The following is a 72,089-nucleotide window of genomic DNA, read 5'->3' on the forward strand; positions in this document are numbered from 1 at the left end:
TCGTAAATCTTAAAAAATCGTACGATTTACATTCCATTTGTACGATTTACGATTCGCTCTCTACGATTTGTACGATTTTCAGCAAAAAAATATATTTTCAGAATAAAATTAAAAATTGTGCTAAAATATTATATTTTAAGTACAAATACAGTTATATATGACAATTCCTCGCAATACCAACACTTTTACATCTTATACTGACTGTTTTTCTTCTTTTAATATTTTGTCCATCTCTATACGTCTTTTTTTTAAAAAAAAATTAATAATATTTTTATTGTACTTTACAACTCTAATAACATTTTAAAGTAGCAGGTATATTCAAGAGAGAGTTTTATTCTTATTTTTTTTCAATGTTATATTTGATTTACTCGGACACACGTCAATTGCCATGCATTGACAAATACTACAAATTAAATGAAATTCTTTTGATATTAAACCTTTTGTTTTTATTGTGTTAAATTTTTGTATAATCCATTTACTATTAAATTTTAAATATTAGCATATTAATTATATAAGCTTATAGTTTGATTTCTATGCAACTATATAGATATATATATATATATATATATATATATATATATATATATATATATATATATATATATATATATATATATATATATATATATTGATATTGTTGTTAATATTATACAATGTCTCATAAATATGTGTACATCATTTAATATATTAATATTTTAATGAAATTTAATAAACCTTACGATTTACGATTTACGATTTGTTACAATTTACGATTCGCAATTTCGACAAAACGATTTTCGATTCGATTTACGATTTGATAACCATGAGTATGAGTATGAGTATCAGTATTGGTATCAATATATGTATCAATATCTGTATGTGTATTGGTATGAATATTAATATTGGTATTAGTATTGGTATTAATATTAATAATAGTATTAGTATCAGTATCAATATCAGTATCAATATGTGTATGTGTATCAGTATGTGTATTAATATTAGTATCAATATTAATATCCGTAGCAGTATCAGTATCAGTATCAGTATCAATATCAATATCAGTATTATTATTATTATTATCATTATTAGTATGATTATTAGTATTCGAAGTCATATTAGTCTTGGCGTATTAGCATTAACATTAGCATTAGCATTAGCATTAGTCTTAGTATTAGTATTAGTATTAGTATTAGTATTAGTGTTCCTATTAGTATTGGCGTAGTATTAGTGTTCCTATTAGTAATGGCGTATTAGTTTAAACATTAAATATTCGTATTAGAATTGGCGTATAATTACTAATAGTAGTGTTGATCAATATTAGTATTAATCATCGTATTAATATTAAGATTAGTACTAATATTAGTATTATTAGTATTAGTATTAGTATTAGTATTACTATCAGTATCGGTATCGGTATTAGTATCAATATGTGTATGTCTATCAGTATGTGTATTAATGTTAGTATTAATATTAACATCAGTAGTAGTATCAATATCAATATCAGTATTATTATCATTATTATTATCATTATTAGTATTGGTATTAGTATTAATAATAGTATTAGTATGAGTATTAGTATTTGTCTTGGCGTATTAGCATTAACATTAGCATTAGTTTTAATATTAGTGTTCGTATTAGTATTGGTATGAGAATTAGTGTTTGTATTAGTTTTGGCGTATTAGTTTAAACATTAAATATTCGTATTAAAATTGGCGTATTATTATTAATAGTAGTGCTGATTTTGTTTTTTGTTTTTTTTTTGAGTAAATTTAAGTCCATTACAAGGGGAAGTAGGGGAAGTGGAGACTTGAACCCTAGACCTTTACACTATTCGTAAATGTTATGTACCAACTCTCCTATTGAGGGTTGGTTAATAGCAGTGTTGATATTAATATTAATATTAGACTATTAGTATTAATCATCGTATTAATATTATGATTAGTATTAATATTAGTATTATTATTGTTGGTTTTAGTATTAATATTAGTATTGGTATTAGTATTATCAATGTTGGTTTTAGTATTAGTATTACTAGCTGTTGTTAGTGTAATATTAGTGTCAATATTAGGGTGGCATAGGCAATTGTATGCCGCAATGTCCAGAGTTAAAAGTAGATTTCAGATAAATATATTTATCAACTTAGAATCGGGCGATATAACTAACTTTACGAGCAATGTTGTGTGCACAAAAGATTTTCAGCGAATGTGAAAGTAAATCACAAACTAATGTATACTTTGATTCAATAAAATATTTTTTTTGGGTATTATTTACATGTATGTCAACTGTTCAAAGTTTTCGTTCGTTTTATTTTATCCAAAATATTTTTAAAAAAATAATTGATCCCGTGCATCGCACGGGTGAATTACTAGTTATTATATAAAAAAGAATGTGCTAAAAACACAAATCACCCCCAAATATTCAGAAAATTGCTCAAATCACACCTTAAAGTGCTGAAAATCACACAAATCACCCCTATATGTGCCGAAAATTGCACAAATCACCCTGAAAACAAATATCGCAATTATCGTATTGTATTGAATATCGTATCATATCGCGATATCGACTGATATTTAGTGGTATTTGATTACAATCGATACATATGATGAATTGTATTGTTTCCATAGAAATCGTATTGTATCGCAATACATATCATAGTATACCGCGATATTGCCTATACTGCTTTAAGTTATTCCCTTTCAATTTCGTATTGGAATCCACATTATTAATAAAACTACTTTCAGTTATTTTACCTTTTTTGTTTTTCTTTTTTCCTCCAAATACCCTTCTAATGGGCAAATTAAAACATTAACACGCTTGCTGTTGGAAAAAAAATATTAATGCGCTTAATGTCGTACTTTAAAATACGTGTGAATTCGACATAGACCCACAAATTCAAGTTTCACTACAAATAGATTCACCCTTAAACTTTCATTTTGAATAAACCCAAAAAAATATGAATCCCCAAAATAGTCCTACATATTTCTATTTGAGATAAACTCAACCCACTCATCCCATCCCACCCGCCCACCAGGACGGTCTGACCGGTCCAGTCCAGTCAGTTTTTTTTTTTTTTTTTTTTTTTTTCTTTTGGCGGCGGGTCGTTGGAGCTCCAGTTAGCTCCGGTTAACCGCTGCCGCCAATGTTAAAGTTAACTAATATTGAAGTTAACTAACGTTGAGTCAGCTAAGCGGAGCTCCGGCGACCCACCACCGAAAACAAATTAAAAGAAAAAAAAATGGAATGTCAAATGTCAACTAATGTTAAAGTTAACTAATGTTGAGTCAGCTTACCGGAGCTCTGACGACCCGCCGCCATAAAAAGGAAAAAAAAAAAGAGATAAAAGAAAAAAAAACGAATGTCAACTGATTGAAATTAATTAATGCTGAGTCAGCTAATCGGTGCTCTGACCACCCAAGCCATCGCTGAAAAAAAAAAAAAAAAAGTACAACTAATGAGTTTTACTCAAAAACATAAAAAGTCTTTGGTGAATCCCACATTATATAAGCTAGTTAGGGGGCTATTTCAATTAACCCCTTAAAATAATGGTTTTTATGAGAAAGTCATATCCGATCCAAATATCTTTAGTAATTTAGTTTCATGTGGTTTTTCTCTTTCGCAAATAAGGTAAGTCCTTCAACATTTATTACAAATAAATGCAACCCTAGCTAATATTTATGAAAAAAATTAGCCCTCAACCTTTAAAACTTAATTCATAATTGTAATCCATAATTTAACTCCAATTTCATCAATTTTAACTTTTTGATTTATTTTTTGAAAAATAAAGATTTTTTTACTGAAATTCTTTTTGTTGCCGTTGACCGGCGATCAACGTTGTGTTTATTTTTTTTCTATAGAAAAAAATCCCGCCGTCGACCGGGGGTCAACACCCATCATCGGCGACTCGGCATTGATATTTTTTTCTTTTGATTTTTTTTTTATTTTGGATAAATAAATTTCAGCTGTTGATCGACGGTCAACTCCGACCTCCAATGTTATTTTTTTTTGAAAAAAAAAATCTTCTGTATTTTAATGTTACTATGTACCACATACAATAATATTACTGTCTAATATAATAATATTATTATTTACCACATTAATATATCTTTTTGTTTCCTTTTATTATTTGGTGTATTGACAAGTCAAGATAATAATATTAACTGTGTAATAATAAAATTAATATTATTTTGATAATTAGCTGAAAATTGAACTTATGAAAATTAGCAGAAAATTGATAGTGAACTACTGAAAACTTAGCTATAACAAAATATATCGATGAACTTTCAAAAACTGGGTGAAAATTAATAACAACTTTATTCATTTGGAACAACACTTTTGAAAATTTGGCTGATTAGAAACAAATTTTCTGAAAATTTAGTATTCAACAACACATGGCAGTGAATTTCTAAAATTGGTTGTGACCTTGAGAAAATTAGCTTAAATTTGGTTGTGAACTTTAATGAAAAAATATTGGGGTACTCTTGTAAAATTGATCGAGGTTGGACTATTAGTTTATTAGAAGAAAATGGTGTCCTTATAGATTAAGCTCAAATCCTTTCAATTCTTAAACCTTTTTTCCAAATATTTCAATCGATTAAGTTCAACTATTGACAAAAACGTATTAATCGTAAGCTTCTAATCAAAATTATGATATTTAAAATTTATTCAAAGACCTTAATCGAACATAAGGTTTGAATCAATTAAGCTGAAGTTGTTTAAATTTACCTTTTTATTTTGTCTAATTAATTAATTTATTTTAAATGAGAAAAAGGACAAATCAAAACAAAAGTCCGGTTTTGGCCCGGAACCGGTGGGTCTCCACCAGACCCAAAACCGCCTCTAGCTAGTTCGGTTCCAGTTCCCCCTTTCTCCCGACCTAGAACCGGTCAGCCCACCCCGTGGTTGTGTCTATTTCTAATCCTCCTCATTTAAACTCATTTTAATTTTGAGTAAAATTCATTTTATGCAGCCATGTAGTATGCGAGATGTATCATTTATAAATTACCTCCCTATTGTCGGAAAACATCAAACACCCCCTGTTGTAACCTTTTTATTGATTCCGTTAGTCATACCCTTTGACCGCAACTTGCAAAGAGTTGTTGGTTTTTTTTTTTTTAACGAAAATACCAGAAAAAATCTATAGACTTAGTTTTGGCCATTTTTCATCAAAAATTTCACTATTTTCACTCTTTTTTTTTTCCTTCACTTTATTCAGTTATTTTTAACTCTTTTCAAACCTTTTTTCTTTCGTTTTTGCATTAAAAAAAAAAACTGAAAAATCGAATCAATGCAAATGAAGCATATTTATGAATGTATAAACCCAAAAAAAAAAAAACTAAAAATCCCTAAATTTTTAAAAGAAACCCTAAAATTTAAATGGAACCCTACTTTGAAAGAATTGAAAATTAGAAACAAAGTTTTTCATATTATAACTGCAAAATCCCTCAAAAAAGGAAGCTGAAAACCCCAAAAATCAAACACTAAATTGACAAAAAACCATACTTTCAAAGAACGCTAAATATTGTCAACAATCCTTGAAAGTGAAACAACCTAGAAAAGAAATAGAAAATTCTATCAAAATAAAGCGGGATAAAATAATCATTGCTTACTTAAATTTAATACCGTTAAGAGTTTGACGAGTGGCCGTAAAAAAATTTTACTGAGGCATTTGATTTTTTCATACGTCAAAGGGTAAATGGTACCTTTGGGATAGTAGTAGTACATAGATGCAAGCTGCAAAATGAATTTTACCCATTTAAATTCATTCATTTAAAATCCTTGTACCGAAATTCAAATGTAGCCTAAAAATGATAGTACCACGGAAAGGAAATAGAAAATGTGTGCTTACGACTTTTCTTTCAACTTTGATTAAAAAATTCAGCCCGTAAGAACATAAAGATATTCCGGTCAACTTGGGCGGCTTTTCCTCGCTGCCCCTTTCAGTCTCGGTCACAAAATTATAAACATCTTCCTCTTTAGTCTTTTCCACCACAGATGAACAAATAATAAACATTACTCTTAACCAAAAAATATTCAAATTACGACCAATTTCGATTCTATTATTTCAATAATAATTCATCATCAGTTTAATCTGTTATTAAAACAAGGATAAATTACACTTCACTCCTTACAAAATTTCTATTTTGCACTTTCTCCCCCTAAAAATAAAAAATAAAAAATAAAAAGTGGATAACCACCTTCAGAATACTATTTTGGCTGCACTTTGCCCTGAAAGCTCATTTTTGTTGTCCATTGTGCAACAAAAATAACATTTTAAATGGGTAACGTGCAGAAAAATAATATTTTTAACGGACAAGGTACAATATTTAAATGGTCAACGTGCAACAAACACACTCAATTCCAGTGAATAATTGTTGGGTACCCGTCGAACATCTAATTGTACAAGGCAATAGCAAATACAATTAATAGATAAAATAAATCCTATGGGGAAAGGGTGAATGGTAGAATTAATATTAGAATTCCAGATTATAAAGAAAATTAAATAAAATGTAAGCCATAAACCGAATGACAAATACAGGTTGAAGAGCTTTGAGTCGATGAACGGCTCATTTCTCAAGATTATGTCCTCGTCCAAGACTCACGCAATTGTTGCCGAGCAGCCACCAGAATCAGTCGAACCTGTCTCTAAACCCCTCGAAAGTTTAGCCTTCAGCTCGAATCCCTAATCCCCAACCAAACCAATATCATACCATGGGCCCCTAACAATAATTTGGGGCAAAAAATAACATTTTGAAGGGGCATTCACATTTCCAAATTTTGAGGGGTAAAGTGCGAAAATTAGGAATTTATAGGGGGTGAATTGCAATTTTCCCGAAAAACAAAACCCAGTTATAATATTTGAATTAATTAAGCATATGTTCCAAGTTTGGTTTGGCTTTGTCCATCTGCAGGCCCTCTCTCTCTCTAATATTCTCTCTCTAATATTCAACCACACTTTCACGACATTTGACTAGCCTGACAAAATATATTAAACTCCAAATTATTTTCTTTGAAATTTCGCATTCTTCTCATTCTCATTCTTTTTTTTTTTCTGTCATCAATTTTTTTTCATCAATCTAAAAACATGAAACCCCAACAACCCATCTGACAAATCCCAATTTTCGAACAAAGCACAAACGTACGAGGAAGAGAGCAGCAGACCAGCCGAACATGTCAGAAGACGAAACCGAACATTTTCTCTTCCGTATAGCCTTACTCATCTTCTTCATCCTAATCACAGGTATACATACACACTTGATAAAACTCGCAAAGCTTTCTCTCTCTAATTAATTTGTAGAGAGAGAGAGAGAGTGTCACGTTATTTATTCAAGTTGGGTTTTCGAGGATGATTTTGTTATTATAAAAATCCATTCGTATTGCGAACGAACTGTTAGCAACAGTAACTAAAAAAACTGAATCTGACGCAAATAATAATACTACAGGGAAGCTTGTAATAGGAGACTCAGTCGAAACAGACAGACAAGTACTACTGAACCTGCGTTCGTTTCTCGAGAAAGGTAACCCTGTTTTCGCCAATCAAGTAAGATACATACAATGGAATCCTACCGACACGTCACCATGCAACTGGCCCGGGATTACCTGCAGCAACAACCGCGTCACCGAAATCGACCTCTCCGACTGCAACATCGCCGGCGACATCTTCGACAACTTCTCCGCCTTAACAGAGCTCACCCACCTCGACCTGTCGGGAAACACAGTCGGCGGCAGCATTCCGGCAGATTTAAGCCTTTGTCGGAACCTTAAATTCTTGAATTTATCGCACAACATCATCGACGGTGACCTCAACTTCACGGGGTTATGGAATTTGGAAATTCTCGATCTCTCCCTCAACAGAATTCGAGTCGACGACATCCGGTTAGCCATACCCGAAAACTGCGATAATTTACTGGTGGCGAATATTTCAAGCAACAACTTCACCGGCGAAGTGGGGCCCGTCTTCGAGAAGTGCCCGAATTTGAAGTATCTCGATCTTAGCTCGAACGAACTGACGGGTGATGTGTGGCCTGGATTCGATGTAATGATCGAAATTTCCCTGTCGAGGAACAGATTCTCCGGTGTGGTCCCCGCCTCGATTTTCTCTCCGAACTGCAGCTTACGGGCGTTGGATTTGTCCGAAAATGACTTCTTCGGACAATTCCCTCCCGAAATTTCAAACTGCAAGGATTTGAAGGAGCTTACCTTGTGGGGGAACAAGTTCACAGGGCTGATTCCGAACGAGATCGGATTGCTTTCTAATATCGAAGCACTTTATTTAGGGAACAACAACTTTTCGAGAGAGATTCCGGAGAGTTTAGTCGGGCTCGGAAAATTGGTGTTTCTTGATTTAAGCAGGAACAATTTCAAGGGAGATGTACAAGACATTTTCGGACGGTTAACGCAGGTTAAATTTCTTCTGCTGCATCGAAACGGATACACGGGCGGTATTTATTCGTCGGGTGTTCTCAATTTACCTCAGATTTCCCGTTTGGACTTGAGTTTCAACAACTTCTCGGGTCCGTTACCCGTCGACATATCTCGTATGTCGAGCTTGAAATTCTTGATTCTTGCATATAATCAGTTCACCGGGATTATTCCGTCAGAGTACGGAAATTTGTCCGGACTTCAAGCGCTCGATCTCTCGTTCAATAATTTAAACGGATCGATCCCTTCGAGCTTAGGGAATTTAAAATCACTTTTATGGTTGATGCTTGCTAATAACTCACTCACAGGTCCAATCCCGAAAGAATTAGGAAACTGCAGCAGCTTGTTGTGGTTGAATCTCGCGAATAATCGACTCTCGGGTACGATCCCGTCTCAATTGACGAGCATTGGGAGTGATCCGACGCCTACGTTTATGCTCAACAGGCAGAACGACCGGGTGCCAGCTGGCTCGGGAGAATGCTTGGCGATGATGAGGTGGATACCGGCGGATTATCCTCCGTTTAGATTTGTGTACGATCTTCTTACGAGGAAGAGGTGTCGGAGTTTATGGGACACGATCCTCAAAGGCTACGGTATGTTTTCGGTTTGTCTGCCGGGTTCGAATATCCGGACGTCTCAGATTTCAGGGTACCTCCAGCTCAGTGGCAACCTGTTGTCCGGTGAGATCCCGTTGGAAATCGGTAGGATGCTGAATTTCAGTATGGTCCACTTGGGTCAAAACCTATTTACCGGCAATCTTCCCTCCGACATTGGAAAGTTGCCTTTGGTTGTCCTAAATATATCGAAGAACGTGTTCTCCGGCGAGATTCCGATGCAGATCGGCAATTTGAAGTGCTTGCAGAATCTTGATTTGTCGTACAACAACTTCTCCGGTGTGTTTCCGACCAGCTTGAACCACTTGAGTGACTTGAACAAGTTCAACATATCCTACAACCCGTTTATATCGGGCGTTATATCATCGACCGGCCAGATGGCGACGTTCGAGAAATGGTCGTTCGTGGGGGACCCGCTTTTACTTCTTCCCGCGTTCATGACAAACGATTCAAACGGTGAAGCGGTGAGCAAGCACGCGGAGAATAAGAACGCTAGAGGTTTCAAAGCTTTTCTAGTGGTTTTGTCGTTGATACTTGCGTTTTTGGTGTTCGGGCTAATGACACTTGTAGTTTGCCTCCTAGTGAAGAGCCCGATAGACTCACCGGGGTATCTATTGCAAAATTCTAAGTACCGTCACGAACTCGCATCGAGCTCGGGCGGATCTTCACCGTGGACGACGTCGGACACGATCAAGGTCATCCGACTGGATAAAACGGCATTCACGCATTCCGATATCTTGAAGGCGACTAGAAGCTTCTCGGAAGACAGGATCATAGGTAGGGGTGGGTCCGGTACGGTTTACAGAGGAGTACTACCCGACGGGAGAGAAGTGGCAGTGAAGAAGCTCCGAACGGAAGGCGTGGATGGAGAGAGAGAGTTCAAAGCTGAGATGGAAGTTCTTAGCGGGAACGGGTTCGGGTGGCGGCCCCACCCGAACCTGGTGCCTCTGTACGGGTGGTGCCTCGACGGAGCCGAGAAGTTGCTCGTGTACGAGTACATGGAAGGCGGGACACTCGAGGACATGATAACCGACCGCCTGACGCTCAACTGGAGCAGGCGGTTGGACGTGGCGGTGGACGTGGCGCGGGCGTTGGTCTACCTGCACCACGAATGCTACCCGAGCGTGGTCCACCGAGACGTGAAGGCTAGCAACGTGCTACTGGATAGGAGCGGCAGGGCCCGAGTGACGGATTTCGGGCTCGCGAGGGTGGTGGACGTTGGGGGTAGCCACGTCAGCACGATGGTGGCCGGGACGGTCGGGTACGTGGCCCCAGAGTACGGGCAGACGTGGCAGGCGACTACCAAGGGGGATGTTTATAGCTACGGCGTGCTGGCGATGGAGCTAGCCACGGGGAGGCGGGCGGTGGACGGTGGAGAGGAGTGCCTGGTCGAGTGGGCGAAGAGGGTGATGGGAGATGGGAGAGGTGTGGGGCCCGGTAGAGGGAATATTCCGGTGGCTCTATTGGTGTCGGGATTGGCGGAAGGTGCGGAGAAGATGAGGGAGTTGCTCCGGGTCGGGATTTGGTGCACGGCGGAGATACCGCATTTTAGGCCTAATATGAAGGAGGTTTTGGGTATGTTGTTTAGGATTTGTTGTGGCCATAGTGATTCTGTAGATGGCTCTTTTGTTCGCTCGGTGTGATATTTTGTAGAGAAGATATAAAGAATTTTGTTTTAGAAAAGTTGATATAGAAACGTTTTTTTTTTTTACAGTTGTATAGGATTTTGATTGTCATGATTCTTTTCTGTAAGTAATTAAACATGAAAGCTCATATTTTTAGAGAGAGAAAAAATTACCAATTTTGTTGGTAACAATGCTGCCGTTAGACTTTGTGTGGAGATTCAATTTCATTACCCATAACATTTCTTGAATTGATATAAGTACAAAGTGAATAATGAACTATTCTCTGTTTCTCTATGCCTCTGCTTTTAGCGATGTTTTGAAAACTGAATCGGACATCGACCCGGACAAACTGCTGGGTCATGGTTGAACCGGTTCAACCAGCGTTCAACCGCGTTTTTTTCATTTTTATTTTATAATCAATTATATATAATTTTTATGGTCATTTATATTTTTTTTTTATAATGAACAAAGCCTACTTTGTTTTATACACATTATTTCATTATTCACCATTATTCATATCCAACTGAAATGTAAATCAAGCCTTTCGTGACTCTTGTGCTAGGGCTGAAGTCAAAGTATGTGAAAACACGTTCCAAATTCCAATTTCAAAGTTTTGTATTTTGATTTAAGTTTTTTGTCAATTAGACAGTAAAAATAAGTCGTTTTTAGCCATCTTATTTTTTTTGGCAAAAAATCCGACTTTGGGCACTATTTTGTGCAAAAAGACCCCATTTTTAGTTTGGCTTCCATTTTACGGTTCAATCGGCTAAATCAGACAGGACAAGGCAATGGTTCGCGGTTCAACCAATTTGGTCCGGATTTCAAAACATTGATTTTTAGATATAATTGTTTTTTTAGAGACGGGTTTTTAGATATTAACAATCGCGAAAAGACAAAACACTTCTGACCTCATAAGATTTGTTCATGTTAAAAATCTAACCCAAAATTAATTAAATGATACTTTTACCCTTACCAATTTTTATTTTTGTTTTTGTTTTTCTACAAATTCAACCAGCCTCTTAAGCTACTTATGATTATATATAGTCCCTTGAGTATTTGAAATTCGGACTTCCTTTAAGGTTTGATTCGATCAACGTTTTAATCTTATTCGATTGGTGTCATAAACATAGATATGGGCTTATGTATGTTTAGTTGATATAGCCCATATGCATCTCTTCTTAGGGAAGGCTATGAGTTCCACTTGTTGACTTAACGACTTCGAAAAATGCAGAGCTAAAATCGTTTGTTTGGCTGAAAATTCTAAGTATATATTTCATATATTCGACAAATAAGAGTGATCACAACATATTCTCTTCTCACAGCTTTGTTCCTCAAATGCCTGATGTTTCATACAATTGGTCAACAAAAATAATAAGAAAAATTGTTCCTTTTCGTCTTAATTAAAAAAGAAATAGATAAATAAAATTTCTCGATCCGTTTTGATGTCGTATGAGTTCGAATATGTTTACTACTATGAAAAAACTCGAACATTCTTTTGTAGTTCATTGAGTCGAATCTTGATCAGGTCCGAGTTGAGTGAAGTGAGGGCTGTTGAGAGCAACTTGAAGCATCTCTTCGTCTTGTTTGTACGAATCACGATACGTCTCCAAGTTGATTTCGGAATTTCTTAGAGCCGAAAGGCAAAGCTCCTTCCTCCATTCCTCTAAATGGGCGAAACCTATGTAGTCTGCATATTTATCACAATACTGCAAAACATATGGAGAAGCAACACGAAATTAGTTTCATGTTATATTTTTAGCATTTAATTTGTTTAATATCTCTCTTAGACATTGAAATTATATATGCACTAAAGCTAAATTTCATAAAATCCCATATAGGCACATATTGGTTTGGTGCATAAATTATGCTTGAGGTTTGACCTACACAAAACAAATTAGCTAGAACCTTGTAAGTTATAAGAACCTTATTGACATAAGTATGTGTATAATTTCAACTGCACAAAAACCACTCCCCCCCCCCCCCCCCCCCCCCCCCCCCCCCCACACCCCAACCAATTCAAAAAAAGTTTCTTCTTACTTCAAAATTTTGCTTTAGTTGCTCTTTCCCCCCAAATTACAAATTCCGGCGCGTTTTTCACCGAAAATGCTATGACTCCATCGAATTGAAGGGCATTGCATCAATTAAGAGATGTATAACCATAATAGTTGATAACTGAAGAAGAAATTGAAGATTCTCACAATTTTGGAACCACAATAGACGCAACTCATTTTGGAGAAAAAAAACGCTAATTTTTATTTTATGAAATTAGTTAATTATGTTGTGGCAATATTTGAATACGTTTTTATCTCACTTTAATTCTTTTCTCGAGAAACAAATTCAAGTTTGTTTAGATTTCCAAAAAAAATAAAAATCCACAACAACTTCTAAACCTTTTTATCTCCTTCAAACATGATGTGACTGCTATAGTAAAAATTGTCTTCACTAAAAAACAAACAAACATCACTTTAATTTTCAAATTCTTCTTCTACAATACATTTTACTAACATCTTTAAACATGATTTGACCGCTATAGTGTATTTTACCTCCTTTCAACTTATAAACAAATGTCATTTTCCAATTATTCTTTCAAACCACATTTGCCCAAATAAAATGAAAATAACTCCCCAAAACGTATCCAAACATTAACTGTGTTTTTCATGTATTAGAAAATATAAGGATATTAGGATTTGGATGCAAATATAAAATGACACAAATGTCCTTGGCAGACGGATAAATGGCAAATCCGACGAAAAGTACACCAAAATTTGTGATTTTAAGAAAAATTCGACAAGAACAAATCTTTTGAGGGGGTCTCTTTTTTCAAATTTGTAGGGGGTAAGTCCGAAAATGGAAAATTTATAGTGGCGGAGTGCATTTTGTTGTAAATATAATAGGAAAGCAAAAATATATTCTAAAAAAGGTAAAAATATAGTAGAAGTATTTACCTCAAAAGAAGCAACATCATGAGTATTATGCTTTGGGATACCGGAAACATCCCTTGATTGATAAAAATCCTTGATTGATTGCATCATATAATCCCATGATGGCAACACTCTTTTTCCAGACAGGAGTTGTGCAATCCATTTTGCTTGGGATTCAAAGAAAGGAAACCCTATAATCTACACCCATTAATCATGTAACCCTAGATTAGCAAACTTTATATTATAATTTTGCATCTTATTATCTGAAAATACAATTTCGATGAGTTTTTTTCTTTTTACGAACTAAAAATCAATTTCGATTCCACATTTTTCAGATATTAGGATTCCAAATAATGTGTATTAAAATAACATAAATAAGTATATAATAATACTTTGTGATGAAATTCCGATTTTTTTAGAATATTTTCATAAATTAAAATCAGATTGTATATTTCAGTAATAGTGTGTACATACTTTCAATTCAAATAATTTTCTTTTGAAAAATAACAAAATCGGGATGGAAAATATTATTCCTAAAACCGAAATTCTTTGCATCAAAATTCATGGAATTCGAAAATTTCATTTCAACATCCACCCCTGAATTTTGATATTTCAATGGGAATATTATAAAACCTAAAAGAAAATAAATACAAAAGTATATACCTTTCTAGGGATGCCAATAAAGGATAGAGAAGGAGCTAACAAAGGAGGAAATGTGTGCTCAAAGAGTGGTCCAACTCTATCATCATCTACTACTACTATTCCTTTGGTATCAAGGAATGGAAATGAATAAGAATACCTGCAATATTTAATTCATCACTTTAACTTATTAATTACAGTTAACCTCTATAAATTAATACAGTCTAAACTAGTAAAACTTTATTAATTTAACGAAATATTAGAATACTGAACTAATAATGCAGTATGTATTACCGAGTCAGGACCAGAAGAAATTATAATCTAACGAGGTAATTAATTTAACGAGGTTCTGTTGTATTATCATTCTTATATAATTAACATTATGTATACTTATTAATATCCCCTAATCAAAGTCTCGTTTAATAGATAAAGTGAACTTATTAGCAACATAATCAAACTTCTTGTCCTATCATTAAACTTTCGAATTTCTTAATGAACCACTTTATACGACTATGTTAAGAATCGATTTTACTAATAACTACTATTCAATATTTCTAATGTCGCACGTGTCATTTAATTTTGTGTATGCATGTTCATATATACTTTTCGGAGTATATGTAAATTTTACCCGGTGCAATATATGATGGTGTCTGCGATAATCCAAGAGCCATCGTTGAACGAAACCCTTCCATCCTCGTGCAACGACTCTATCTGCAGCATATCACAAACGAATCGACTATTTTTTCCCTTATTATAATTTAATTAAAAAAAAATTATGTTAACAAACCTGTGGATGAAGAAAAAGATTAGGATATTTAGAGATGACTTGTGATAAGCCTTGGGAAATGTTAAGTGATCTGGCACTTAAGTGAATCTCCTTAGCCATATTCACAAGCTCAATTGATATATCCTGCCCACTTAATGAACTTCCAACAACCACAACTATCTGTCAAGGATGAAAACAATTTCAATTAAATCAATTTTTATTTAATTTTTAATTTTTAATTTTGTATTTTTAATTTTTTGGGAAACTCAAATATAGATTTTGAACGGACTTATTTGCAATTTGTTTGAAAACAGAGTGACCAAAACGTGACGTATAAAATAGTTTAAGGTATTAGGTCTATGCATGTAATCGTATATACATTATATATATATATATATATATATATATATATATATATATATATATATATATATATATATGTCGCCTATTAATTTATACGAAGAATTATTTTATCCTAGCTAATCTTCTCTTGACAACCAAACACGTCCATAATATACTGTCGATGAAACTTTCCTTAACAGGAAACTGTATCCTGGAGTGGCTCCACCAAAAATTATTATGTTTTCCCTTTACTGAAAATGTGAAACATCCTACTTAAGTGCATTGAATTGGCTAATGTTTTATCGTGTATTTACTCATAATCATACACGTATATTACTCGTAAATGTGTGCAAAATGCATGGTAAATATACGCACTTCTACGATTAGAATTTGTTACAAAGAAAATGAATGTATAATCACCTCATTCTTGAAGGGCTCTGGAACCCTGTAAATGTGACTATGCATTTGCTTTCTCCTCCACGTATCCATTCCTAAACACATCGAAGAACAAAATTGATCGAATGATAACTTAAATAAACGCTAAAATATACGGACAAAACAATCCTTCAAAATAAATTAGCTTTTACTATATATATACCTTTTATTGTAGGCAACCTAGGCTTAGAGTAGTGGCCGGTGGCAACAACCACCGCGTCGTAAACTTCTTCCACCACCACCGCCGCCGCCTTCTCCGCCTTGCTTTTCACCACCCACTTCAAATCCTTCCCCAAAACAAGATTGTCCAACATTTCGACATTCTCAACCCTAGTATTGAATCTTATCATCTCTCTCAATCCAAACCTCTCGCAAAAATCGTGTAGGTAAAAATAAAGTTCCTTATGACCGGGAAATCTCCTCGTATCCCTACCTTTCTTCACCACAAACGGGAAATCCGTGAACCCCATTATCTCCCGCGGCGAAGTTAGCCTCAACGAGGCGTAAATGCTACTATGGACTTTCAAGAAATTACAATCTTGCCCCAATGGATTTTCTTCCTCAACTTTAGGGTTGTATAGCCATTGACCTCCAACGTCGTGGCTTTGCTCGATAACCACCACGTCGTGGCCTTCCTTCCTCAGCTCACGCGCCGCGACTAGCCCTGCGGGCCCCGCTCCAATCACGCAAACTTTCTTCGACGAGTTCCTTTCGTAGACCATGGTGTACGTGGGCTATTTATTTATTATCGATTCACAACAATCGGATTTTTAAACGAGGTATACGAAACAAACCCGATTTGAATCGTTCGAATTTGGGTGTTGAAGTTATGAGTTGGTGAAATATGAAATGGAAGAGTATATTTGTAGGGTATTTGTTGTACTTGAAAAGAAAGCCATGTTTTGGGATCGAGGATTAATTACTAGTTTGGTACATAGGAGACAAACGTGACAATTTTATTTTATTATTTATGATGGTGCATAGGGCTTTTGTGGAAGTCATGTTTGGGAATCTTAAATTGAAAGAAAGAATGATATATATATATATATATAGAGTAAAAAGCAGTTTATCCCCTAAACTAAGGGCTGATTTGCACTTTACCCCCCAAACAAAAAAAATTTGCACGTTTTTACCTGAACTCGTTAATTCGTTGCACGGTACCCCCTAAACTCAATTTTCCGGCAATTTTGACCGGAAAGTTAAAACACGTGCCTTGCACGTGACATTTGCAAGGGTATATTCGTCCATTCACTGACATGCTATATATTAAATATAAATTAATCTTTAAAAAACAAAAAAATAAATAAAAACAAAAAAAAAAAACAAAAAAACAAAAAATAAATAAAATCAAATTCCTCTCACGCAAGACCACAATCAGACGACACATTCGAGATATGACTTCAAGCTTCAAAGCCTCACCGGGATCTTGCCTGCCGCCGAGAACTCGCCCACACACCGACAAAACTTGCCTCGCCGCTGGAAAATAAGTCCTCCATCGCCGCCGTCTAAGATGTCCTCTATTGCCGTCGAAAAAACGTCCTCCATCGCCGCTCACAAATGTCGATTTTTAATTTGACACACAAGTGTCGATTCTTTTCAAAAATTTCGACATAACAGGTAGGTGTCGAATTTAAGAGGAAAATTTGACATTTATATGTCGAAAAATGAAGTTAATTTTGACATTACAGCGTCAATTTGGAGGTGGAATTGCGTGTGTGGAGATAGCGGCGGCGTTTTCCGGTAGGGCAGGCGGAGGGATGGGAGCAAATTAGAAAGAGAGGATTGAAGAAGAGAGAGAGAGAAAGCACAAAAAACAGAGAGTGCGCTTTGGAAAAAAAAAATCCCAGCCCACAGCTTGTGGAAGACATCATCTTCCTCAGACTTCAGCTTGTGGGTGACGGATACAGCTTCTTTTTCCTTTTTTTTTTTTTTTTTTTTTTTTTTTTCTTTCTATTTTTTAAATATTTATTTGTATTTAGTATTAAAGATGCAAATGAAGTAACATATTTACCCCTCCAAATCTCACGTGCAAAGCACATGTTTTAAGATTCCGGTCAAAATTGTCGGAAAATTGAGTTTAGGGGGCACCGTGCAACGAATTAATAAGTTCAGGTAAAAACGTGCAAATTTTTTTGTTTGGGAGGTAAAGTGCAAATCGGCCATTAGTTTAGGGGGCAAACTGCTTTTTACTCATATATATATATATATATATATATATATATATATATATATATATATATATATATATATATATATATATATATATATATATATATATATATATATATATATATTATATATATATTGGTAATCTGAAATGATTTACGCGGCAGTAAAATTACGAATGTCGTTCACAATTGCATTTCCTTTCTCTCTCTAAAACCTACCCAATTCACTCAAACCCCAAAACCACCAAAAACCCCCAAATTTCACAAAAATCCTAAATTCTTCTCACAATCCTTCCAAATCCGAAATTTGGGTCAATTAGACAGGTAATTACTCATCTAAAGTACTTATATGTATCGAATTTGTTGTTAATCCTCTGAAATTTGAATGAAAATCGCGATTTTGGGGTGACTTTGGGGAGAAAATCCCGTCTGATCCACGCCCAAAATAGCCGTGGGAAGGCAGTTTCCACGCCTGAATCAGGCGTGGAAACTGCCTTCCCACGGCTATTTTGGGCGTGGATCAGACCAGCCGGCGTCCGGTCCAGGCGCCGGTCAGGGGTCTTCACGTCCGGACCGGACGTGCAGACCCCTGACCGGCGCCTGGACCGGACGCCGGTTTTATTTTATTTTATTTTTTTTAATTTGCTGGCGCCCGGTCCAGGCGCCGGTCAGGGGTCTGCACGTCCGGTCCGGACGTGAAGACCCCTGACCGGCGCCTGGACCGGGCGCCAGGTTCATTTTTTTTTTTTTTTTATTTATTAGTTAACTTATATTTGGATACGCTGATTTTTGTAGAAGTCAACGAGTAGGCTTCAATTTATTTTTTATCGGCGCCGAGACCGAAAGCCCGGTTCAATTTTTTTTTTTTTTTTTTTTTTTTAAATTATTTATTCATTAGTTAATTTATATTTGTATACACTGATTTTTGTAGAAGTCGACGAGTAGCCTTCAATTTTTTTTTATGAATTAAATAATTAATTCATTCATTCATTAGTTAAGTAATTTGTATATGTTGATATTTGTAGATGTCGGCGAGTTGGCCACACGGACGGGGCAAGGGACCGATGACACGTGGCATGAGACCAGATGGATTTGCTGGAATCGAGGAACCGGTAGATGATACCACTGCGCAAAGAGAGGGTAGGACACACAAGCGTAAGGTTACTGGATCTACACGACGGGGCGAGCGTAATTTGCGACTGAGGGAGCCAGATGCACAGACCGATGAGGATGATGATGATTCACATGTAGGTTTCGAGGGTCAGTATGTTTATCCGGTGCCAGATTTTGGATTAGATGACAATGATGATGGCAATGATGCTGGCAATACCTTTTCCGCATCCCCGACTACTTTGACAGGTGCTGCTGCTACTTCATCTGGTGGTGCTACTCATCGTCGGGGTAGTACTTCGTCCGATACTGTTACTCGTCCGTGGAAGTTGACTGGTCCGGCACCTGGTGGACCTACTGACTATAACTTGATACCGAGTTTCGGAGCGCACGTCGCCTATGACATTTGGGAGGGAAAGGTAATATTTATTATATGAATTTTTATTGTCTTTTTTTAAATGCGTATAGTAGATAGTTGCATAATTAATATTTGTTTATATTTTGGACAGGCGCGATCTATGGTTAAATTGCAATCCCGTACAAAAGCGGTGACTGGTTGGCGTGGGCCAACAGATCCTCGGTCTGTTGCATTGTTGGAGGGTACTGGTTTGTACCAATTGCAGCATTGTGTACTCCCTCAGCACAATAACCCACTGATTGAGGCATTCATTGAAAGGTGGCAGCCGGACACAAATACGTTTCACATGCCTTTTGGGGAGATGACGATTACACTCCATGATGTGCATTATATCATGGGGTTGCGAGTTAGTGGACATCGTCCTTACACTGATATGCAGAAGAGCTTGGTGATCGAATCTGGCTCGAGAATATTCGATCTTGACATTCTCAAGATAGAGAGTTGGTGGCACAATGGTGGCCCCCGATTAGAGGACTTGCAGGAGCTATACGGAGATCATTCATCAGCTTCGTCAGAGTGGTAAGGTGCGAGCATACATCATTTACTTGTTGGGATCGACTTTATTTGTCAATAAGAGCGGTGCCAGAGTGAAGCCAGATTTTTGCCCACTTATAGAGGACATCGAGCAGATTGGAGAGTACTCGTGGGGCTCCGGTACATTGGCATATCTATATCGACAGTTGGGTATGGCTTCACGAGCTGATGCGAAACAGATTTCCGGATGTCTGACATTGTTAGAGGTAATTATTTTATTTGTGTATTTTCTTCAATTATTTAATATAATTATTATTTATATTATTTTTAAATTGTGTTTCATACGTTCGTGTAGTGTTGGATATACGAGTATTTTCCGAGTTTTCGACCTCCGACGGTTAAAGCACATGTTATAGGAGAGCCGTGGTGCATGAGGTGGCATATATCAGACGTGGTTCGAAAGGATAGCAGTCGATTACTTGAGTATCGTCGGATGCTTGATCATTTACGTGCAACTGATGTAAGTAACTTGTACAATTTATTGTTTCATTTATCTGAATAAACTGTATTATTAATATGTATATTTTATTATAATAGGTTTATTGGACTCCGTTTGGTCCAAATGTGGCACGTGATGTCGAGAAGACACTCCATCACGGTACTATTAGGAAAACTTCAAACAACATAAAATTAAAAGGAAAAAAAATCAATCAACTGTTTAGAATGTCCCACGCACGACGCCTACCCGCTAATGCATCGTCCAAATAAGCTACACTATCCTTCCTGTACCTCCGCCACTGCATGTCAAATGGAGGCAGTGGACAATTATCATTCAACTTCACATACACAAAATGACTCCCTTCCGCCAGGTATACAATGGTCATCTCGTGCGATAGTTGTGAAACACCAACGGGGGAGAAAAGCGGCAAATACGTCTGATTTCCAGAACTGCTTGTCAACAACACCAAAGCGTTGTAACATGTTGCTACGACCACTCCCACGTCCGTAATAGTCATCCACTTATTTAGCGGTGCCGGTCCATTTTGCCAATGTGCCACACTTGTCATCACTTGATATATGTAATTCCCGCCGCCATAGTAGTCTTTGAAAAACTCATCATTTTTTCTGAGAAAATTATAAACATCCAATCTAACATCATACCAATTCTCCTCGTCGCCCTTGACTGCACATGCAACAGACCGGTATCCGCAGTTACCATCGCCTAACACGTTCTTCCACGTCACAACATCGGGTACAAGTGCAAAATGTAGATTCCGGATAAACTCAGGTTGGACAATGCGTTCCGGTTCGGCCCCACTTACAGTAGATGAACGACCTCGACTACGATTTCTGCTAGATGAATCAGAAGGTGGACCACGACCTCTACTGCCTCGACGGCCTCTACTACCTCGTGGTCGAGGTTCCCACGCTGACAATTCTCTCTGTGTGGAGTTGTTCCTCGGTCTGCCTCTTGGTCGTTGTACTGACGGCTCATTTAATTCCGTCTCGCCGGGGTGTATCCTTTCAAAAACTATGTCCGCCACATCATTAATCTCAACGTCAGAACGTTGACGCAATTCCTCAACCAATCCTTCTAATCTTCCAAGTGCTTGTGTCCTATGATCGGGGACTGAATCGACACTCTCAGCATCATTGCCATCCAACAAAATCATGGTCCTCCAAAATTTATGGACATCTTCTGCATAAAACACACCACCACGTCTACTCTCTTTAAGATCAATGTCATGTTTGCAAGGGAGACCGTGAGTGTTCTTCAAGTAACAATTGCAATTCTCGACATTTTTTTTACGCTCAACGTCCAAAAGTTTAAGGGCCGCATGTGTGACGATTCCGGAAGATAAAATCCTAAAAATGGGTACATTGATAGTCTTCGCTCGGATCCTCCTTGATTTGCCAAATGTTTTCAGAATCTCATTAAGTTGAATAATCATCTGTGAGTGATACTGAGCCCAAAAGGTGTCAAATCCACCGGTGGACGACGACAACCAATCCTTTACTGCTTTATGACCGCTCTCAACCCTAATTAGTGAACATAGGAAATTTTTAATTCACAACTAATATTAAATTACGATTTATATTGCACAAGTAATATTAAATTACCTGTTTGTCGAGGTATTGCCGAGGTGGAATACATAATCTGTCCATGCACGAACAAACCTATCTTTGTATATGAGCCAAGTCGTATCTAGGTACTCGAGTAAATCCGCATTGTTTCTGTACTCATCGACCATCGCCGCAAGGTTACTCTCGTATTGTGCAACAGATAGTGAAGTTACAACTCTTTGCCAAACCTCACGAACGAAGGTAATTCCTCGAGACTTACTGTTACCTAAGCATTGTGCAGCACGACGACCCACATTCCTATTGATATGGAATGTGCATAGAAGATGATATGACTCTGGGAACACATTCTCTAACCCCTTTATTAGCCCCAATTCCCTATCAGTCACAACGACCCCCGGTACATTGTTTGGGAGGTATAGTTTTCTCAAATTGTTCAACGCCCACGTATAATGATCTTCATTTTCATGGCGCATAAATGCCACTGCAACAGTAAAATTCAGACCCTCAGAGCAAACACCAATAATCTCCAACAAAGGCATTTTGTACACATTTGTTTTGTACGTACAGTCAAACAACAAAACGTATGGAAACAGTCTCAACATTTCGACCGACTGAGGGTGTGCCCACATCAGATCAATCACTTCATGCGTAGTTGGATCAGTGCGGATCCACTTATAATACTTATGTTCCTCAAGCAACCCAACCAAATGCGGCATAATTGTATGTCCGCCTCTAGCCTCCTTTTTCATTTTCTCCTTTTCATTGTATATTTGTCTCAAATGCACATCTTTTGCCAAGTTCTTCTCTTTCAAATGTATTAAAATCTTCTTCGGCGGCACATGACTTTTTGCCAACATCCGAGTGATTTCCACCTCCTCTTCAGTCATTTTCGTAGACCCATGCCCAAACAAATATACGGGATCATGATTATGTTTCCCGTATAATATTCTAATTCCCCATCTATCCCCGTAATGTTGCTCTCCCTTCAAGTAAAATTTACAATTAATCTTCTTTGTGCCCGACCATCGAGAGTTTGGCACATCTGTGTCTGTTTTACTTGGTCTCTTCACCCCAAATAGATCACAAGTAAGATATGCTCTATTTGAAGGGCTACTACGGCTCACCAACTTTACACCAAGATTCTTGGCGGTCATTCTCGCCCATTGTACCAACTCAATCCTCGAGTTAAAAAGTTCTGGTACTATAAAATGCTCACTATGATCAACTTCAAATGTAGAAGAATTTTGTTGTTGCTCTTCCTGAAATAATTATAAATAAAATAAGGTTAAAGAATAATAACAAAAAAAAAAAAAAAAAGTGTTCCGCTTCCAAACCGGACGCGGAAATCGGTTTTGGGCACCCAAACCGGACGCGGTTGGCAGTTTTCCGCGCCCAAACCGGACGTGGTTTTTGGTTTTTGGCGCCCAAATCGGCCGCGGGGAGTAGTTCTCCGCGCCCGAACCGGACGCTGGAAATACTTGTTCGCGTTCGAACCGGGCGCCGAGTACCATCCCGTGCGTTCGGTTTGGACGTGGATCTAGGTTTTCCGCGTTCAGTTTAGGCGTGAGACGTATTTTTGGGCGTCCAACTTGGTCGTGGGTCTTGTTTTCGCGATTTAAAGAACAAAAACGAACAAATTTTACCTCGTTGGATTCCGTATCTCGATCCTCATTCGATGCACTCATTTTTTTTTTCAAATGGCTACAATAACATGTGTTTTGGAATGATTTCTAATATAAAAGCTAAAATTGTAGAGAGAGAAAGAAAGTAGAGAGTGGATTTTTTTAAACCCGCATTCGTAATTTTGCTACCGCGAATATCACCTCCCATTGGTAATCTATCTTTTTCACTTTAGTGCTATTAACGTGCATGGGATGCGACCCTTATTTTGATGTTGCCTTGCCTAAAAGTAGAATTTATAAGTTGGTGCTACCAACTTCAATTTTATAAAATTTAATGATCAAGTATATCAATAATTATCCTAGAGTTTTAAATGCATATATTTTACATATATTTAAGGGTAAATAGCACTTAACCCCTTGTGCTTTGGACATTTTGCACATGACCTCCTTATGGTATGAAATTAGGCACATAACCTCCTCGTGGTTTAGATATTTTGCCTATGACCCCCTTATGGTATGAAATTAGGCACATAACATCCTTGAGGTTTTGACATTTTGCACATGACTCCCGTATGGTATGAAATTAGGCACATAACCCCTTTAATAAAAAACTGGAAAGACTAAATTATCCCCAAAGTTTTGCAACTATACCAACTATTCGTTGGTTACTCTATCAAGTTAAATTTCTTATTTTAATTTAAAAATAACTATTTTATAAAATGAAAAGTTTAATGTATTTTTTTTGAAAAATGAGAAATATAATATATTATTGTATTTTTTTAAATTTTACAACACAAAAACAAAAGGTATATAATACTAGTTATTGTACGATTGACGATTTATTCAATTTTAGAAATCAATTTGAAAATCTCATATGCTACAAATCAAATATAAAATGATTAAACTCGATATAAAATTATAAACTATCAATTTCTTTGTTCAATTATAATTCGGTAAAATAATTCTACATATTCAAAGCTTTAATATTGTTATTAATTATGATTACTATGTACTATTTTCTATATAATATATTATATTATAGCTGTTATTGAATTTTATTATTTTAAGAGAAACAAAATCTTATTATTTAGGGGCAATTTAGTCTTTTCCAGTTTTCTATCAAAGGGGTTATGTGCCTAATTTCATACCATATAAGGGGGTCATGTGTAAAATCTCAAAACCACAAGGAGGTTATGTGCCTAATTTCATACCATAAGGGGGTCATGTGTAAAATCTCAAAACCACAATGGGGTTATGTGCCTAATTTCATACCATAAGGGGGTCATGTGCAAAATGTCAAAACCACAAGGGGGTTATGTGTCTAATTTCATACCATAAGGGGGTCATGTGCAAAATGTCCAAACCAAAAGGGGGTTAAGTGCTATTTACCCTATATTTAATATGGATGTCCAAAACGAACGTCTTGGGTTAAGTTTTTTTATTTTTTTGTGCATTTTCCAAAAACATTTTTTGACAAATTAAAAATATTAATTGTAATACCTATACTGATGCCATGATGAATTAATATAACTAAAGAAGATTTTCAAATATGACTTTGCTCAGCAAAAATCTAACAAGATTCACGTGATACTCAATTTAAAATCTCTTATAAATATCCTCTTGAGAAATTGGGGGAGTTATATAATTAATAAAAGTATAGTAACTATTTTATTTGCCATTTATGAAGTTCAAAACTATTTTATTTCTTAAGCCACCCAAAAGAAATCTGTTATTTTCTTTGCGATTTTGAAAATACTAGAAAGGCCTTTTCATCTGTAACACTTAAATTCTTCAAAGTTTGAAAGAAATTTCTATCTTTGTTAGCGAAACGAAATTTGTAACTCAAAACGAAATAAAACCAGAAATTGAACATATATATCGAAAAGACATAGTTATATCTTACAAAAGGGAAAATGGTCTTTCCGACTTACGATATACCCTTTACCATTATAGTTATAGAACATCGGACCCTACTATATACATAACAAAAGAGGGGCCCCATTTATACGTAGTCTAGTCTAATCATCATCATTCTCCGAAGAGAGGATCATGTAGAAAATCGCAAGAATGGTGTCCAAAATCCTAGTAAGAAGTAAGCATAGATAAAACCACATAACCAACATCAAGACAATCGAAAGTTCTTCCATATGAGTAACCTGGCCGGAGTCCCTTGTCAACACTGAATCAACCCAACTCGTCGAAACTACCTTGATTATCTGCATAATAAACAAATCTATGTAAGCCTTTTTAGACTCAACAAGAATTTTAAATATCAACGAACTATAATTAAGAATTTAACAGCATAAACATATATATATATATATATATATATATATATATATATATATATATATATATATATATATATATATATATATATATATAAAAGTTGCTTTTGTAATTGGGTCAAGACTATAAAATTTTTAAACATACACACACTACAACTTTTGTAGTTATAACGATTCTATAGCTTTTAAGTGCCTATGAAAATCTACCGATCTGTTGAGACAGATTACGTGTTACGATGTTAGGTGTGGTAACATAATTCTTGTATTGTCACAGTAATTAACCTACTAAAAGTAGAATAAAGACACAAGAATTAAATGTGGTTCGGATACAAACGTACCCTACATCCACGAGGACTTTGAAACTAGTTCAGATTTACAGGGTACATTAATAGGACTTAATAAAAACACTAAAGACTCCCTCTTTATGTAATATGCCATTCTTGCGCACGACTCGAACTTGTTGATATTCAAAGCAGTTCCTCCATCCGCACTCTTGGACTTCCTCCAATGTTGAACTCCCTTCAAATGTCGGATCAATCCCGAGATCTTTTAAGTACTTCTCCCTAAACGCCGATCTTCTTTATGGGCTGGTAGAAGAAACCCATCATGTTGCCGCACCTGATGTGCCGATAGGGCTGCAACACGGGCTGCACCCTTCAAAACCATTATGCTGTGATTTTTTCGATTAAAACTCAATGGGACTCATATGAGGTTGATGGCCTTATATATGCACGAAATCACCACCCTAAACCTAACTTGGGCCATAAGAAATCGATTTAACTAGGTAATAGAATCCTAGTCGATTTCTACTTCTATTCTAAATAAGTACAAAAGATACCTAACTAGAATATAATACATGGAAATAAATCTAAATCCTAATAAGAATATTAAAGGAATATGACTCTAATTAATTCCAAAATAAACATGAAAAACAATTCTTTGCCAATCTTTAATTTCCACGTATGGCGGATTTCTTCAATCGTCACTAACAAAAATCTGGCCCCAACAATCTCCCCATTTGACATAGATTGGTTAGAATTCATGTTTAACAAGAACTCCCCCTGCATATGAGATTTACTCCCCCTGCAACATAGATGTCACTTTTTTTCACCATCTTCGTCTTCTATCAGAGTGTCCCCTCACGGGGCATGTTACAACGCAGCGGAATTTGATGAATGTCGTGACAGACTTCCGTCTCAACCTTCCTTGTGAACACGTCAACCAATAAGTAAAGAAAATAAATCAAAACCCAAAATCAGACACTAAGTATATATAGTGACCCGCTCTGATACCAATTGTTGATTTCAAATGCCTATGAAAATATACCTATCTGTTGAGACAGATTATGTGTTACGACGTTAGGTACGGTAACATAATTCTTGTGTTGTCACAGTAATTAACCTATTAAAAGCAGAATAAAGAACACAAGAATTTAATGTGGTTCGCATACAAACGTACCCTACATCCACGAGGACTTGCAAACTAGTTCAGATTTACAGTGTACATTAATAGGACTTAATTAAAATATTAAAGACTCCCTATTTATGTGATATGTCGTTCTTGCACACGACTTGAACTTGTTGATATTCAAAGCAATTCCTCCATCCGCACTCTTGGACTTCGTCCAATGTTGAAGTCCCTTCAAACGGCGGATCGACCTCTCCCGAGATCTTTTAAGCACTTCTCTCGAAACACCGATCTTCTTTATGGCCTAGTAGAAGAAACCCGTCCTGTTGCCACACCTGATGTGCCGACAGGGCTGCACCCTTCAAAGCCTTTATGCTGAGATTTTTTCGATTAAAGCTCCATGGGACTCATATGAGGTTGATGGCCTTATATAGGCACGAAATCACCACCCTAAACCTAACTTGGGCCCTAAGAAATCGATTTACCTAGGTAATAGAATCCTAGTAAATTTCTACTTCTATTCTAGATAAATACAAAAGATACATAACTAGAATATAATACATGGAAGTAAATCTAAGTTCTAATAAGAATATTAAAAGAATAGGACTCTAATTAATTCCAAAATAAACATGAAAAACAAATCTTTGCCAATCTTTAATTTCCACGTATGGCGAATTTCTTCAATCTTCACTAACAAAAATCTGGCGCCAACAGTAGTTATAATGATTCTATAACTTTTATACTCTGCATATTAATTTCTTTTCTTCTTTAATTCCCATGACTCCATAATCTGCAAAAATATTCACATCACAAACATATATGCCTGACACGGAAATATAATTTGGATCCATTGGAAATTCAATCAGAACTTCAATATAAACGTCGGTTTGTGAACCCGATCGACGTGGAATAAAACCACACACTTTTATTCTATAGTTAGAGCACCGGCCCCTCCATGCTCGTGTTTATTAAATATCTACCCTGAGTGATTCCCCAATATTTTTGAGTTTTCGAAAAAATGATGCAATTGGTTAGACAAACAATCACCAGTCCTATTATTACCTTAATTACCACAATTAACAAATAAAATATACTTCATATATACGATATAGTCAACACCTCACTTACACACAATAAAACAATTACTGTGTAGTATTGCATATAACAACACATAAATTTAAAACTTGAACTTTTAAGCTTCCTAAACATGCACTTACCTAACGATTCCATGCACGGCTAATAAATTCCTATATGAAATTTAAAAGTCTAAGTTTCCAAATTTTAATTTTAATTAAAATAAAATGATTCATTTCAACTATGCCTAGATTTTGAGAAATCTATAAGGAGTAATACTTTTAAAAATTATCTAGAAGGAAAATTATCAGATTTTTATAATCTTTTGCTTAATAAGTAAAAAATATTTTTTTCTTTCAAACATATATTTATATATGTAAATATATTCACTAGGAATGCAAGCAAGGGTTCGAATCTTGCCTGGATTGAGATTTAGAAGAAGAAAATTACTAGAAACCGGAGAAAAGACGCATACAACACAAGATCTTCAAATCTTCTTAAACAATACCAAGATTAACGAGGAACCCCTGACCGATTGAGATAAACCGAGAGAGTGACTTTGATGATACGAACACGGGGTGATGAGAGGTATCTCGAGGTAATTGAGGTTGGATTATTGTTAATATTTTGGAGAGATTGTTATATCTTGATCCATAATAAAAGGTTTGGCATTGATATATATGTGCAGTAGAAAGAAGAAGTTGAGGATTTAATTTCGTAGAAATTCCTAATGCCGTGAAGAAGGAGTAGAGACTTTTGGTCTTCTTCCTTAACCAGGGAGAGTAAATCTCGATTTTAGTGAAATGAAGGAATAAATAATTTTATAAGAAATTCTAATACTGCGTAATAGGAGGTACAAGTTTATAGAAGATGAGGTACAACACCAAGAAGCATGTCATAAAAATTTAGGTAAGGCAATATAACCCAATAGGAAAATTCAATGTTTTTTTCTCTAATTACTCTCTATACCTCTAACTTCTAAGTGCAATTCCCTAGGTGAGATTTAGTATAGTAAGTTTTCATATTTAAGCTGGCAGCACATTTCAAATTCCTAAATAATTTCCTAAGAATTACTTATCCCTATAATGTAGACAATTAGACACATAAATAAAACACACATATTTAATTTTACCTGGGAAAGAAGCATACGCGCGTGTGTGTATATATATATATATATATATATATATATATATATATATATATATATATATATATATATATATATATATATATATATATATATATATATATATACTCTAACATCTTATATGTTCATTTTAACATCTTATTAGCTTAGCCAAACACCCTCTAAATAGACCATTTAACAACAATAATAATAATTACAATTTTCATTTGTGATTTACACTTGGCTTCTAATCACAAACTCTGAATTTTTGAAAGGAAAAAAAATCAAAATTCTAGAACACGATATAATCGAACCATATTTCAATGAATAAAAGTTTCTACATCAAATTCTTAGTTTGCATTAAAATCACACAAAAGATTTAGAGATCAAAAGCGATATGTTTTGGATTATTCAAAAGGCTTCGATCAGATAAACCAATTACATCCCCCACAATAATACACCAAAAAATAAAATAACTAATTCAAAAGTTGCACGATTCACTTAAAAGAAAGAACTCGATCGGTTGTGACGGTGGTTTGGGGCAGCGGCGACGACGACGGATTGCAGCAGGATTGTCGAGCCTCGGTGCATAGGATGTGCGATTGATGTGTAAAAAGACACGTTTTTATGTTTTCTTGTAAGTTCAAAAGACATGTCATTATTTTTCTAATTCAGATTTTTTTTCTAACCTAAACAGTGATACCTCGTCGTTTCATTGAGGAATTAAGAAATAAAAATAAAACGTCACACTTTGGAGAAAACAGGGGTCAGTGGACAGTTCGCCGTTTCCCAATTTTTGTTTCTCTAGCTTTGATGGTCAAATTGGCCTCGTTTTGTGGCGATTTACGGTCGAACCGGTCCGCTCCTGTTCTGACAACATTTGTTAACACAATTAGGGCGAGAGAGGCAGTCGGCTAGGGCCCCCAAGTTTTAGAAAACTCGAGGGACCCATTTTCTATAGGTTTATATATTAGTTATATATTGATGTTATTTTATTTCACTTCATATATGCTGAAGAACTAAGAACTAATTCATTGCAGTTCTCAAAATGAAGAGAGGAGATGAGAATATTCACTATAATATATTATTCGTGTACTTTAAGGATAGTAAATGAATAAAATAGATCAATTCCAAACTATCAGTTCACTATATCTAAATCGTAGTCAACCGTTTTGGTTATTTAATTACCTCCGATTTGAAAACGTCTCAAGGAATAATGGGAAGCAGCCTCCACTGTTCCGAGTACATGGTCAAAGTATGATACATTTGTCTTTGTTGCACCAGGTCCTACGTTGCGAAAAGGGGCATAGTAGGTAACGTTCGGGGGAGTACCGAAGAAGTATCCAGTTACAGCTGGATCCGAGTACGACTCCATAATTATGTAAACTGCATAATTTCCCAACGAACTCCCATAAAAGCTGTTTCTACTTCTGTTACTAATTTATTTACAATATAAAATTTATAAAGGTGAAATACGAAGCCAAATTTGTATGCTAAAATATGAGAATATTGACTGGAGAACACAATATTTTCTTGTGGATGTGATTTCTCAAGGTAAAATTGGCATTTCTAGAAGAAGGCACGAGCCAATTCCACAACCAAATGCTCTTTAGCATAAAAATGACATTCACTGTAGGATTGTAGATCGCCACCTACACTCAAAGTCACACCAGCAGCTCCCTCTAATTTACACGTGAAAAAGACCGAAGCTCGGTTCCGAGTTATTAACTGCAACTCCATTATGTAATTCTCCATTTCTAATGATCATATCTTGAGCCAAGAATTTACCATTGGTTACACCTGTGCATAATATATTGATTAATAATGTTGTTGATATATATATATATATATATATATATATATATATATATATATATATATATATATATATATATATATATATATATATATATATATATATATATATATATAGACACATACACGTGTACGTAAGAGATAAGTACTTTAAAGTTGATAAAAATGTGCCTTACTTAATGTTGCAGCTGCCGGTGATCCATATTTGTTGGATGCATTTGAAGATAGGTTGTCTTCCCAATTCCTTCTCCAATCAAAATGAGATTGGTCTTTTCGTGACCAATCATGACTATTTCGTTGTATTCCCCTTCTCCGATGTGGATGCACACTTTGAGCTGGCTATAGTTTGGGGATGCTTCAACTTCATCGGTCACAATTGTGAAGTTGGACTTACTCCCATCCTTCGAAACTGAAATGGCTATTTTGCACCCAAGAAGAATATTGTTATTCGTTTTGCCTTTCTTGTTAATAACAACCAGTAAGCCCCCCAACAACGTAGTTGTTAATATAATACTTATTATGAAGCCCGTTGTTGCCGGTAGGACGACGGCCAATATCGGGTGGTAGTTGTTGTTGGATTGTTGTGTCATGTTGATTTCAGATGGTGGAAATGCGATATTGGAAGAGTTTTGAGAAAGAGAGAAGGAAGACAAGTTGGGGGTAGCATCAATATCAGCACTACTTTGTGTTAATGATGGAACATGCGTAGGGGATAATTCCTCGACGCCCACATGGATGTCGATTAATGAGGGAGATGTATTATTATCATCGTTATCAGTAGTTGATGCTGAAACACATGAGAGATGATTTCCATATAGGAAATAGACTGTAGCAGCTTAGAGTATCTCTACCCTTTCAGCAAAAAAAAAAAAAAAAAAAAAAAGAGTCAAATCCAACAGTCTATACTATCTATAAAAGGAGGAACGCTAGGAACGTTTCTTCCATTTTATGTAGGGACAAAATTATCCCTACATATGTTTTAGAGTTTATAGAAATCAAAGGACAATGACGTATTTTAGTTAATATTTCATTGAAAGGTTAATTATACAAGTAACTTTTCTAATTAAAGTGTTTTTTAATATTTCATTTATATTATAACTTCTAAAATAATTTAAAGTTTGAAAACATATTTTATTCATATTAAAGTACATTCACAGAGTTTTCTAATGAGATATTGTTTGACTATATTTCTACATCTAATAGCTCAAATCATTTATTGATGATATATTTTAATTTGTCAATATTGAATCATTTATAGTAATCTATATATAATATAAAAAGAAGATCTAATGCCCTCAATGATTGACATGTGGCAAATGATGATGTCATTTATCAAAATTGCTTAGTTGGAGTTCAATTGATGAGGTGGATTCTTCAATTTGTGAGTTGTCAATTTTATTTTAGTATGTTTTTAAGTTATTTCTTATTTAATATTTATACACTCATTTACACAATTATCACATGTATATATATCATTTCCAAAGTTAATATTTTATAAATTCAAAATTAAAAAAAATCTTATTTATGATTTTATGCATTTCAAAATACATTTATTGAAAAAAATCACGATAATGTTTTTACGAATATTCAAATGAATTAAAAAAAAAAATATTTTTTTAATATTAAAATATTAAAATAAAGGAATACAATTGTGTTTTTTTTTGAATTTCGATATTTTGGAATATTCGAATATCCATTCAATTAAAAAAATTGGGATATCTTTATATAATGAATATATTAATAAATTATTATATATTTCATGATTTTTTCATTTCAATATATAAATTTAATATATATAAAAACTAATATATATATATATATATATATATATATATATATATATATATATATATATATTCTAATTTTAATTAATATACTAATAAATAATTCAAATTAACATATTAATAAATTAATATATCAATATTGATGATGCTAGAAATGGATCACTTTAGGTAGTTGAGATTGAGGGAGCTGGGAAAGCAAAGTGGGTCACTGCTCACGTGCTAGATGGCCCTGAGATACCTGCGAACAAAGAACACGTGAACTAGGCCGGGGGTTGATCCGGCGGAAACCCCTCCGACGCTCAAGTCAGACGTGCGGATAGTGGAAATAGTTGGGAGAATATGACCCCTAGTATTATTTGGATAATAGGGCGTACCTTTAGCAAATGAATTATATCGTTATTTATACCATAGATGAGATCGTTGAGCCCAAACCTTATTTGAAGGTGATTGGGCCTCGGTGATATTAGTCTTCAATATTGGGCTCGTGGCCCAGTAGGTAAATAAATTGTAAGTCCATTGGGTTGGCCCAATTAGGCATATCATTAAGCCCCCACTCTCGAGTCGATGTGGGGGCCATGTCGAAATGGGTGACAGATCGTGTCGAGAGTAAAAATTGTAGTAGTCGCTCGTTGGCGTAAGGCCTGAGGGTGTGCGAAAACGCGTTGGAGCGTGTGTTGGAGGGGAGTGAAGGCGCGTTGGCGCGTAGCGCGACCAAAATGTCGCGATGTAAATTACTTGAGTCGTCGGCGTTGTTATCTCCTCGTGGGAGTTGTTTATTTATTGACGTTGTCAATGGTTTGACGCGTTGCTTATATGTGTTTACATATAGCCTTGTGCGTGATGTACTTGATGAGTGGATCAGGCTCTCAAGATTTTTTTTATATGGGAATCGTGCCCCTTGTTAGACCTCGTGGGTCGTACATATGTTTGGACCGTGGCCACGTTTTAATAAATGACCCGTCGAAAACAAGTAGAGAAATTTGAGTAATCAAGCTGGCCAGGCTATATAGATTCTCGTAATATCTCTAAGTGTTTCTAAGGTTGGATTTGTAGTGCCGAGCGAGTTGGCTCCTCGTGGGATTTGTCTCGATGCGGGTTGTAGTGCCGAGGGAGTTGGCTCCTCGTGGGAGTTGCCTCGCAACGGGTTGTAGGACCGAGATAGTTGGTTCCTCATGGGAGTTGTCTCGCTGCGGGTTGGTAGTACCGAGCGAGTTGTCTTCTCGTGGGAGTTGTCTCGCTGCTAGTTGTATGACCGAGCGAGTTGTCTCCTCATGGGAGTAGTTCCGAGCGAGTTGGCTCCTCGCGGGAGTTGTCTCGCAAGCCCCCCACTCTCGAGACGATGTGGGAGCCAAGTCGAAAAGGGTACCGGATCGTGTCGAGAGTAGATCGGTGTTGTAGTGTTCCGTTAACTATTGGCGTGACGTGGATAAATAATAATTTTTATTTATTTATTGGAGAGCACGAGCGCTTTGGTGAGGCGCGTCAGAGAGCGTGCGCGGTTTGGTGGAGTGTATTGAAATTCGCGCGCGATTTGGTGAGGCGCGTAAAATCCGGGCGCGACTTGGAGGAGCGCGTTGAAATTCGCGCGCGTAAAAATTCAGGCGCGATTTTCAAGAGCGCGTTGAAATTCGTGCGCGACATGGTGAAGCGCGTAAAATTCCGGGCGCAACTTAGTAGAGCGCGCGATTTGGTGAAGCGCGTTGAAATTTTCGCGCGATTTTAGGAAGCGCGTCAAAATCTAAGCGCAATTTGGTGAAAAATATTGAGTGTACCGTGCGCTCCGAGGATGGGACGCGGCGCGCAAGCGTGCGCGCTTGGGATCGCGCGCGCGGTACCGGCTTGGGGAAGCCACCATCCTTTAATGCAAGGAGAGAGAAAATGGGTGCCATTAATGTAAGAGAGAGATAGTGATGTTGATAGGTGTGATTAATGAGGAGAGAGGTGAGGGGAGATAGTAATTAATGAGGAGAGAGAAAGAGAGTGAAAAAAGGGGGTAGGTGGGGTGTGGTCATGTGGGGTGGTCAGATGAGAGAGAGAGAGAGAGAGAGAGAGAGGTAGGGTGGGGCGGGTGGGCGGGGGGCGGGGTACCCCGCGCGACGCGCGGGTGGGTGAGGGGTACCCCGCGCGACGCGCGGGTGGGTGGGTGGGGGGGGTGGGGGGCTGGGGTGGGGTGGGGTAGGGCTGATTCGCGCGTGAGGCGCGTTATTGGTCATTTTTCGCCCGTTTTCGCGGAGCCTCAACTTGTTTCTTCTCCGGATCATAACTTGGCATCGAATAATGGAATTACCAATATTATAGATGTGTTGGTGCTAGTAGGAGACGTTTTAGATCCCAATTTGTAGATTTTAGGAGTGATAGTGAAGAATCAGAGGGATCCGAGAGTGATGTAAATCCGGATGGAGATGTGGGATGTGAACCCGCTTGAGGTTGAAAAGTAAGGGTGGAGTTCAACCATTGAGATGAGATGCCCAACCTTAGCGTGGGATAACCCCCAACTTAGGATGAGACGATCACGTACCCTTGGGATGAGATGCCTAACCTTGGGTGGGATAACCCCCAACTTAGGTTGAAGCGATCACGTACCCTTGGGATGAGATGCCTAACCTTGGGTTGGGATAACCCTCAGCTTATGATGTGGCGATCACGTACCCTTGGTGAACGTAATATTTTGGGGGCATTGTAAACCCCCAGGGAGTCGATAACCCTTGGCGAGCGAAAAGTTTATGGGGAACGGTAAACCCCTAGGGAGTCGATAACCCTTGGCGAACGAAATATTTTGGGGGCAGAGGTAAGCCCCCAGGGAGTCGATAACCCTTGGCGAACGAAATATTTTGGGGGCAGATGTAAGCCCCCAGGGAGTCGATAACCCTTGGCGAACGAAATATTTTGGGGGCAGAGGTAAGCCCCCAGGGAGTCGATAACCCTTGGCGAACGAAATATTTTGGGGGCAGATGTAAGCCCCCAGGGAGTCGATAACCCTTGGCGAACGAAATATTTTCGGGGCAGAGGTAAGCCCCCAGGGAGTCTATAACCCATGCTAGCATTGAAGGGCCTTGTCGGTTGTCTGAACCGATCGAGGGGCGGAAAGAAGTGAATCCTGTTGAGGATCTGGTGGGACATCCGAGGAAGGTCTCGTGGTGGATCCCGAGCACGAGGAGGAGGATGTGGCAAGCCAGAGCCTCCACGAGGTGGGAGGTTGTTAGCAGTGTCACACTCCCCCTGGGCAAATGTCTCTATAGGAGAAATATATTTGGAGAAAAGAGAGAGAATGATATCTCTTACGTATATTAGTCATATATATAGTTACATGTAGGAAACCCTAATCTACTACACAAGGTAACCTAATATACAAGGAAACCTAATATACAAGGTAACCTAATAAATAAGAATAATAGTAGGAATAATATATATAATATAGATAGATACGTAGATACGCTAATACACCCCCGCAGTCAAAACGGGAAAGGAGAGGACGTGGAGACTGGAGACAAACTGTTGGAACAGTTGAGTAGGGAGTCCTTTCGTGAAGATATCGGCAAACTGGTAGGCGGATGGGACGTGAAGGACTCGAACGTGTCCCAAAGCAACTTTGTCTCGGACAAAATGGATATCGATCTCCACATGTTTCGTACGAGAGTGTTGAATAGGATTGCTCGATAGGTAGACGGCACTGACGTTGTCACAGTAGACAATAGTGGCTTTCGAAAGCGGGCAGAGCAACTCAGAAAGTAGGTTGCGTAACCAAGTCGTTTCGGCGACGGCATTTGCGACAGCTCTGTATTCGGCCTCCGCACTCGACCGGGAGGTAGTGACCTGTCGTTTGGAGGACCACGAGATGAGGTTATTGCCTAGGAAAACACAATAGCCCGATGTCGAACGACGAGTGTCAGGGCAGCCACCCCAATCGGCGTCGGAGTAAGCGATAAGGGAGAGGTCCGGATTGGGGGAGAGCTGAAGGCCGTGATCGAGAGTCCCACAAATGTAGCGAAGGATACGCTTGAGAGCAGCCATATGAGGTTCCCTCGGATCATGCATGAATCGACATATTTGTTGCACAGCATAGCAGATGTCGGGACGAGTAAACGTGAGGTATTGCAGTGCACCGGCAAGGCTGCGATAAAGAGTAGGGTCAGCAACGGGGGGTCCAGTGGTCGAAGACAACTTGCTCTTTGTGTCAGCCGGCGTAAGACAAGGGTTGCACGAAGCCATGTGTGCACGCTCTAGGATCTCGTCGGCGTACTTGCGTTGAGAGAGAAATAGCCCATTCGACGAGCGAGTGACTGAGATGCCGAGAAAGTAGTGAAGATCGCCAAGATCCTTCATTGCGAACTCTTGATTTAGGGCAGCGATGATAGAGCGGAGCAATTCTGGTGTGGAGGCCGTAAGTACAATGTCATCGACATACAACAGAAGGTAGGCGCATGAACTGTTGCGACAGTCGCGTGAACTGCTGCGACAGTCGCGTGAACTGTTGCGACAGTACACAAAGAGTGAAGTGTCGGACTTGCATTCTCTGAACCCCATGGTAGTAATGTGAGATGCAAAACGCTTGTACCAAGCACGTGGTGCCTGCTTGAGGCCGTAGAGTGCTTTGTTGAGACGACACACGTGAGTGGGGCGAGATGGATCGACGAATCCGGGAGGATGCTCGCAGTAGACAGTTTCAGAGAGATTGCCATGTAAGAAGGCATTTTTCACGTCAAGCTGGTGGATTGGCCATGATCGCGAGAGAGCAATACTGAGGACTGTTCGAACAGTGGCTGGTTTGACAACTGGGCTGAAAGTCTCGTCAAAGTCGATGCCAGCCTGCTGGTGAAACCCACGAACAACCCACCGTGCTTTATATCGCTCAAGGGAGCCATCAGACTTGAGTTTCTGTTTGTATATCCACTTACCAGAAATAACATTAGTAGACGGGGGGCGGGGCACAACATTCCAAGTATTGTTTTTAATTAAAGCAGTATATTCCTCAATCATGGCGTTTCGCCAATTTTGGTCAAGAAGAGCTTGGCGATAGTTGGTGGGAATGGGAGAAGTAGAGGATGCAACGAGAGAGAAAGGGACTTTGGGTTTGTGGATGCCCACTTTACTGCGAGTCACCATAGGATGAGCAAGGGGAGGTGGGGGAGGTGGGGGAGTAGGACAAGGGGTTGTGAGCTGGTTGTGGTCGACAGGTGGTGCTGCAGGAGAAATAGGTGTTGGCTGTGTTATAGGACTGTTGGACGGACTGTTGGAACAGGATGGTTCACTATTGGAACAGTTGGAGGAACTGTTGCAACAGTTAGACGAAGTCTGAGGGAGGAGGAACAAGGAGGGTGTGTTTTCGTCCAAGGCAGAAGGGGGAAGTGTGTTTTTGGGGGGAGTGGACTCAGCAAAAGGAAAGTTAGTTTCGTCGAAGATAACATGACGAGAAATTATGATTCGGCCAGTGGACCTATCAAGGCAAAGATAGCCTTTGTGAGAGGAAGGGTGACCGAGATAGACACAAGGAGTAGAACGGGGGGCGAGTTTATGTGGTGTGGTGGCGGTGAGGTTGGGATAACAGAGACAGCCGAATACTCGAAGATGAGAGTATGTAGGTTTGATGAGGTAAAGGGCTTCGTGAGGAGTCCGGTTTTGTGTGGTTTTGGTAGGTAAGATATTGAGTAGGTGTGTGGCCATATGAAGGGATTCGACCCAATAAGTAGGAGGAAGATGGGCTTGAAAGATGAGGGATCGAATCATGTTTGTTATAGTGCGGATCATTCGTTCTGCGTGTCCGTTTTGAGGGGAGGTGTGGGGACACGAAAAACGATTTAGGATGCCGTGTTTAGTGAAGTAGTTTTGAAAATCCGCATTTTTGAATTCACGACCATTATCACTTTGTAAGGCTTTCAGGGGATGTTGGAATTGAGTTTTGAGAAGTGTATGAAAATTGACAAAGGTTGTAAAAACATCAGATTTATTTCGAAGGGGAAAAGTCCATAAATAATGGGTAAAATCATCAACTAACACAAGATAATATTTGAAACCCGTAAAACTAGAAACAGGAGAAGTCCATAAATCAGCATGAATAATTTGAAATGGAGCAACAGTAGTAGATTTTTGATAAAAAAATGGTAGACGAAAATGCTTGCCTAATTGACAGGCATTACAAAGAGACTCCCTAGGGTCTTTATTATGGGAAAGAAAAGTGCTAGAAAATAAACGAGACATGACGTGTTTGCCGGGATGGCCTAGACGACGATGCCAAAGAGTGCGAGACGAAGGTGTTGCGACAGTGAGGAAAGCAGCAGGAGGTGAGGTGGGGGGAGGGACGCTAAACGGATATAGGTCACCGGAGCTATTGCACCTGAAAATCGCGACTCGACTCCGAAGATCCTTCACAGAAAAACCAAAAGGATCAAATTCAACCGAACATGAGTTATCACGGGTGAACTTTCTAACAGATATAAGGTGTTTGACGATATTGGGTGTGACATAGACATTTGTGAGGCGGAAAGGAGTGGTGGGAAGAATTGTGTGGCCTATGTGGGTTATGGGGAGGGTGAAACCATTACCGACGACGACATGTTTGGGGAATTTACTGCCAGGATTAAAAACAAAATTGAAATTACCTGAGTGTGGTGCCATATGAGAGGTCGCCCCGCTGCTCATGAACCACTGTGACTCGGTAGGCTGCTGAAGTGTCACCGTATTCAAACGGTTCGCGAGATCCGCCACGCTGGCACTGTTGCAGGAACTGTTGCAACTGTTGATGGAACTGCTGGAGCTGTGGCACGGTTGCTGCTGCGGATGAGCCTGAGTAGGAGCCGAGTGAACGGTGTAGGGTTCAGGTGGCCCAGTAAAGTAGGCTTGGGCCGCTGGGTGGCCCGATGTATTTTGAGCGGATCCCAGAATTGACTGTTGTCGGTAAGGTGCGCGCCAAAGTTGAGATGCGCCATGAGCACTATGATAGCCGTAGTGCTGCATGGGGTGACGGTTAGTGTTGCGACCTCCGCGACGGTTGGATCGGCCACCCCCGCGCTGATAGCGCGAAGAACTACCTCCGCGGGAACTGTTGCAGGAACTGTTGCAACTGTTGGATGGACAGTTCGCGTTGGAGGCGTAGAAAACAGCAGCGGTCTGCTCCGGTTCAGAAATTCTTGTTTCTTCCATCTGAAGGAGCGAACGAGTCTGTAGAAAGGTGGGAAGGGGATTTTGAAAGGAGATGAGATTGGCGACGGTCCCGTAGTTTTTCGGAAGGCCGTGTAGGGTTTGTAGAACGAGTTGTTTGTCGGAGATTGGATTTCCGACATCGGCCAAGCTGTCCGCCGTGGTCTTGATTATTTGACAGTAATCGTGAATGGAGAGAGCGCCTTTCTTGAGGGACTTGAATTTTTCTTCAAGTTGAATGGCTCGATAGTCTTTGTTATCAGTGAAGAGAGAAGAGATGGCGATCCATAGATCACTGGCGGAGGAGGTTTTTGAGAGAACCATGCTGGATAGATCGTCGGAGATGGTGCCGTAGATCCAAGATTGGAGGAGATAGTCGGCTCGCTGCCATTCGTCGGCGGAAATCGAATCCGGTCGGGGTTTGCCATGGAGAAGATCGGAGAGGCAGAAACGACCAACGGTAATCGTGAAAAAGTGGCTCCACTTTTGATAATTAGGATTTTTTAGATCTAGAGTAACGGGGATAAGAGATTTGATATTAGAGATGGCATGAGCAAGGTGAAAAGGATTGAGAGAGGCGGTGGAGGGAGAAGAAGATGAAGATTCGCCGGCCATGGAGAAGAAGGGGGTAGGGCACGGCTATGCAGAAAAAGAGAAAAAAAACAACGGCTAGGTTAACCTAGTGTCTGATACCATATAGGAGAAATATATTTGGAGAAAAGAGAGAGAATGATATCTCTTACGTATATTAGTCATATATATAGTTACATGTAGGAAACCCTAACCTACTACACAAGGTAACCTAATATACAAGGAAACCTAATATACAAGGTAACCTAATAAATAAGAATAATAGTAGGAATAATATATATAATATAGATAGATACGTAGATACGCTAATAGTCTCAAGGCCATCGTGCGCGCTACGTGATTATGTCTGCCTTCCCACAGACGGCGCCAAAATGATGATGCTAAAATATTTAGATCACCTGAGGTGTGTAGAAAATGAACTGGGAGAGCAAAGCGGATCAGTAGCTTGACAACTTGATGATCCTGAGGTACCTGCGAAATGAGCACATGTGAACTAGGCCGGGGGTTGATCCGGCGGAAACCCCTCCGATGCTCAAGTCAGACGTGCGGATAGTGGAAATAGTTGGGAGAATATGACCCCTAGTATTATTTGGATAATAGGACGTACCTTTAGCAAATGAATTATATCGTTATTTATACCATAGATGAGATCGTTGAGCCCAAACCTTATTTGAAGGTGATTGGGCCTCGGTGATATTAGTCTTCAATATTGGGCTCGTGGCCCAGTAGGTAAATAAATTGTAAGTCCATTGGGTTGGCCCAATTAGGCATATCAAATATCAATGGAAATAATTATATATAAACTATATCATTGATTTATATGGATTATATCATATCAATCATCTTAATTTGGATTTATTTTTTTCCTTTTGCAAATGTAGTATATTTATAGACTTGGATGTTTAAAATTTTAAATTTAATTAATTTGTTGTTTAATATATTATGAAATTTATATTTTTATTACTATAATATGAAAAAAGGAAAAAAAAAGATAAAAAAATAGTGTGTGTATTTTCATATATTTTGATTTTTATTAAAATTCGGATATGCATTTATTATCTAAATCATTTATATATACATATCTATATATACATATATATCATCAATATCATATCTATTATATATTGATAACTTATGGAAATAATATCACCATAATTAATTTTAATTTATGTAAAGTTTGACTTTCAATTATTAATTATTAATTATTAATAACTTATTTGAATTTGCATTAAATAAAATCAATCACCGAATTTATTGCCAATCATGTTTATTTTTTATTTTATGAAATCAATTTACATTTGTTTTAATTATGTCCAATTATGGTGAAATATATATGTATACATGTTGTAGTATATATGCATTTATATATACATTAACTAATGTAAACATTATATGATTTCCTTAAAATTGTTTTATTTACTTATTTAGTGTGTGATAGTTAAGTATAAATACCCCCAATCTCAAGTCCAACTCATTCATATCTCTCTTCATCTACATATTTTGTTATAATCATGCTAAACTAAGGTCCTCATCTAAAACTCTTTTTTTTTATTCCTTTTGTTTTGTAAATTCATAATGCAATTAGTATTTATCGATGTGTTCGCTTGAAGCATTTATTTGTCGATGAATATTTATGATGTTATTCATTTATTATATATGTGTACATATAACAATCTAACTTATGCTTGTTTTGTTCTTTTTTGTTTTTGCAGATCAATGGATATCATCGTTTGTGTTATACGCGGTGACATTAGCAAGAGAGAAGTCTGCGATGTTGTATACCACGCATAAATATGATCCGTGTATATTTTAAGGATGGATTTAGAAAAAAATAGTTATGCATTTCCATCTTTTGATTATCCGTGAGATGATTGTAAGTTTGGTTTCAATGAGAAATAAATTGAGATTAATGAACTTGATTGAGCATGTAATAGATTATTTAGCATTTACATATTTTTGTAACAATATTAATTTTTGTGTCCACTAATAATGCTTATTTTTATCTATTTTGTTCATATGTACATATATTATTATTAATTTGTACGTTCATATTAGTTTCTATAATTTTATTTCAATAAATTTGGATCATATTTATTTGTTTACTTTTATTATATTGTATATAAAACTGTATTTACCATCTATATATAATATAAAAAGAGGATCTATACCACCTATGAATGAAATGTGACAAATGTCTATGTCATATCTCCAAATTGCTTAGTTGAAGTTCAATTGATAACGTGTATTGCTCAATTGATTAGTTGACATTGTGATTTTGGTACATATTTAATTTCTTACATATTTAACATTTCTACACTCATTTAAATATTTACCCCACACACACACACACACACACACACACACACACACACACACACACACACACACACACACACACACACACATATATATATATATATATATATATATATATATATATATATATATATATATATATATATATATTATTTTAAAATTTTATATTCTATAAATCCGAAAGCTATTATCTTATGTATCATTTAATTTTCCAAAAAAAATGTAATATTTTGATTCTTTTTTTTTAGTATTATTTTTATTTAAATTTTTAATTAAATAGTTGTGTTAATAATTTTGTAATTTAAATATACATTCGAATAATTTATGAAATTTTAGTGTATTTGAAATGATTTGAAAAAATATATTCATTTCGTTTTAATTATTTTCAAATTTTTGCCATGTCTGTATAAAATTTGAATATTTATATTTTTTTAATTTAATTATATTTGATTATTTATCGTTTTAAATTAGTACATTACAATGAAAACTAAAATATTATTTTAACATTTTCTAATATTCAGATTATATATATATATATATATATATATATATATATATATATATATATATATATATATATATATATATATATATATATATATATATATATATATATATATATATATATATATATATATATATATATATATATATATATATATATATATATATATTAATTAGTATCAGTATCACTATCAGTATTAGTATGTGTATGAGAATGAGTATGAGTATGAGTATCGGTATCAGTATTAGTATCAATATATGTATCAATATTGGTATGAATATTGGTATAAATATTAATATTGGTATTAGTATTAATAATAGTATTAGTATCAATATCAATATCAATATCAATATCTATATCAATATCAATATCAATATCAATATCAATATCAGTATGTGTATTAATATTAGTATCAACATTAATATCCGTAGCAGTATCAGTATCAATATCAATATTAGTATTATTATCATTATTATTATTATCATTATTTATATTATTTTTAGTCTTCGAAGTCATATTAGTTTTGGCGTAATAGCATTAGCATTAGCATTAGCATTAGTCTTAATATTAGTATTAGTATTAGTATTAGTATTAGTATTAGTATTACTATTAGTATTAGTATTAGTATTAGTATTAGTATTAGTATTAGTATGAGTATTAGTATTAGTATTAGTATTAGTATTAGTATTAGTATTAGTAATAGTATTAATATTAGAAATAGTATTAGTATTAATATTAATATTAATATTGGTAGTAGTATTAGTGTCCGTATTAGTATTGGCGTATTAGTTTAAACATTAAATATTCGTATTAGAATTGGCGTATTATTACTAATAGTAGTGTTGATATTAATATTAGTATTATACTATTAGTATTAATAATCGTATTAATATTAGGATTAGTATTAATATTAGTATTATTAGTACTAGTAATCGTGCCCGTGCGTTGCACGGGGTCGCATTCAACAAAGGAAAAAAAAGTAACTGTTTGAAATAAATGATAGTACAAATTGTATAAAAGATCTATATCTGTGAAATTCAAATTACACTGCTATCACCTTATTTCAATATTATTATAACCGGATCGGACACAAAATCGGATAGGCGGGTCACGGTTGGACCGGTTCAGCCGGGGTCAACATGAGTATTTTCATTTTTCAATTTTTTTTTAATTATTTTACTATTTTTACAAATAAAAAAATATTGTTCTCTATGTATTTGTTATGTATTCCTCTTGTTATTTCACATTTTTATTCCAATATTTATAATACAATCTTAATTAGGGGTGTGCACGGGTCGGGTCGGTTCGGTTCGGTTTTTGGCAAAAACCGAACCGAACCGAATATATCGGTTTTCGTAAAATTAAAAACCGTGTATGTCGGTTTTTTATCGGTTCGGTTTCTTTCGGTTTCGGTTCGGTTTCGGTTTTTTTCGGTTCGGTTTCGGTTATTTTTCGGTTCAAGGGTAACTATATATTCAAGTTGTACAAACAAAAGAATACAATTACAATTACTTTCACAACTTACTAATGCAATGAAAATATAAAATCTTTAATTTCATAGGAGTTAACGTAATTTATAGATGATGTATTATGCTTCATTTTTTTTCCTACTTTCATCTACCACATTATTAAAACCATGAACTCAAGTAAATTTTTAACTACTAAATAAATAAAATACAATGTCTCAATTTATGAACAAATGCTTAGAATGAGACAAATAATTGAAAGATAGAAAATAAATATTAGGATAAAATAATACATATATTATATAAAATGAAGTCATTTTATAGTTTCGGTTCGGTTCGGTTTTTCGGTTCGGTTATTTACCTTTCCACCATACCGAACCGAATAATTCGGTGTTTCAAAAATAAAAAAACCGTACATGCGGTTTGCTATTCGGTACGGTTTAAAACGGCTCGGCTTTTTGATTTTTCGGTTCGGTTTTTCGGTTTTTCGGTTTTTTTGCTCACCCCTAATCTTAATATACCATTTTTTCTCCCTCTCATTTTTCTTCTTACGTCATTCCATCTTCACTCACCTACCCCACCTCCAACATTTCTTTCTTCTTCTTCTTCATTCTGCAACCTTTTGTTCTTTTTTTCTCCTTTTTCTCTATGTTCAGAGGAAACATCATCTGCCTCATCTACTCCTATTTCTCTTCGTTTTTTTTTCTCCATCTCCAGGCTTCACTTTATCTCTTCAGCTCAGCTTTGTTTTTTCTTCAGCCCACTGATCTAGCCCAACCAAAACTTCGATTGAATCACATACGACCCAGATCCAACTATCGACGGCAATCCCCCGCCCAGATCCAACCACCACAGTGATCCTCAGCTCAAATCCGACCATCTACCACTGTTATAGACTAAACCCGGTTCGTTAACTGGTTTTCGAGTCTACCGCTCGAAGCGGGGTTTTGATATACTACCCAGTTTATGAATTTTCCGGTTTATGTTGTAGAACCAGACCGTATAGTTGGCGGTTTGCGGTCGAATCGGTCGGACCGGCTGGTCCGATCCGGTTACGACGACATTGCCTTATTTTATTGTCGCATATATACACACACACACACTGACTGTCAATATATAAAATACATGTTAAACAATAAATAATTCAAATGTAACAAAGGGTATGGCTATTTCAAATATCAATTGTTTCTCACTTCAATACCATACCGCCTAAATATTAAATATGTTGCATTTATAGCCTTGATGAAAATTAATATCACAAAACATAAAAAGTCTTAATTTTATTTCTTTAATACCACACGCACAAATCCATTGCGCCGCTCTGTTTCTTTTTCACAAACTCTCCCTCGCACGACTACTACTACTTCTTCCCCCTGCTTTTTCTCCCTTCTTCTTCTTCCTTCTTCCTGTTTCTTCTTTATTGTTCTTCTAGCTCTTCTTCTACATCTTCCTTGTTTTTCTTATTCTTCTTCTTGATCTTCTCCTTCTTCCTCTTTTTCTTCTTTCTCTTTCTTCTTCTCATTCTCTCTCTTTCTGCTTCTTCCTTTTTCTCATTCTCCTCATGCTTCTTCTTCTTTCTCCTCCTCCTTCCTGTTGCTTCCTCCTCCTCCTCTTCCTCCTTCTCCATGTTGCTTCCTCCTCCTCCTCCCTCTCCTTATTCTTCTAAATAAATATGAGAGCAATTCCAATGGTACAACATTGAAATGGATCGTTAAATATTTATTTGAATCTCATTTTATATTTTGATACTCATATAATCCAACTGCGAGCATTAAATGGATCATCAAATTTTAAATATAAGTATAAATATATTTAAAATTGACCCATAAAAATTCATGATATGTTTTTTGGGTAGTTAATGTTTTGATTCCTTTTTTTCCAAGATGCACTTTTACATCTTCGGAAGTTGAATATCAAAATAGCTACCTATTTAATTCCATCATTGAAGATGAAAATTTAAGTTTTGTAGTATTATAATAGAAGTTATACCATTTAATTCTCCTATAGATTCCTCCATTAGAGTTGCTACGAAGAAAGAAGAGTAAAAGCAATACTAACTTTAAACAACTTAAAGAAAAAGGGCATGATGAATTATTAAAATACATGATAATAAAGAAATTCTAATAAAGACAACTGATAAACATATTATGGCATATACAAAACCCATACACATGACAACGAAAATGTAAACAACCAACTAATTGCGAGGCATATAGTCTGTCAATAAAATAGCATAAATACACCATAATGCAAAATAATAAGTTCGCATAATTACATGAGCCTAACATGAATGTTTGTGATGTACATCATGTTGCCAAACATTTGGTGTATGATGTGAGATGATGATGGTTTCTTCTCTTCTTTACTGAATTTTTCTCGTTTAATGTCTTAGAATTGCTGAGTAGCTTCAAATAATGGTCTTGAGAAAACAAAAGAATGCATTAATCTTAAAATAGGGATGCAACATCTCGAACAAATTAAAATATAGCAACAAAGTCTTGTAAGTTATAAAACTTAAATATTATAAATAAATTATAGCAAAAAAAAGCTTTGAACTAACAGAAGCACATAATAAATAATGTCTGACATAATTTTTTTTCCTTCTACCGAATTGCGTGAATAGTTTGCTCCAACCACGAATTATTGTTGACACGAACAGGCTTGCTGCAAAAGAATTTACAATACGTCAAACACAAATGCAAAAATAAATAAATAAACGGCATAACACAGTCATTAAATAAACGAAGAAGAAGACGAACAAAATTTTAAATGAGAAAGAAGAAGCAGCTTGGCAAAAAGAATGTGATTTTTTGTGGAGTTCTCATGAGTTTAAATAGAAAAATGAAATTGGTAGGGGTTGAGATCATGGTGGATAACTTCTACCATGATGAATTAGTGGGGGGTTTAGTGGGTGGTTAGAATGGAGAAGAAAAATAAAAAAAATATATAGATATAAATAATTAGAAATACCTACGGTATATTTAAATATAGGAGTTAGTGTTTATATTATAAATTAATTAATGGTTAAATTTGATATTTATTAATTTACAAAATTAACCCTAGGTTTAGGTCTAGGTTTTAGTTCAAAATATCTTCGTTTTATATATAAGATTAGTATTAGTATTAGTATTAGAGTATTAGTATTAATATTATTATTAGTATTAGTATTAGTAGTAGTATTAGTATTATTATTAGTATTAGTATTAGTATGAGTATGATATTAGTATTAATATCAGTATCAATATCAATATCAGTATCAGTATTAATATTAGTATCAGTATCATTATCAGTATTAGTATCATTATCAATAACAACACCAGTATGGGTATGAGTATGAGTATGAGTACGAATATCAGTATCAGTGTAGTATCAATATCAATATATGTATAAGTATTGATATGAATATTAATATTGGTATTAGTATTGGTATTAGTATTAATAATAGTATTAGTATGAATATTAGTATCAGTATCGGTGTCGGTATCAAAATGTGTATGTGTATCAGTATGTGTATTAATATTAGTATCAATTTAGCAGTATCAATATCAATATCAATATTATTATCATTATTATTATCATAATTAGTATTATTATTAGTATTCGAATTCATATTTGTCTAGGCGTATTAGCATTAACATTAGCATTAGTCTTAATATTAGTATTAGTATGAGTATTAGTGTTCGTATTAGTATTGGCGTATTAGTTTAAACATTAAATATTCGTATTAGAATTGGCGTATTATTATTAATAGTAGTGTTGGTTTTTAAGTCCATTACAAGGGGAAGTATATGAGGGGAGACTCGAACCCTAGACCTTTACCTTATTGGTAAATGCTAGGTACCAACTCTCCTAATGAGGGTTGGTTAATAACAGTGTTGATATTAATATTAGTATTAGACTATTAGTATATATTAATCATTGTATTAATATTATGATTAATATTAATTTTAGTATTATTAGTGTTGGTTTTAGTATTAGTATTATTATTATCAATGTTGGTTTTAGTATTAGTATTAGTAGTTGTTGTTAGTGTAATATTAGTGTCAGTATTAGGGTGGCATAGGCAATTGTACGCTGCAATGTCCAGAGTTAAAAGTAGATTTGAGATAAAAAATATTTATCAACTCAGAATCTGGCGATATAACTAACTTTACGAGCAATGTTGTGTGCACAAAAGATTTTCAGCGAATATGAAGGTAAATCACAAACAAATGTATATTTTGATTCAATAAAATATTTTTCTTTGGGTATATCAACTGTTCAAAGTTTTTGTTCGTTTTATTTTATCCAAAATATTTTTATAAATAAAATTGATCCCGTGCATCGCACGGGTGAATTACTAGTTTGTCAAATAAAATTGAAAAAATAATTCTACAACTTATTATATTAGATAAAATAAATAGTCCTAAAATTTGAGGTGCTAAATAAAGTAGGGACAAACATATAATGTTAAGTTAAATGGTATGCAGTCTTGATATTACACATTACTTTTGATATTTTTTTATAGTATCTCGTATAATTCTTAAGCTACTATAAACTTTAAATAATATTTTTTTTTATTAAAACAAACTCTTAATCATTTTTCTTTTTCTGTAAGTAAATAATGTATGTGTTTTTTTAGAGGAATAACGTATGTTTTCACATTTATAAAATTGTCAACAAATAATTTAATAATATTTATTTTCGGTGGATTAGAACAACTTTTTATATTATAATTTCTTATTAATACTCACTATCATACGTAGCTATCAAAATACTTTCAATATTTAAATAATATATTATTCAAAATTAAGTAGATTTGTTTTGCTTTCTAATTTGATTTTAACGTATGTTTTCACATTTATAAAATTGTCAACAAATAATTTAATTAATATTTATTTTCGGTGGATTAGAGCAATTTTTTATATTATAATTTCTTATTAATACTCACTATCATACGTAGCTATCAAAATACTTTCAATATGTAAATAATATACTATTCAAAATTAATAAGTACATTTGTTTTGCTTTCTAAGTTGATTTTGATTAAACTTTGGAGGATGTGATACATGTAATGTTATTGTTTATATCAAACTAATTAATTTGTGATATATTTTTAATTTTATTAATGTCATTATATCTACTGTAACTTGAAGATAAAATATATATATGAATGGGTAAATACCATTTCCCCCATGTACTCTCTAACCCCAAATCACTTTACACACTCATATTCTTAATTGCATTCATTTACCCCCAAGCAACTTTCTCCATCAATTTTCTCGATTTTGACATTGAGGCTGTTTGGGCAAGGTCTGAAAATTAGAGAAATGCCCACTCACCTGGTTTAAATAGTTTGCATCGTTTTTCCACTCCCCTCTTCCATCAAATTTTCAATTCACATTCCTTAGAAAAAAACCAACTTTCTTCGTGATTTTTGGTTGTTTTCTTCCACAACATGGTATGGCTGGAAATAGTTAACCACAGTCATCAGAAAATATAGACTCAAGTAACATGAGAAGAAGTCGGAGTAGCGGGAATTCATCCACTAATTTTAATGAAAATAGAATCAATTTATGTAGTAAGTTTTTTAAGGTTCAATATGCTTTCACAAAGAATATGACGTCCTGAAATTATTGTGATTATTTCAAATGGGTCAATCCTCCTTTTTGTGAACTAGCTCGTGGTTGTGGTTATATTATCAACAAAAAGAAGTTAGAGCTTAAGAAAAAATGAAGAGTTTCAGTAAATGGTTGAACACTTTTCACGTGTAAATGAGGAACTGGAAGCAAAAAGTTTAGAATTGAAAACAAAAGAACTTATACAAAATAAAAATAAGGGAAACCAAAATTCCCATATAAAAACTCATTCCGAACAATATTATTCTATCTGAAAAGTCCCATATAAAAACTCCTACATCCAAAAAGTCCCAAACTATATTTTTCTATCTGAAAAGTCCCAAAATAAGAATACCAAATACTAGATTGTCCAAATAATCTACATTCAATTCATCCTATTAAACTTAATTTATTGGACTATAATATCATTAATAAGATATAATATCTGATTCATAATAAGAAATTATAATTGCACAGTTTTATTAGAGTATACATTCTAAATTAATTATTTTCGACTGGAAAAGGATGTAATCATTATTTATTCTTACAAATCGCCAATTCTTTTTTAAATTAATTATCATTCCGGGCTTCAACGTGAATATTAAAAGAGGTTCATAGATATGAATGAATTTTAGGAAAATAATTATAACAAAATTAATCACAAATCTCCCTAATTCTCTCTATGTAACTTATTTTATTGGTTAATGAAGTTTAGTGTAAAATAATTCAAGAGTAATAAAGATAAAAATATAAAACATTAATTAATTCATTATTAAAATTATTATAATGTGATATATAATACAAGATAAATATAAAAAAATTAATCACGAATCTTACTAATTCTCTTTATGTAAATTACTTTACTGGTTAATGAAATTTAGTGTGAAATAATTTAAGGGTAATCTGATATATAAAAGAAAGAAACGTTGGGCAACCCTAAGAAACCCTAATGGCATTTTTGTAATTATTTATTTTTAATATTGTTTTTTACTTATTTTTTAACTATATTTTTAACAATTATCAAAATTCATATTTGTTATTACTATATCTCAAATCCTAAGAAATAAAGATAGAAATTCGATTTGTTAAATTGATCATTTTTTTCACTTTTAAAATACGATCTCGTATATATAAACGAAAGAAACGTTGGGCAACCCTAAGAAACCCTATGACATTTTCTAATTATTTATTTTTAATATTATTTTTACTAATCTTCTAACTATATTTTTAAAAATTATCAAAATTCCTATTTTTCGTTAATATATCTCAAATCTTAAGAAATAAAGATAGAAATTCAATTTGTTAAATTGATCATTTTTTTCACTATTAAAATACGATCCCGTGCATCGCACGGGAAAACAAAATGCTAGTAAGAATAACAATATAAAAAAAAAAGTAATTAACTCATTATTAAAATTATTATAATGTCATATATAATACAAGATAAATATAACAAAATTAATGATCTCACTAATGCTCTCTATGTAAATTACTATATTAGTTAATGAAATTTAGTGTGAAATATTCAATAGTAATAAGGATAACAATATGAAAAAATAATTAATTCATTATTATAATTATTATAATATCATATATAACTAGTAATTCACCTGTGCGGTGCACGAACGTCAATTTTAAAATGAGAAAACAATAATAATATATGTAATTAACTATATTATTGTAACAAATCGAATTCAAGTAAAATAAAATTAAAAAAAGATATAACTTATCTGTTGATCCAGAGTTATAACATATCAAATGTAGTTAAATATTTACAATAAATGGTACAAATATTCTCTGTAATGCAATCAAATTCACCACGTGAATTTTATGCAAAATAGCCGACTTTAGCAATTAACATTATAGCGGATAATTCAAGCAAAATAACCTGCATGTTTATCATTATAGCGACTAATACTAATATTTATATTGATACCAATACTAATACTAATACTAATATACTAACTCTAATAATAATTCTAATATATTAATGCTAATAATAATACTAATATATTAATACTAATAAGAACATTAATGCTAATAATAATACTAATATATTAATACTAATAATAATATTTATGCTAATAATAATATAAATATGCTATCCTAAAACTAACATTGATTCTAAATATACTAATACTAATGTTAATACTAATACTAATACTAGTATTAATACTAATACTAATACTAATATTTTTACTAATACTCTTACCATTACCAATATCAATGAACCAATACTAATACCAATATCAATACCAATACGAATACCAATAGATATATAGTTCAATTATTTATAGACATGTAATCGACCTTAGTTCATATATTTCCATAAGTGAATGGGTCCCGATTTTAGTCACATAAAATCTAATCCGTTTATTATTTAGTTTCTACGTATTATATATGATACCAAATTGTAAATAAAGCCAATAATCGTTAGAATTCTAAAAAAAAGGTGCACAATATTGTTATTAATTATGATTACTATGTACTATTTTCTATATAAGATATTATATTATAGCTGTTATCGAATTTTATTATTTTAAGAGAAACAAAGTCTTATTATTTAGGGGTAATTTAGTCTTTTCCAGTTTTCTATCAAAGGGGTTATGTGCCCAATTTCATACCATATAAGGGAGTCATGTGTAAAATCTCAAAATGATAAGGGGGTTATGTGCCTAATTTCAAAATAAGGGGGTTATGTGTAAAATCTCAAAACCATGATGGGGTTATGTGCCTAATTTCATACCATAAGAGGGTTATGTGCAAAATATCAAAAATACAAGGAGGCTATGTGCCTAATTTCATACCATAAGGGGGTCATGTGCAAAAAGTCCAAACCACAATGGGGTTACATGCTATTTACCCTATATTTAATATGGATGTCCAAAACGAACGTCTTGGGTTAAGTTTCCTTTATTATTTTTGTGCATTTTTCAAAAACATTTTTTGACAAATTAAAAATATTAATTGTAATACCTCTACTAATATCATGATAAATTAATATAATTAAAGAAGATTTTACAAATGTGACTTTGCTCAGCAAAAGTCTAACAAGATTCACGTGATACTTAATTTCAAATCTCTGATAAATATCCTCTTGAGAAAATGGGGGAGTTATATAATTAGTAAAAGTATAGTAACTATTTTATTTGCCATTTAAGAGGTTCAAAACTATTTTATTTCTAAAGCCACCCAAAAAAAATCAGTTATTTCCTTTGCGATTTTAAATATACTAGAAAGGCCTTTTCATATATAACACTTCAATTCCTCAAAGTTTGAAAGAAATCTCAATCTTTGGTAACTAAACGAAATTAGTAACTCAAAACGAAATAAAACTAGAAATTGTACATATATATCGAAAAGACATAGTTATATCTTACATAAGGAAAAATGGTCTTTCCGACTTACGACATACCCTTTACCATTAGAGTTATAGAACATCGGACCCTACTATATACATAACAAAAGAGGGGCCCGGTTTATACGTAGTCTAGTCTAATCATCATCATCCTCCGAAGGGAGGATCATGTAGAAAATCGCAAAAACGGTGTCCAAAATCCTAGTAAGAAGTAAGCATAGATAAAACCACATAACCAACATCAAAACATTCGAAAGTTCTTCCATGTGAGTAATCTGGCCGGAGTCCCTTGTCAACACTGAATCAACCTGACTCGTCGAAACTACCTTGATTATCTGCATAATAAACAAATCTATGTAGCCTTTTTAGACTCAGCAAGAATTTTGAATATCAACGAACTATAATTAAGAATTTAACAACATAAACATATATAGATATAAGTTGCTTTTGTAATCGGGTCAAGACTATAAAATTTTTAATCATACACACACTACAACTTTTGTAGTTATAACGATTCTATTGCTTTTAAGTGCTTATGAAAATCTACCTATCTGTTCAGACAGATTACGTGTTACTACGTTAGGTGTCGTAACATAATTCTTGTGTTGTCACAGTAATTAATCTACTAAAAGTGGAATAAAGAACACAAGAATTTAATGTGGTTCGGATACAAACGTACCCTACGTCCACGAGGACTTGCAAACTAGTTCAGATTTACAGTGTACATTAATAGGACTTAGTAAAAATACTGAAGACTCCCTCTTTATGTCGTATGTCATTCTTGCACACGACTCGAACTTGTTGATATTCAAAGCAATTCCTCCATCCGCACTCTTGGACTTCCTCCAATGTTGAACTCCCTTCAAACGACAGATCGACCTCTCCCGAGATCTTTTAAGCACTTCTCCCGAAACGCCGATCTTCTTTATGGCCTGGTAGAAGAAACCCGTCCTGTTGCCACACCTAATGTGCCGACAAGGCTGCAGCACGGGCTGCACCCTTCAAAACCTTAATGCTGAGATTTTTTCGATTAAAGCTCAATGGGACTTATATGAGGTTGATGGCCTTATATAGGCACGAAATCACCACCCTAAACCTAACTTGGGACCTAAAAAATCGATTTAACTAGGTAATAAAATCCTAGTCGATTTCTATTTCTATTCTAGATAAGTACAAAAGATACCAAACTAGAATATAATACATGAAAATAAATCTAAGTTCTAATAAGAATATTAAAAGAATAGGACTCTAATTAAATCCAAAATAAAAATGAAAAACAAATCTTTGTCAATCTTTAATTTCCACGTATGGCGGATTTCTTCAATATCCACTAACAGAAATCTGGCGCCAACAGTAGTTATAATGATTCTATAGCTTTTATACTCTGCATATTAATTTATTTTCTTCTTTAATTCCCATGACTCCATAATCTGCAAAAATATTCACATCAGAAACATATATGCCTGATATGGAAATATAATATGGATCCATTGGTAATTCAATTAGAACTTCAATATAAACGTAGGTTTCTGAACCCGATCGACGTGGAATCAAACCACACACTTTTATTCTATAGTTAGAGCACCGGTCCCTCCATACTCGTGTTTATTAAATATCTACTCTGAGTGATTCCCGTTTTGTTTTTTCGAAAAAATGATGCAAATGGTTAGACAAACAATCAACAATCCTATGATTACCTTAATTAGCACAATTAACAAATAAAATATACTTTATATACACCATATAGTCAACACCTCACTTACACACAATTAAAGAATTACTGTATAGTAATGCATGTATGTGTCCATATAACAACACATAAATTTAAGACTTGAACCTCTAAGCTTCCTAAACATGCACTTACCTAACGATTCCATGCACGGCTAATAAATTCCTATATGAAATTTAAATGTCTAAATTTCCAAATTTCAATTTTAATTAAAATAAAAAGAATGATTTCAACTATGCCTAGTCTTGAGAAATCTTTGAGGATTAATACTTTTAGAAATTATCTAGAAGGAAAATTTCTATAATCTTTTGCTTAATAAGTAAAAATTATTTTTTTCTTTCAAACATATATTTATATATGTAAACATATTCACTAGGAATGCAAGCAATGGTTCGAATCTTGCCTGGATTGAGATTTAGAAGAAGAAAATTACTAGAAACCAGAAAAAAGACGCATGCAACACAAGATCTTCAAATCTTCTTAAACAATACCAAGATTAACGAGGAACTCCTGACCGATTGAGATAAACCGAGAGAGTGATTTTGATGATACGAACACGGGGTGATGAGAGGTTTCTCGAGGTAATTGAGGCTGGATTATTGTTAATATTTTGGAGAGATTGTTATATCTTGATCCATAATAAAAGGTTTGGCATTGATATATATGTGCAGTAGAAAGAAGAAGTTGAGGATTTAATTTCCTAGAAATTCCTAATGCCGTGAAGAAGGAGTAGAGACTTTTGGTCTTCTTCCTTAACTAGGGAGAGTAAATCTCGATTTTAGTGAAATGAAGGAATAAAGAATTTCATAAGAAATTCTAATACTGCGTAATAGGAGGTACAAGTTTATATAAGATGAGGTACAACACCAAAAAGCATGTCATAAAAATTTAGGTAAGGCAATATAATCCAATAGGAAAATTCAATGTCTTTTTCCTAATTGATCTCTATACCTCTAAGTGCAATTCCCTAGGTGAGAGTTAGTATAGTAAGTTTTCTTATTTTAGCTCGCAACACATTGTATTTCAAATTCCTAAATAATTTTCTAAGAATTTCTTATCCCTATAATGTAGACAATTAGACAAATAAATAAAATACACATATTTAATTTCCTACTTAGGAAAGAAGCACATACACGTGTATATATATATATATATATATATATATATATATATATATATATATATATATATATATATATATATATATATATATATATATATATAATAAAATGCAATGAAGCCTAATTACTGAGAGTTTGCTATTCCACATCAATTGGAATAGGCCATGCACGCAATGGATGATGATAAAAATTTAATTATATAAAAGGGTGACGAGGAAGTGGGGTGTTAAATTAATTTTGTATTTGACATATTTGCACAATAATAATTTTGAATATATTGTTTATCTAAATTGTTGGATATTTGACTCTGGAGTCGAATATAATTTAATTGTTTTGGCTTTCTTAAAACAAATTTATTATTTCCGAATTTATTATTATTATAGGAATTATTGTTTTTAATTCGGATTTATTTAGTCGACGGTTATTGTAAGCTTAGTGGGTAGCTTTTTAACCACATGCATGTTTAACTAATCCATTAATCCATTATCCCACTTACCATTATCTCTCGTAATGTGTTTATTTCATGCAGGGCAAGGAGCTCTTGGAATCTATAAACAGGAAAAGAACTCATTTTATTTCTCACATTTTCTGCAGAGAGTTGAGAGCACAAAGCTGCGGGTGTTGGAACACCTTTACCAACACCTTATTTTCTTAATGGATTTCTCACTACATAATTGAGTCTCATTTGTATTCTTCTGAATACTGTTTTATATTCCTAGAGAGTTGTTAATCTATAGATTTTAGGAATTGATTTACGAAGAAATCAACTTGTGATTTCTTCTTAGAAGAAAAGATCTTGACTTCTCATTTGTATTCTTTTGAATATTGTTTAGTATTCCTAGAGCTGTTAAGCTTTAAAGTCTAGGACTTGGTTTACAAAGAAATCAACTTGTGATTTCTTCTTAGAAGAGAAGATATTGGCTTCTCATTTGTTTTATTTTCGCCTATTGTTGGGGCTAAACACCTAACACGCAAGTGCACGTATCGCAAACAAGTAGTAAAAGTGGACTCGTGAGAGTCGGTTGTCGATCCCACATGGAATACTCAAATTATCTAATCATCAGTACCAAATTCTAACAATTATGATTTTTATCCAGCCTACGCAAAGTTGTCAAATTTAATCAATTAAACAATTAAACTAATTATGAAAGCAAATAAACACGAGAAAATATCAAGTAAAAACGGACCTAGAATTTTATATTCCCCCTATGAAAGAATTGCTCACCCAAAACCCCTCAATTATGAAATATATGATTCATGATTGTTAACCCGAGACACTAATTTACTCATAACCCGCTGTCGCGTGTATTATGAGTCTATTATTCAGAAACTGCTCACTATATGTCTATGCAAACAAATTATGAATAAAGGATTAACTAACAAGTCTCGTAAATGGCTACCTAAGGTGATATCTGTATGTCTACGACACCACATGCAATTGACACACTCATCCGGTGAAAACTATTCGAAGGTTCTTATACTTACCGTCTAATTATCAAAATAGCTTTGTCGAGTCAATCCCAATAATCACAGATAAAGCACATAAATTGATCACGTTCATGCACCAACAATCATAACAAGTATAAGAAATAATCATAAAATCATAATTGCATAATCTCAAGAAAACGGGTTCACCATCCCCACATAGGGTTCCAACAAAATCCTAGATTAAAAACTTAGCTACTCATGTTCTCTACAAAAAACATAATAAAAATATAAAAAGACATAGATTAAGAAAAGATAGATAAAAGAAGAATTGTGATGAAGATTTGTCAATTCTCCGTCTTCGATTCTTCGTTCTCTCGCTCCTCTCGCTCCAAGGTTGTCTTCAAAAGTCCTCTAATTCGTGCTTGGTTTGGGCTTAAATAGATGTCTTAACTTGATAGATGATTTTAGGTTTCCTTGTGTGATTAAAAGTCCAAAATTGTCTCCAGCGTGTTTTAACGCGGCCGCGCGAAAATCAGTGCAATTTTCACACGGCCGCGCGAGAATCGCCGAATCCTTCTGCCCAAGTTCTGCAGTTGGCACGGCCGTCCCAGTTTTAAGTGTAAATATGGGACGGCCGTCCCATGCCAATTTCTTCAGATTTTTTATTATTTCACTTTTGGCCCATATTTTCTCCAAAATTGCAGTTTTGACCCTATACTTTTCCAATTCTTCAATTTGTACATAAAATACAATAAATCAACTTTTTAAGCACCAATTATCGTTAAATCACACCAAAAGCTCAAATATAAAGATACGATAAAGTGTAAAAATATATACTTAACACACCCCCAAACTTGATCTTTTGTTTGTCCTCAAGCAAAAACTAGCAACTTTCACAACAACACTTTCAACAATTGCCTCTCATCACATAGATTAATGGTCAACTTTCATTTTTTTCAGAACTTGCAATTAGCATGACAATTCTCAAAAAATTACAAGCTCGTAATTCAAAGATACGTATTCACTCACCATTGCTAAAAACCACAAACCATGCTATCGCTTCAAGTATCCCATATCTGTACATTAAAAATGGAGAAAATTTGTACTTACATAATAATATTCAACTCCAAAGACTCACCAAATTTCTTTACTCGGCTAGTATCAAATAATTGAGCTATTGGGATCATTGGGACTTTTTGGCTGTCAAATGTTGGGCTTTTTGGTTCGAGGTAGGAGATATGGGTATAGGTGGCTATGCTTCTTGAATTGAGGTGATTACGCCAAATTTTGAAAGATAGGCGTTTGAAACAATGAATTCACCTCTAAGGACTTTAATAAACTCGATTCTTAAGAGTTCAAAAGTCTCCACTTTTGCTCTTAAGACAATGGATCGAGCTTTCAAAACAATTCAACCACTAGTCCTTACTTTCCCTTCTAGTCTCATCTTCTTCTTCTTTTTTTTTTTTTTTTTTTTCGAAGAAGAAGAAGGACCTTATAATTTTTTTCAAAGAATCTCCAAAGGGTAATTTTTCAAGAATCTCCATTTATTCTACCTTATACACATTGACTAAAAGAAAGAACACCGTTTCTCCAAGGCTCAATCAAGGTTCGAATGATAAAATTTAAAGGTAGGCTTGAAAGGCTCAAACGGTTCAAAGATGGCCCAAATCACTTCCCAAATTGCTCAACAATTTAATATTTCACTTTGTAAATTCGTAAGGCAAGTTCTAAAACCGAATAGCATATGATATAGCATAAATTAATTCTGCGTTTTAAAACACAAAACTTTCAACCAAAGCAAGGCATAATTCGTGATTCCTAACAATGACTCCTTCCTACGACACTTTGAATCAAAAGCTCACCAAAATTCAATCACAATCAAGATAAAGCAAGCAGTTTCATTATTAAACATCAACCATCTTTCATCATCATGATTCATCGAAGCATTTATCTCAACACAATTTTTTTTTTCGAAAGCAATAACTAAAATAAAATAAAAAACCTAAGGCATGCAAACTAAAAAAATAAAGCACATAAAAGCAAGTAATTATCCACCCCCAAACTTAAAATCCACATTGCCCTCAATGAAATTAACATGAAGTTTAAGGATATAATACACCTGACTTAATCGACATGGCCATCTCCGGGTTGCTGGAATTTTCGCCTTTTATTGTGCTTCTGTCCATCTGGCACGGCCGTGTCAGTTTTGAACTGATTTTCGCACGGCCGTGCGAATTGCAAAATTGGGGCAGTAGCTGTCTATTTCTCGCACGGCCGTGTGAGATCATAGTGTTATTCTCGCACGGCCGCGCCCCTAGCCAAAATCGGACAGTAGCTTCCCGGATTTTCCAGACGGTCGTATGACATTTTGCCTTGTTTTGGGACGGCCGTATGAGCGCCATAGCTGCGATTTCTTGGTCCTGATAATTAAAATTATGCTTAAATTGTTAGCTTGCATGCTTATAAAATAAATAAATAAAATAAAACAAGAAAAAATAAATAAAAAAAACGAAAATCTCGGGTTGCCTCCCGAGAAGCGCTAAGTTTATAGTATTCAGCCAGAGTTTGTTCCTGCTCTTCAATTCCTTAGCGTTTGAACCCATCTCCTCACTTCCTATTGGAGAAAGTCTTGAATAAATGGGTTGATCCGATTCTTCTTTCGACTGGTTCGCTTAGGAATGCCCTTGAATTTATTCTTCTTGATGTCATGAGGCTTGCCAACATCGTCTTTAGAACCCCAACTCTTTTGACTATCTCTCGGAAGATTGGAAATTGAGTTCACAAAATAAACTTGCTCCTTCCGACTCCCGTTTCCGCCATCATCTCCTGCACTCAAAGATGCTTTCCCATGGTCCAAGATCAAAACATCAAAATTTTAATGATTTGTAAAATCCATAAGATGAATAGCAAAACAATCATTATTATCACATGGATTTTTATTAGCACTAAAAACATTAAATTTGATCGTTTGATCATGCACCGTCATTGTAAGATCACCACTAGCACAATCAATTAGATTTTTCGACGTGGCTAAAAACGGTCTCCCTAAAATAAGAGGTATCTCCATATCTTCATCTATATCAAGTATAACAAAATCAACAGGGAAGATAAATGTGTTCACTTTTACTAACACATTCTCTAAAATACCTTTTGGGTAAACTAAAGACCTATCGGCTAATTGAAGAGTTATAGCCGTCGGTTCAATCTCACCTAACCCATGATTTTTATAAGTGGAATAAGGCATAAGATTAATGCTAGCGCCTAAATCAATGAGCGATCTAAAATTTTTACCTCCTATAGTACAAGGAATAGTGAACTTACCTGGATCGCCGAGTTTTTGTGGAAGGGGTCGTGTAAGAATTGCACTGCATTGCTCCATGAGTTGGATCATCTCATTCCCTTGCAATTTCTTTCTCTTTGTCACGAGATCCTTGAGGAATTTCACCCACTTTGGCATCTTTTGAAGGGCTTCGATAAAAGGGATGTTTATGTGAATCTCCTCCAATTTTTCCAAAAACCCTTGGTATTCGGCATCGAGCTTCTTCTTTATAAATGTTTGAGGGTATGGAATTGGAGGGGCTCTTGAAATCACAGTTGATGGTGGTTCTCCTTGAGTTGTTTCTTTTGCCTCCATCACTCTTGGCTTCTCGATTACCGCGCTTCTCTTCTCTTTTCGTCGGGCTTCCTCCAATTGTCTCCCATTCCTTAAACTTACAGCGTTGCACTGCTCGATGTTGCTCTTTCGAGGATCTTCCGTATTCGACGGCAGTGCTCCCGATGGCCTCGCGGTTAGCTGGGTTGCAAGTTGACCCATCTGTGTTTCCAAATTTCGGATGGAGGCTTGAGTGGTTATCATAAATTGCGCCAAGATATTTGCGAGATCTCCACATTTGGGGGTAGCTTGAGGCGGATTTTGGAATCCGAAAGCTGGCCGTGAATAATTAGGAGGTTGACCTTGAGGTGGTGCTTGCCTTTGTCCTTGCTGATTTCCTCCCCATCGAAAGTTGGGGTGATCTTTCCATCCCGGATTATAAGTGTTGGAGTAGGGGTTCATCTGTTGTCGGTTGGTGTCATTCACATAATTTAGAGACTCCGTTTCTTCTACGCTCTGGTCGGGACCTTGGACTGCATGAACTTACTGAGTTTGCAAAGCTGCCACTTGCTTTGATAGCTTTTCTAGCTGAGCAGTTATTGCGGTGACCCCGTCTAACTCCAAAATTCCTCCCGTCTTAACGGCTCCGCTATTTGACCTGTCCGATGCCCGCATGTATTTATTTCTAGAGATTTGCTCCAAGAGTTCGTATGCTTCGTCATATGTCAAACTCATGAACATTCCTCCAGCTGCAGAATCGAGCACAGTCCTCGAATTATCTTGCAATCCATCGTAGAATATTTGCAGCTGGCGCCACTCTTGAAGGCCGTGATTCGGGCATCTCCGAATTAATTGTTTGAACCGCTCCCACGTCTCGAATAACGCTTCACTGGCTTCTTGTATGAAATTTTGTATTTCTCTCCGGATTCTTTCAGTTTTTGTTGGGGAGTTATATGTGTTCATGAAGAGTTGTGCTAGCTGGGGCCAAGACGAGATGGAGTGTAGTGCACGAGTTTGTAACCATTCTCGGGCTGCTTCTTGTAAAGAGTGCTTGAACAGGCGGAGTTGCAGTGCTTCGGGTGATACTCCATTCATCTTGTGCGAATCACACGTTTCGAGAAAGTTGACCAAGTGAAGATGCGGATCTTCATGAGCTAATCCGCTGAACAACCCATTGTTTTGGAGCAAAGTAAGGAGTCCCGCTCGAATTTCGAAATTGTTGGCTTCAATGGGGGGCTGCTGGATGCTTGATTGAAACCCATTGAGTGTTGGAACGGTGTACTCATGCAATGCTCGTTGGCGAGGTGGTGGATTAATTAACTGAAGTTGCTCTTGCTCGTTGACGATATTTCCTGCCGCATTCGGTAGGCGCCCTTGGTCATCTCTCCTACGAATAACCTCTTCTTCCATTGTTGCGGGAATGTTTTGAACTAACCGTTGATTTCTCTTGGCGTGCCTAAACGTTCGCTCAATTTCAGGATCAAAAGGTAGCAAGCTTGTGTCGAGTCCTCTTCGCATAAAAAGTACCTAAAAAAAATAATAAGCATAAAATAAGCAAATAAAATAATTAAATAAAATAAATAAAACGACTGAAGTAAGAAAAATTGCTCAAATTTAATATTAGGATAAATAGATAATTTAGCCGTATTCCCCGGCAACGGCGCCAAAAACTTGTTGGGGCTAAATACCTAACACGCAAGTGCACGTATCCCAAACAAGTAGTAAAAGTGGACTCGTGAGAGTCGGATGTCGATCCCACAGGGAATACTCAAATTATCTAATCCTAAGTATCAAATTCTAACAATTATGATTTTTATCCAGCCTACGCAAAGTTGTCAAATTTAATCAATTAAACAATTAAACTAATTATGAAAGCAAATAAACACGAGAAAATATCAAGTAAAAACGGACCTAGAATTTTATCTTCCCCCTATGCAAGAATTGCTCACCAAAACCCCTCAATTATGAAATATATGATTCATGATTATTAACCCGAGACACTAATTTACTCATAACCCGCTGTCGCGTGTATTATGAGTCTATTATTCAGAAACGGTTCACTATATGTCTATGGAAACAAATTATGAATAAAACATTAACTAACAAGTCTCGTAAATGGCTACCTAAGGTGATATCTGTATGTCTACGACACCACATGCAATTAACACACTCATCCGGTGAAAACTATTCGAATGTTCTTATACTTACCGTCTAATTATCAAAATAGCTCTGTCGAGTCAATCCCAATAGTCACAGATAAAGCACATAAATTGATCAAGTTCATGCACCAACAATCATAACAAGTATAAGAAATAATCATAAAATCATAATTGCATAATCTCAAGAAAACGGGTTCACCATCCGCACATAGGGTTCCAACAAAATCCTAGATTAAAAACTTAGCTACTCATGTTCTCTACGAAAAACATAATAAAAATATAAAAAGACATAGATTAAGAAAAGATAGATAAAAGAAGAATTGTGATGAAGATTTGTCAATTCTCCGTCTCCGATTCTTCGTTCTCTCGCTCCAAGGTTGTCTTCAAAAGTCCTCTAACTCGTGCTTGGTTTGGGCTTAAATAGATGTCTTAACTTGGTAGATGATTTTAGGTTTCCTTGTGTGATTAAAAGTCCAAAATTTTCTCCAGCGTGTTTTGGTGCGGCCGCGCGAAAATCAGTGCAATTCTCACACGGCCACGCGAGAATCGCCGAAACCTTATGCCCAAGTTCTGCAGTTAGCACGACCGTCCCAGTTTTAAGTGTAAATCTGGGACGGCCGTCCCATGCCAATTTCTTCAGATTTTTTATTTTTTCACTTTTGGCCCATATTTTCTCCAAAATTACAGTTTTGATCCCATACTTTTCCAATTATTCAATTTGTACCTAAAATACAATAAATCAACTTTTTAAGCACCAATTATCGTTAAATCACACCAAAAGCTCAAATAAAAAGATACGATAAAGTGTATAAATATATACTTAACACCTATGAAGGCTCCCTCCACAAGTTATATACTTGTGGATAATGATTTAAAACTTGTGTCATTTATATTTTGCTGCAAAATATTTCTCGACACAAGTTTTCTTCATTTGAAAGAAATTTCCTATTTTATATCGATTTATATTATTATACACGAATTCGGGTGCATTGAATTCTTTCAGAAAAATAGTATTTAAGTTATTTGAAGTATATTGATATGCCTATTGGCCCAGCCCAATAGACCCATATTTACTGGGCCACATGCTCAATTTAATAGCTATTTCTACGGAGGTCCAATCACATCCAAATAAGGTTAGTCCCGATAAATTGATCTCGGCCCAATCAATAAAGTATAAATATAACTTAAGTTCATTTAATTAAGGGACGCTATTATTATTCAATCAATTTTTCTATTCAAATTCTCTCTACAATTATCGACTATCTTCTTGTCTGACTTGAGCGTCGGAGGGGTTTCCACCGGATCAACCCCCGGCCTAGTTCATATGTTCTTTGTTCGCAGGTATCTCAGGGCCATCTAGCACGTGAGTAGTGATCCACTTTGCTCTCCCAGCTCCCTCGATCTCAACTATTTAAGGTGATCTATTTTTAGCATCATCATAATGGCGCCGTCTGTGGAAAAGCATACAAGATCACGTAGCGAGCATGATGTCCCTGAGTCATCTACTCGAAGAGAACGTGCCAATGCTAACAACATTCCACCTCGTGGAGGCTCTAGCTTGCCACTTCCTCCTCGTAATCAGGATCCACCTCATGAGGTCCAGATAAATCCCCCGCAGGATCCACCACTCCCTGCTCCTCGAACGGTTCAAATAACCGAAGAGGCCCTCCAGCACATGATTGCGGAAGTTTCAGCTCGAGCTGCCACTGAAGCAGTGGCACAATACATCGCCACAACGGGAGTCAACGCTCTCCTTGCATCTCCACCTGTGGCACAATGAGCTCCACCGCCACCGAATAACACATCCACCTCAGACCTTAGGTCTCGAATGCAACAATCTGCTCATCGCCATAATGCACGAACTGGGCGACAAGTCCCACGTTCACCTTCAAGAGGCAACGCCTCTCGCCAACGAGTACCTCCACACAATGCTGGAGATGATGAGATTAACAGTCGGGTATCTCTCTCAAATCACCTCCCCCACATAGGTAATCCTATTGTTGGAAGGGCAATACCTCCAATAAGGCGCAGTCCCTTCACTATCGCAATAATCAATGAGATACTACCCCAACGGGTAAAGGTCTCGAGTCTACCGCAGTTCGATGGAACTAGTGACCCACATGAGCACCTTGAAAAGTTTTACGCTATGGCAGATCTATATGGCCCAACTGATGCGGCGATGTACAAGATGTTTCGCTCTCCGAACGAGCATTGAGCTGGTTCAACTCCTTGCCCACTGGGTCAATTGAAGCTCTCTCCCAACTAACGGATCGCTTCACCCACCATTTCGCTATCAATAAAGAGTACGCTAAGACTCCCGCATACCTCTTCACTATCACCCAGAGAGAGGGCGAAACCCTCCGCAACTACATTCAACGATTTGTAGAGGTAGCTAACAAAGTTCCTAACGTGGGAGGAAGTATGCTCTCTGGAATCATTCAACAAAACTTGAAGGAAAGTAGATTCAAGGAATCTATTGCAGGAAGACATCCAACCACTATGGAAGAGCTACTAAGTCGCGCTGAGAAACACGTGCGCATCGAAGAGGCTTCCGCTCCCCCTCCTCCCAAGAGGAAAAGAGATGAAGATCAATTCAACACCCGGCGACGAGATGGCCGACGACAATCGTCGACATCTCATTGACAATCTCCTTCTAAATCTCTGGACTTCCAATGATGTCAATGACACTTGGAGTCTCTGGAGCTCATAACATTGTTAGTAATCGCATCATCCTAAACTGGGGGGCTACCCTACCGTAAGGATGATGAATCCCCTCACCTCTCTACATCAATTGGACGAAACCCCTACATCAGCTACTTAGTACGAGTTTAGTTATTTCTCGCGATTCGCTCCTATTTGTTTAAGTCACATTCGCCTCAATATGCTTGTAATCTTCACATTTTCAAGCAATGAATAAAGCAAATTATTTCCCTTACACTCGGTGTTATTGCTCTGCCACTACATAATTATTTGCTCAAGTCAACCTTAACCCTGGGAACACTTAGAGATGTTATGATTATCTATATAGTCTGGCCAACTTGATTTCATAAACTTCTCTATCTGTCTTCATTGGGTTCTACATTTAAAACGTTGTCACGGTCCTAACATATTTACGACCCATGAGGTCTAACAAGGGGCACGATCCCCATAAAAAAATCTTGAGAGTCTAATCCCCTCATCAAGTACATCACGCACAATGCTAAATGTAAACACATATAAGCAACGCGTCAAACCAATGACAACGTCATACAAAATAAACGTCAAATGAAATAGTAATGGGCAAACCCATCTACTCCAAATATGAAGAAAAAATGAAGAACCTACAATTCCACGCACCTCGGGCCACGTTCCATAAAAAAAAGAGAGAAGAAGAATATAAAAGAAGGAAAATACGGTATAAAAAAAAAAAAAAAAAAAAAAAAATTTGCACCTTACCACCCCCCCCCCACCCACCCACCCCCCCGCGCGTCGCGCGGAACCTACCCAGCGCGACGCGCCCCCGCCCCCACCCACCCCACCCCACCCCACCCTACCACTCTCCTTTCCCCCCCATGTGCACGTGCAGCCCTTCCTCTCTCTCTCTCCTCACCCACCCCCTCCCTCTCCCCCTCTCTTTCTCTCTCTCTCTCTCTCTCTCTCTCTCTCTCTTCTTTTCTCTCACTCACCCCCCTCCCCCCACGTGGCCCGTGTTAGAGTAGGTGACCGACAAGCCAACTTGTGGCTGTGGTCTTTATCTTATTTCATGTAATAAAACAATCATTTTTCGTTCGTAATAATAAAATATCTTATTTGGCATTCTATATCTGTTATCCCATGCAAGTAGCATAGATATAGTCCTAACGAGTTACTCTATTACTGTGAGTTGATCTAGTAGAATCGCGAGATAACTCAGCAATGTAATGTAATTGTTAAACCTTGTTCCTAGTCGATGGGTTACGCCAATAATGAGGATACCGGCCTTTCGCTTTTGAGACTAGCACTTAGTGTATGTGTACTGCGTCTCATCAGTCCTCGGTGTTATGACATCGGCATACTTGAGTGGGTGCTCATATTAGATGAGTTCACTGAACTCCCTCGCCCTAGAAATCTATAAGTGGTTCTCATTCATCGAGTAATAGGTTTCTAAGATATAGTTGTACACCATTAGTGCTTAAGACCCAGACATCACCGTGACTTCACTAGAGGACCGATTGTATCGTGACCTGTCCCTGAGTCCCACCGCGGACCACTCCAAGGGCCAACGTTCGTGCAATCCGAAATCTAGAGTGAAGTATGTGCATTGTAGTAGGGGATTCGAGCGCTTGAGTAGTCATGGATGTCCTGTGTGTTCTGACGGTTTATAATCCATGGAATCTCTGGCCAGAGTTGATAGTGGGGTGATTAGGGAAATGTGTTTCCCTAAGTCGCACACGAACGGATTTATAATACCTAGAACGTTCGCACAGTTATTGAACTTTATAAGAGGTCTCGGTGAACCAATGCCTCTAGTTCAATCGGGACATGTGCTGCGAAAGGATCGTACTGTACGCTAACTATATCATAAGGTTCTTGCAGGCACTTCACTTGTATCTAGGGAATCATGATGCGTAGTTGCTAGACGCCAATCTTGATTCGTTGGGCACCGATTTGATCGGGGATTAGGTAAAATGAGTTTTACTCTAATCGGGACTCTTGGGAGGAGTTCGTATAAGAACAATGTGTTGTTCGAATCACAAAGAGTTGTGAGCCCACGGCTAGCATACACCTGAACCATTGAGGGTGACACTTCTCGTGTAATATAGATCCTTGATAACAACAAGCATAGATTAATGTGTTAATCTTTGAACGATTGGATGTCGATATGATTGAATCCAAGATTCGTAATTGTGGATTGCGAATCGGAATAAACGTAGAGAAAGAGAGACATGCGGAATTTAGTGAACTTTCTAAATTGGGAAGTTTCCCGATTTAGCAAGTCCACTTAAGTGGAAGTTTCCAATTTTGGAAATTGAAAATTTCGATGAGACACTCGTATCGACGAGGACTTTGAGCTCGTCACAAATATAATTTTGTTATAGTTTTGTGAACGATCGTTTACTAGAAACGAGGCCGACGAGGGAATGGGCTTAATGCATCAGTGGGTCAAGCCCAATGACTTAAACCCACTAGGGTTGAAAACCCAAAGTATAAATGGACCTCAAACAAGAGTTTGAGATCAGATTTTTTGCACCAAACCCTAGCCGCTCATCCCCTTCGGCTGTTGCTGCCCCGCCGCGCCACCGCCGATCACCGCCGGAAAACCGCCGGTTTTCTCCTCTCTTCTCCTTCGTTTATTCTTGTTGTTTATCTAAATCGTTTACATCTAGCGCTGTAGTTCGAGTGGGTCGAAAATACGAGGTGAAACCTAATTGGAGAGGAGCTGCTGCCCCGACGAAATCCACGCACCGCCGCTGCACCGCCGCACGCGCCGCTGCGCCGTCCACGCGTCGCCGCTGCTGCTGCCACGCGTCGCCGTTCGCCGCTTGCTGGATCAGCTTGCTCAGCCGTGAGTTGCAGCCCCGAGGATTGGTAATTTGCAGCTTGTACGTGATTGGTTCTAGGTTTCGATTCGTCGAAATCTCACGCTACAAGAGGTAAATAAATCGAAACTTTCGTAAATTAATTCGAGCATGTTTGTATGAATTATAATTTATGATTATGAGTAATATGTGATTACGTGTTTCGATTTTATTGAATGATGAACAAGCATGTTTCATAATTTTCGGTTTTACGTGTTTTCAATTAAATCGATAATTACCATATGTATGGCGGAAGCGTTAAGGTACGTTGACTATGTGATTAGTTTTTGCATGTAATCGAAACTAGTTCGATCTAAAAATTTTAAATTCCGCAGCGTATACATGAATGATCCCCAACAGTGGTATCAGAGCCACGGGTTAATCGTTTATTTGTCAACGTGTTTATCGTTTTCGAAAGCATGCTTCGATTTGTTGAATTGTTGAATTTTTGGTGTTATCAAATTGGGTGGTTTAATATTAATTAAATATTTTGAATATTTCAGAAAATGTAAAAATTTTTAATTTAGAAAATCGTTTTTTTTTTCTGCTGTTTTTTCCAGCTGACCGAACCGGTCCAACCGGTCCGGTCAGCACACAAAAAAAAAAAATTAATTTAATTTTCTGAGATTAATATTAAAATTAATTGATTTTAAATTTTTGAAATTATTTATCAATTAAACCCAATTAGATAATTGATCCATTAATTTAATTTGAATTCAAAGAATACTGTTGGATTAATTATTTAATTTAATCGTTAAATTAGTTTAATTAATGGAACACAAATTAGATGGCAAATAATTAATGGACTTCATTCTTATTTGATTGATTTATGAATGAACCGAGTCCGTTAAATATATTTGCAATTAATCGTATTAATTAATTCATTCATGAGATGAATAATTGTGATTAAGTACGATGATGATCGTATGTCTCTCTTAGGATCCATATGCGTTTCCACATACCTAGAGAACATAGTTGTAGGAATCACAAACGATCATAACCTAAAACTTCCGATGAGCTAATAAGATTTAAAAAACAAAATCCCTCATTCTTAATCAAGAATAATTATCAAGCTATAAAGAAAAAAAAAAACAAATTGTTGGATTTTTCTTTCCTTCTACCAACAATTAAATTATGTGTAGCCTCTCATAATAGTGCAGTAAGCCGTGTTAGCGGGGAGTGCTATTGTGGGATAAGCTGTAATTTAATTGACATTAGATGGAGATACGGTCATAGATAAAATTATATTGGATTAATGTGGTCGGCTAGATTAACTAGGGATTGCATTAGTTTGATATAGTTGGATCTATGACATCTCATATTGGTAGGCTAGACTTGACACACGAAGATTTTGATATTCGCTAGATTAACTTAGGTCATTATCAAGTGTGAGGTAAATCGAACTTTAGGGTCACATAGTGATGTGATTGATAGTACTCTACCTTTAGGCTTATGTAATCGGGATAGATTAACTACGGGTTACATTAGCGCTATTGGACCTAAAGCCCATTAAGGAAAAATAAGTTTTCTCGATTGTCTGCTAGAGGGTGGTGGAATTCGATAAAATTAGTGGGAGAACAATTAAAACATAAAAGTCCAAAATTTTAATTGTAACGATTATTACGAACTAAACTCTAATTATTGTCTTCTAAAAATTTTCTCAGCAACAATGTCCAAACATCCCCTTTCCTCAATCCTCGACCAAAACAAACTCACCGGTCCAAACTATTTGGATTGGCTTCGCAATCTGAAACTTGTGCTCCAAGTCGAGGAGCGTCTCTATGTGCTCAATGAACGTCCCCCCGTTGCTCTTCCTGCGACTGCTACTGCTGACGAGACTGCCACTTTCGAGGCATGGAAGAAGGACGACCTCCATGCGAGATGCTACATGCTAGCATCCATGGTGCCAGAGCTCGCGAGGAAGTATGAGTCTCACGTGCATGCTTATGATATCAAGCATCATCTTGAAAGCATGTACAGTGAGAATACTAGGTGATCCAGCCCGGGATTGCTTGATGGATCCAATAAAGACCAAAGGCCCAAACAAGATCAAAAGGCACCGTTCAAGCCCATTAATAGAAGAAGGCCCATCAAACTGGTACAGGTTGGGCGAGAGGGACCAGGCCGCGGATCGCGAGTAGCCCGCGTGCGAGAGGCTTCTCGCTGCCTCACTCTCTCGCCTAGCAGCTTCACTCCCCTCACCTGCGCTGCTCCGCATCTCTCGCTAGGCTGCTCGCCCCCGACCGGAGGTGATCATTGCTGCACATGGGGGTATTTAATGCACGTCCAATCTACTGACAAGCGCAGAGGAATGTCTCTTCGACCCCTACTTTTTGCCCCCGCAGCCGCCAATGAAATGACAGATTAAACCGCATTGAAGGTAATTTGAGGTCCGGATGCTTAATTACCGCGATGGGACAGGTAAATTAAATTGAAGAGTATTTGA

The 72,089-nt window shown here is 36.0% G+C and overlaps 4 protein-coding genes and 1 long non-coding RNA gene across 5 annotated transcripts; 3 read left to right on the forward strand and 2 right to left on the reverse strand.

The window, feature by feature from the left end:
- The first annotated feature begins 6,869 nt into the window (after positions 1 to 6,869).
- Positions 6,870 to 10,764, forward strand: LOC105959725 (Leucine-rich repeat protein kinase family protein). The gene is made up of 2 exons (XM_012983862.2): positions 6,870 to 7,216; positions 7,419 to 10,764. Exons 1-2 carry the CDS (start codon positions 7,147 to 7,149, stop codon positions 10,652 to 10,654), a joined length of 3,306 nt encoding a protein of 1,101 aa, XP_012839316.1. The 5' UTR covers positions 6,870 to 7,146; the 3' UTR covers positions 10,655 to 10,764.
- Positions 10,765 to 11,931: 1,167 nt separating this feature from the next.
- LOC105959726 (flavin-containing monooxygenase FMO GS-OX-like 9) lies at positions 11,932 to 16,589 on the reverse strand. The gene is made up of 7 exons (XM_012983863.2): positions 15,903 to 16,589; positions 15,725 to 15,795; positions 14,984 to 15,142; positions 14,825 to 14,907; positions 14,221 to 14,356; positions 13,582 to 13,755; positions 11,932 to 12,342 (listed from the first exon to the last, which is right to left on the reverse strand). Exons 1-7 carry the CDS (start codon positions 16,459 to 16,461, stop codon positions 12,139 to 12,141), a joined length of 1,386 nt encoding a protein of 461 aa, XP_012839317.2. The 5' UTR covers positions 16,462 to 16,589; the 3' UTR covers positions 11,932 to 12,138.
- Positions 16,590 to 17,049: 460 nt separating this feature from the next.
- On the forward strand, positions 17,050 to 17,684 carry LOC148767925 (uncharacterized). The gene is made up of 2 exons (XR_016033553.1): positions 17,050 to 17,356; positions 17,428 to 17,684. It is a non-coding gene; the product is annotated as an uncharacterized LOC148767925 (long non-coding RNA).
- Positions 17,685 to 18,936: 1,252 nt separating this feature from the next.
- On the forward strand, positions 18,937 to 22,066 carry LOC148767926 (uncharacterized). The gene is made up of 4 exons (XM_088823594.1): positions 18,937 to 19,436; positions 19,527 to 20,175; positions 20,265 to 20,335; positions 21,474 to 22,066. The coding sequence occupies exons 1-2, from the start codon at positions 18,972 to 18,974 to the stop codon at positions 19,956 to 19,958; spliced, it is 897 nt and encodes a 298-aa protein (XP_088679720.1). The 5' UTR covers positions 18,937 to 18,971; the 3' UTR covers positions 19,959 to 20,175; positions 20,265 to 20,335; positions 21,474 to 22,066.
- LOC105976159 (PKS-NRPS hybrid synthetase cheA-like) lies at positions 20,620 to 23,679 on the reverse strand. The gene is made up of 3 exons (XM_088822691.1): positions 23,329 to 23,679; positions 22,031 to 23,253; positions 20,620 to 21,949 (listed from the first exon to the last, which is right to left on the reverse strand). Exons 1-3 carry the CDS (start codon positions 23,677 to 23,679, stop codon positions 20,620 to 20,622), a joined length of 2,904 nt encoding a protein of 967 aa, XP_088678817.1.
- Between the last annotated feature and the right edge of the window lie 48,410 nt (positions 23,680 to 72,089).

This window comes from Erythranthe guttata, chromosome 9 (genome assembly GCF_056151865.1).
Source record: "Erythranthe guttata isolate IM_541 chromosome 9, IM_541, whole genome shotgun sequence".
Taxonomy (NCBI): domain Eukaryota; kingdom Viridiplantae; phylum Streptophyta; class Magnoliopsida; order Lamiales; family Phrymaceae; genus Erythranthe; species Erythranthe guttata.

What these genes read in the sequence shown, in the direction of transcription:
- LOC148767926 (XM_088823594.1), top strand. Translation starts at nt 18,972, where the DNA reads ATGACACGTGGCATGAGACCAGATGGATTTGCTGGAATCGAGGAACCG. An exon ending in ATGACATTTGGGAGGGAAAG is followed by an intron (nt 19,437 to 19,526) that starts GTAATATTTATT and finishes TATTTTGGACAG; the next exon opens with GCGCGATCTATGGTTAAATT.
- LOC105959725 (XM_012983862.2), top strand. Translation starts at nt 7,147, where the DNA reads ATGTCAGAAGACGAAACCGAACATTTTCTCTTCCGTATAGCCTTACTC. An exon ending in CTTCTTCATCCTAATCACAG is followed by an intron (nt 7,217 to 7,418) that starts GTATACATACAC and finishes ATAATACTACAG; the next exon opens with GGAAGCTTGTAATAGGAGAC.
- LOC105959726 (XM_012983863.2), bottom strand. Translation starts at nt 16,461, where the DNA reads ATGGTCTACGAAAGGAACTCGTCGAAGAAAGTTTGCGTGATTGGAGCG. An exon ending in ATCTTTTTCTTCATCCACAG is followed by an intron (nt 14,908 to 14,983) that starts GTTTGTTAACAT and finishes GATATGCTGCAG; the next exon opens with ATAGAGTCGTTGCACGAGGA. An exon ending in TTATTGGCATCCCTAGAAAG is followed by an intron (nt 13,756 to 14,220) that starts GTATATACTTTT and finishes TAATGGGTGTAG; the next exon opens with ATTATAGGGTTTCCTTTCTT.
- LOC105976159 (XM_088822691.1), bottom strand. Translation starts at nt 23,679, where the DNA reads ATGAGTGCATCGAATGAGGATCGAGATACGGAATCCAACGAGGTAAAA. An exon ending in AAAACCGATTTCCGCGTCCG is followed by an intron (nt 23,254 to 23,328) that starts GTTTGGAAGCGG and finishes TAATTATTTCAG; the next exon opens with GAAGAGCAACAACAAAATTC. An exon ending in GGCAATACCTCGACAAACAG is followed by an intron (nt 21,950 to 22,030) that starts GTAATTTAATAT and finishes TTCACTAATTAG; the next exon opens with GGTTGAGAGCGGTCATAAAG.